This window comes from Pristiophorus japonicus, chromosome 18 (assembly GCF_044704955.1).
Source record: "Pristiophorus japonicus isolate sPriJap1 chromosome 18, sPriJap1.hap1, whole genome shotgun sequence".
Lineage (NCBI taxonomy): Eukaryota > Metazoa > Chordata > Chondrichthyes > Pristiophoridae > Pristiophorus > Pristiophorus japonicus.
The window spans coordinates 63,355,569-63,427,657 of record NC_091994.1 but is presented as its reverse complement, the minus strand read 5'-3'; the positions used below and the strand labels follow the sequence as shown (position 1 = coordinate 63,427,657).

At 51.1% G+C, this 72,089-nt stretch overlaps 1 protein-coding gene across 1 annotated transcript; it reads left to right on the top strand.

Annotated features, from left to right (window-relative positions):
- Positions 1-20,390: 20,390 nt before the first annotated feature.
- Positions 20,391-46,578, top strand: ldlrad2 (low density lipoprotein receptor class A domain containing 2). Its single transcript, XM_070860711.1, has 5 exons — positions 20,391-20,469; positions 25,966-26,155; positions 26,240-26,484; positions 30,792-30,803; positions 46,454-46,578. The coding sequence occupies exons 1-5, from the start codon at positions 20,391-20,393 to the stop codon at positions 46,576-46,578; spliced, it is 651 nt and encodes a 216-aa protein (XP_070716812.1).
- Positions 46,579-72,089: the final 25,511 nt, after the last annotated feature.

The following is a 72,089-nucleotide window of genomic DNA, read 5'->3' as shown; positions in this document are numbered from 1 at the left end:
CACCCACATAGTGTACCCGATCCCACCCACATAGTGCCCCCGATCTCACCCACATAGTGCCCCCGAGCCCGCCCACATAGTGCCCCCGAACCCGCCCACATAGTGTCCCCGATCTCACCAACATAGTGCACCCGATCTCACCCACATAGTGCCCCCGATCTCACCCACATAGTGCCCCCGAACCCGCCCACATAGTCCATCCGATTGCACCCACATAGTGCCCCCGAACCCGCCCACATAGTCCATCCGATTGCACCCACATAGTGCCCCCGAACCCGCCCACATAGTGCACCCGATTGCACCCACATAGTGCCCCCGATCTCATCCACATAGTGCCCCCGATCTCATCCACATAGTGCCCCCGATCTCACCCACATAGTGCCTCCGAACCCGCCCACATAGTGCCTCCGAACCCGCCCACATAGTGCCCCCGATCTCACCCACATAGTGCCCCCGAACCCGCCCACATAGTGCCCCCGATCTCACCCACATAGTGTACCCGATCCCACCCACATAGTGCCCCCGATCTCACCCACATAGTGCTCCCGATCTCACCCAAATAGTGCCGCCGATCCCACCCACATAGTACCCCCAAACCGCCCAAATAGTGCCCCCAAACCCGCCCACATAGTGCCCCCAAAATCCCGGTAGTGCCCCCAAACCGCCCACATAGGGCCCCCGAACCCGCCCACATAGTGCCCCTGAACCCTCCCGCATAGTGCCCCCGAACCCACCCACGTAGTGCCCCGGAACCCACCCACATAGTGCCCCCGAACCCGCCCACATAGTGCCCCTGAACCCTCCCGCGTAGTGCCCCCGAACCCACCCACATAGTGCCCCCGAACCCACCCACATAGTGCCACCGAACCCACCCACATAGTGCCCCCGAACCCGCTCACATAGTGCCCCCGAACCCACCCACATAGTGCCCCCGAACCCACCCACATAGTGCCCCCGAACCCGCTCACATAGTGCCCACGAACCCACCCACATAGTGCCCCCGAACCCACCCACATAGTGCCCCCGAACCCACCCACATAGTGCCCCCGATCTCATCCACATAGTGCCCCCGAACCCACCCACATAGTGCCCCCGATCTCACCCACATAGTGCCCCCGATCTCATCCACATAGTGCCCCCGAACCCACCCACATAGTGCCCCCGAACCCACCCACATAGTGCCCCCGAATCCACCGACATAGTGCCCCTGAACCCACACACATAGTGCCCTCGAACCCACCCACATAGTGCCCCCGAACCCACCCACATAGTGCCCCCGAACCACTCACATAGTGCCCCCGAACCGCCCACATAGTGCCCCCGAACCCACCCACATAGTGCCCCCGAACCCAACCACATAGTGCTCCCGAACCACCCACATAGTGCCCTCGAACCCACCCACATAGTGCCCCCGAACCCACCCACATAGTGCCCCCGAACCGCCCACATAGTGCCCCCGAACCACCCACATAGTGCCCTCGAACCCACCCACATAGTGCCCCCGAACCCACCCACATAGTGCCCCCGAACCCACCCACATAGTGCCACCGAACCACTCACATAGTGCCCCCGAACCGCCCACATAGTGCCCCCGAACCCAACCACATAGTGCTCCCGAACCCACCCACATAGTGCCCCCGAACCCACCCACATAGTGCCCCCGAACCACCCACATAGTGCCACCGAACCACTCACATAGTGCCCCCGAACTGCCCACATAGTGCCCCCGAACCCAACCACATAGTGCCCCCGAACCCAACCACATAGTGCTCCCGAACCACCCACATAGTGCCCTCGAACCCACCCACATAGTGCCCCCGAACCCACCCACATAGTGCCCCCGAACCGCCCACATAGTGCCCCCGAACCACCCACATAGTGCCCTCGAACCCACCCACATAGTGCCCCCGAACCCACCCACATAGTGCCCCCGAACCACCCAGATAGTGCCACCGAACCACTCACATAGTGCCCCCGAACCCACCCACATAGTGCCCCCGAACCACCCACATAGTGCCCTCGAACCGCCCACATAGTGCCCTCGAAACGCCCACATAGTGCCCTCGAACCCACCCACATAGTGCCCCCGAACCCGCCCACATAGTGCCCTCGAACCGCCCACATAGTGCCCCCGAGCCCGCCCACATAGTGCCCCCGAACCCACCCACATAGTGCCCCCGAACCCACCCACATAGTGCCCTCGAACCCACCCACATAGTGCCCCCGAACTGCCCACATAGTGCCCCCGAACCCACCCACATAATGCCCCCGAACCCACCCACATAGTGCCCTCGAACCACCCACATAGTGCCCCCGAACTGCCCACATAGTGCCCCCGAACCGCCCACATAGTGCCCCCGAACCGCCCACATAGTGCCCCCGAACCCACCCACATAGTGCCCCCGAACCCACCCACATAGTGCCCCCGAACTGCCCACATAGTGCCCCCGAACCCACCCACATAGTGCCCCCGAACCCACCCACATAGTGCCCCCAAACCGCCCACATAGTGCCCCCGAACCCACCCACATAGTGCCCCCGAACCACCCACATAGTGCACCCAACTGCCCACATAGTGCCCCCGAACTGCCCACATAGTGCCCCCGAACCCACCCACATAGTGCCCCCAAACCCACCCACATAGTGCCCTCGAACCCACCCACATAGTGCACCCCAACCGCCCACATAGTGCCCCCGAACTCTCCCGCGTAGTACCCCCGAACCACCCACATAGTGCCACCGAACCGCCCACATAGTGCCACCGAACCCACCCACATAGTGCCCTCGAACCGCCCACGTAGTGCCCCCGAACCGCCCACATAGTGCCACCGAACCCACCCACATAGTGCCCTCGAACCACCCGCGTAGTGCCCCCGAACCCACCCACATAGTGCCCTCGAACCACCCACATAGTGCCCCCGAACCCACCCACATAGTGCCCCCGAACCCACCGACATAGTGCCCCTGAACCGCCCACATAGTGCCCCCGAACCACCCACATAGTGCCCCCGAACCACCCACATAGTGCCCCCGAACCGCCCACATAGTGCCCCCGAACCCACCCACATAGTGCCCCCGAACCACCCACATAGTGCACAACTGCCCACATAGTGCCCCCGAACTGCCCACATAGTGCCCCCGAACCCACCCACATAGTGCCCCCGAACCACCCACATAGTGCACCCCAACCGCCCACATAGTGCCCCCGAACCCGCCCACATAGTGCCCCCGAACCACCCACATAGTGCACCCCAACCGCCCACATAGTGCCCCCAACCGCCCAGATAGTGCCCCCGTACCCGCCCACATAGTGCCCCCAAACCCGCCCACATAGTGCCCCCGAACCGCCCACATAGTGCACCCCAACCGCCCACATAGTGCCCCCGAACTGCCCACATAGTGCCCCCGAACCCACCCACATAGTGCCCCCGAACCACCCACATAGTGCACCCCAACCGCCCACATAGTGCCCCCAAACCCGCCCGCGTAGTACCCCCGAACCCACCCACATAGTGCCCTCGAACCGCCCGCGTAGTGCCCCCGAACCGCCCACATAGTGCCCCCGAACCGCCCACATAGTGCCCCCGAACCCACCCACATAGTGCCCTCGAACCGCCCGCGTAGTGCCCCCGAACCGCCCACATAGTGCCCCCGAACCCAACCACATAGTGTACTCGAACCACCCACATAGTGCCCCCGAACCCACCCACATAGTGCCCCCGAACCACCCACATAGTGCCCCTGAACCGCCCACATAGTGCCCCCGAACCCACCCACATAGTGCCCCCGAACCACCCACATAGTGCACCCAACTGCCCACATAGTGCCCCCGAACTGCCCATATAGTGCACCCGAACCCACCCACAGAGTGCCCCCGAACCACCCACATAGTGCACCCCAACCGCCCACATAGTGCCCCCAAACCCGCCCACATAGTGCCCCCGAACCCACCCACGTAGTGCCCCCGAACCCACCCACATAGTGCCCCCGAACCCGCCCACATAGTGCCCCTGAACCCTCCCGCGTAGTGCCCCCGAACCCACCCACATAGTGCCCCCGAACCCACCCACATAGTGCCCCCGAACCCACCCACATAGTGCCCCCGAACCCGCTCACATAGTGCCCCCGAACCCACCCACATAGTGCCCCCGAACCCATCCACATAGTGCCCCCGAACCCGCTCACATAGTGCCCACGAACCCAACCACATAGTGCCCCCGAACCGCCCACATAGTGCCCCCGAACCCACCCACATAGTGCCCTCGAACCACCCACATAGTGCCCCCGAACCCACCCACATAGTGCGCCCGAACCACCCACATAGTGCCCCCGAACCCACCCACATAGTGCCCCCGAACCCACCCACATAGTGCCCCCGAACCCACCGACATAGTGCCCCTGAACCCACACACATAGTGCCCTCGAACCCACCCACATAGTGCCCCCGAACCCACCCACAGTGCCCCCGAACCACTCACATAGTGCCCCCGAACCGCCCACATAGTGCCCCCGAACCCACCCACATAGTGCCCCCGAACCCAACCACATAGTGCTCCCGAACCACCCACATAGTGCCCTCGAACCCACCCACATAGTGCCCCCGAACCCACCCACATAGTGCCCCCGAACCGCCCACATAGTGCCCCCGAACCACCCACATAGTGCCCTCGAACCCACCCACATAGTGCCCCCGAACCCACCCACATAGTGCCCCCGAACCCACCCACATAGTGCCACCGAACCACTCACATAGTGCCCCCGAACCGCCCACATAGTGCCCCCGAACCCAACCACATAGTGCTCCCGAACCCACCCACATAGTGCCCCCGAACCCACCCACATAGTGCCCCCGAACCACCCACATAGTGCCACCGAACCACTCACATAGTGCCCCCGAACCGCCCACATAGTGCCCCCGAACCCAACCACATAGTGCCCCCGAACCCAACCACATAGTGCCCCCGAACCGCCCACATAGTGCCCCCGAACCCACCCACATAGTGCCCCCGAACCCAACCACATAGTGCTCCCGAACCACCCACATAGTGCCCTCGAACCCACCCACATAGTGCCCCCGAACCCACCCACATAGTGCCCCCGAACCGCCCACATAGTGCCCCCGAACCACCCACATAGTGCCCTCGAACCCACCCACATAGTGCCCCCGAACCCACCCACATAGTGCCCCCGAACCACCCACATAGTGCCACCGAACCACTCACATAGTGCCCCCGAACCCACCCACATAGTGCCCCCGAACCACCCACATAGTGCCCTCGAACCCACCCACATAGTGCCCCCGAACCCGCTCACATAGTGCCCCCGAACCCACCCACATAGTGCCCCCGAACCCATCAACATAGTGCCCCCGAACCCGCTCACATAGTGCCCACGAACCCAACCACATAGTGCCCCCGAACCGCCCACATAGTGCCCCCGAACCCACCCACATATTGCCCTCGAACCACCCACATAGTGCCCCCGAACCCACCCACATAGTGCGCCCGAACCACCCACATAGTGCCCCCGAACCCACCCACATAGTGCCCCCGAACCCACCCACATAGTGCCCCCGAACCCACCGACATAGTGCCCCTGAACCCACACACATAGTGCCCTCGAACCCACCCACATAGTGCCCCCGAACCCACCCACATAGTGCCCCCGAACCACTCACATAGTGCCCCCGAACCCATCCACATAGTGCCCCCGAACCCGCTCACATAGTGCCCACGAACCCAACCACATAGTGCCCCCGAACCGCCCACATAGTGCCCCCCGAACCCACCCACATAGTGCCCTCGAACCACCCACATAGTGCCCCCGAACCCACCCACATAGTGCGCCCGAACCACCCACATAGTGCCCCCGAACCCACCCACATAGTGCCCCCGAACCCACCCACATAGTGCCCCCGAACCCACCCACATAGTGCCACCGAACCACTCACATAGTGCCCCCGAACCGCCCACATAGTGCCCCAGAACCCAACCACATAGTGCTCCCGAACCCACCCACATAGTGCCCCCGAACCCACCCACATAGTGCCCCCGAACCACCCACATAGTGCCACCGAACCACTCACATAGTGCCCCCGAACCGCCCACATAGTGCCCCCGAACCCAACCACATAGTGCCCCCGAACCCAACCACATAGTGCCCCCGAACCCAACCACATAGTGCTCCCGAACCACCCACATAGTGCCCTCGAACCCACCCACATAGTGCCCCCGAACCCACCCACATAGTGCCCCCGAACCGCCCACATAGTGCCCCCGAACCACCCACATAGTGCCCTCGAACCCACCCACATAGTGCCCCCGAACCCACCCACATAGTGCCCCCGAACCACCCACATAGTGCCACCGAACCACTCACATAGTGCCCCCGAACCCACCCACATAGTGCCCCCGAACCACCCACATAGTGCCCTCGAACCGCCCACATAGTGCCCTCGAAACGCCCACATAGTGCCCTCGAACCCACCCACATAGTGCCCCCGAACCCGCCCACATAGTGCCCTCGAACCGCCCACATAGTGCCCCCGAGCCCGCCCACATAGTGCCCCCGAACCCACCCACATAGTGCCCCCGAACCCACCCACATAGTGCCCCCGAACTGCCCACATAGTGCCCCCGAACCCACCCACATAATGCCCCCGAACCCACCCACATAGTGCCCTCGAACCACCCACATAGTGCCCCCGAACTGCCCACATAGTGCCCCCGAACCGCCCACATAGTGCCCCCGAACCACCCACATAGTGCCCCCGAACCCACCCACATAGTGCCCCCGAACCCACCCACATAGTGCCCCCGAACTGCCCACATAGTGCCCCCGAACCCACCCACATAGTGCCCCCGAACCCACCCACATAGTGCCCCCGAACCGCCCACATAGTGCCCCCGAACCCACCCACATAGTGCCCCCGAACCGCCCACATAGTGCCCCCGAACCCACCCACATAGTGCCCCCGAACTGCCCACATAGTGCCCCCGAACTACCCACATAGTGCCCCCGAACCCACCCACATAGTGCCCCCGAACCCACCCACATAGTGCCCCCGAACCGCCCACATAGTGCCCCCGAACCACCCACATAGTGCACCCCAACCGCCCACATAGTGCCCCCGAACTCTCCCGCGTAGTACCCCCGAACCACCCACATAGTGCCACCGAACCGCCCACATAGTGCCACCGAACCCACCCACATAGTGCCCTCGAACCGCCCACATAGTGCCACCGAACCCACCCACATAGTGCCCTCGAACCACCCGCGTAGTGCCCCCGAACCCACCCACATAGTGCCCTCGAACCACCCACATAGTGCCCCCGAACCCACCCACATAGTGCCCCCGAACCCACCGACATAGTGCCCCTGAACCGCCCACATAGTGCCCCCGAACCACCCACATAGTGCCCCCGAACCACCCACATAGTGCCCCCGAACCGCCCACATAGTGCCCCCGAACCCACCCACATAGTGCCCCCGAACCACCCACATAGTGCACCCAACTGCCCACATAGTGCCCCCGAACTGCCCACATAGTGCCCCCGAACCCACCCACATAGTGCCCCCGAACCACCCACATAGTGCACCCCAACCGCCCACATAGTGCCCCCGAACCCGCCCACATAGTGCCCCCGAACCACCCACATAGTGCACCCCAACCGCCCACATAGTGCCCCCAACCGCCCAGATAGTGCCCCCGTACCCGCCCACATAGTGCCCCCAAACCCGCCCACATAGTGCCCCCGAACCGCCCACATAGTGCACCCCAACCGCCCACATAGTGCCCCCGAACTGCCCACATAGTGCCCCCGAACCCACCCACATAGTGCCCCCGAACCACCCACATAGTGCACCCCAACCGCCCACATAGTGCCCCCAAACCCGCCCGCGTAGTACCCCCGAACCCACCCACATAGTGCTTTCGAACCGCCCGCGTAGTGCCCCCGAACCGCCCACATACTGCCCCCGAACCGCCCACATAGTGCCCTCGAACCGCCCGCGTAGTGCCCCCGAACCGCCCACATAGTGCCCCCGAACCCACCCACATAGTGTACTCGAACCACCCACATAGTGCCCCCGAACCCACCCACATAGTGCCCCCGAACCACCCACATAGTGCCCCTGAACCGCCCACATAGTGCCCCCGAACCCACCCACATAGTGCCCCCGAACCACCCACATAGTGCACCCAACTGCCCACATAGTGCCCCCGAACTGCCCATATAGTGCCCCCGAACCCACCCACATAGTGCCCCCGAACCCACCCACATAGTGCCCCCGAACCCGCTCACATAGTGCCCCCGAACCCACCCACATAGTGCCCCCGAACCCATCCACATAGTGCCCCCGAACCCGCTCACATAGTGCCCACGAACCCAACCACATAGTGCCCCCGAACCGCCCACATAGTGCCCCCGAACCCACCCACATAGTGCCCTCGAACCACCCACATAGTGCCCCCGAACCCACCCACATAGTGCGCCCGAACCACCCACATAGTGCCCCCGAACCCACCCACATAGTGCCCCCGAACCCACCCACATAGTGCCCCCGAACCCACCGACATAGTGCCCCTGAACCCACACACATAGTGCCCTCGAACCCACCCACATAGTGCCCCCGAACCCACCCACAGTGCCCCCGAACCACTCACATAGTGCCCCCGAACCGCCCACATAGTGCCCCCGAACCCACCCACATAGTGCCCCCGAACCCAACCACATAGTGCTCCCGAACCACCCACATAGTGCCCTCGAACCCACCCACATAGTGCCCCCGAACCCACCCACATAGTGCCCCCGAACCCACCCACATAGTGCCACCGAACCACTCACATAGTGCCCCCGAACCGCCCACATAGTGCCCCCGAACCCAACCACATAGTGCTCCCGAACCCACCCACATAGTGCCCCCGAACCCACCCACATAGTGCCCCCGAACCACCCACATAGTGCCACCGAACCACTCACATAGTGCCCCCGAACCGCCCACATAGTGCCCCCGAACCCAACCACATAGTGCCCCCGAACCCAACCACATAGTGCCCCCGAACCCAACCACATAGTGCTCCCGAACCACCCACATAGTGCCCTCGAACCCACCCACATAGTGCCCCCGAACCCACCCACATAGTGCCCCCGAACCGCCCACATAGTGCCCCCGAACCACCCACATAGTGCCCTCGAACCCACCCACATAGTGCCCCCGAACCCACCCACATAGTGCCCCCGAACCACCCACATAGTGCCACCGAACCACTCACATAGTGCCCCCGAACCCACCCACATAGTGCCCCCGAACCACCCACATAGTGCCCTCGAACCGCCCACATAGTGCCCTCGAAACGCCCACATAGTGCCCTCGAACCCACCCACATAGTGCCCCCGAACCCGCCCACATAGTGCCCTCGAACCGCCCACATAGTGCCCCTGAGCCCGCCCACATAGTGCCCCCGAACCCACCCACATAGTGCCCCCGAACCCACCCACATAGTGCCCTCGAACCCACCCACATAGTGCCCCCGAACTGCCCACATAGTGCCCCCGAACCCACCCACATAATGCCCCCGAACCCACCCACATAGTGTCCCCGATCTCACCAACATAGTGCCCCCGAACCCAACCACATAGTGCCCCCGAACCCAACCACATAGTGCCCCCGAACCCAACCACATAGTGCTCCCGAACCACCCACATAGTGCCCTCGAACTACCCACATAGTGCCCCCGAACCCACCCACATAGTGCCCCCGAACCCACCCACATAGTGCCCCCGAACCGCCCACATAGTGCCCCCGAACCACCCACATAGTGCACCCCAACCGCCCACATAGTGCCCCCGAACTCTCCCGCGTAGTACCCCCGAACCACCCACATAGTGCCACCGAACCGCCCACATAGTGCCACCGAACCCACCCACATAGTGCCCTCGAACCGCCCACATAGTGCCACCGAACCCACCCACATAGTGCCCTCGAACCACCCGCGTAGTGCCCCCGAACCCACCCACATAGTGCCCTCGAACCACCCACATAGTGCCCCCGAACCCACCCACATAGTGCCCCCGAACCCACCGACATAGTGCCCCTGAACCGCCCACATAGTGCCCCCGAACCACCCACATAGTGCCCCCGAACCACCCACATAGTGCCCCCGAACCGCCCACATAGTGCCCCCGAACCCACCCACATAGTGCCCCCGAACCACCCACATAGTGCACCCAACTGCCCACATAGTGCCCCCGAACTGCCCACATAGTGCCCCCGAACCCACCCACATAGTGCCCCCGAACCACCCACATAGTGCACCCCAACCGCCCACATAGTGCCCCCGAACCCGCCCACATAGTGCCCCCGAACCACCCACATAGTGCACCCCAACCGCCCACATAGTGCCCCCAACCGCCCAGATAGTGCCCCCGTACCCGCCCACATAGTGCCCCCAAACCCGCCCACATAGTGCCCCCGAACCGCCCACATAGTGCACCCCAACCGCCCACATAGTGCCCCCGAACTGCCCACATAGTGCCCCCGAACCCACCCACATAGTGCCCCCGAACCACCCACATAGTGCACCCCAACCGCCCACATAGTGCCCCCAAACCCGCCCGCGTAGTACCCCCGAACCCACCCACATAGTGCCCTCGAACCGCCCGCGTAGTGCCCCCGAACCGCCCACATAGTGCCCCCGAACCGCCCACATAGTGCCCTCGAACCGCCCGCGTAGTGCCCCCGAACCGCCCACATAGTGCCCCCGAACCCACCCACATAGTGTACTCGAACCACCCACATAGTGCCCCCGAACCCACCCACATAGTGCCCCCGAACCACCCACATAGTGCCCCTGAACCGCCCACATAGTGCCCCCGAACCCACCCACATAGTGCCCCCGAACCACCCACATAGTGCACCCAACTGCCCACATAGTGCCCCCGAACTGCCCATATAGTGCCCCCGAACCCACCCACATAGTGCCCCCGAACCACCCACATAGTGCACCCCAACCGCCCACATAGTGCCCCCAAACCCGCCCACATAGTGCCCCCGAACCCACCCACGTAGTGCCCCCGAACCCACCCACATAGTGCCCCCGAACCCGCCCACATAGTGCCCCTGAACCCTCCCGCGTAGTGCCCCCGAACCCACCCACATAGTGCCCCCGAACCCACCCACATAGTGCCCCCGAACCCACCCACATAGTGCCCCCGAACCCGCTCACATAGTGCCCCCGAACCCACCCACATAGTGCCCCCGAACCCATCCACATAGTGCCCCCGAACCCGCTCACATAGTGCCCACGAACCCAACCACATAGTGCCCCCGAACCGCCCACATAGTGCCCCCGAACCCACCCACATAGTGCCCTCGAACCACCCACATAGTGCCCCCGAACCCACCCACATAGTGCGCCCGAACCACCCACATAGTGCCCCCGAACCCACCCACATAGTGCCCCCGAACCCACCCACATAGTGCCCCCGAACCCACCGACATAGTGCCCCTGAACCCACACACATAGTGCCCTCGAACCCACCCACATAGTGCCCCCGAACCCACCCACAGTGCCCCCGAACCACTCACATAGTGCCCCCGAACCGCCCACATAGTGCCCCCGAACCCACCCACATAGTGCCCCCGAACCCAACCACATAGTGCTCCCGAACCACCCACATAGTGCCCTCGAACCCACCCACATAGTGCCCCCGAACCCACCCACATAGTGCCCCCGAACCCACCCACATAGTGCCACCGAACCACTCACATAGTGCCCCCGAACCGCCCACATAGTGCCCCCGAACCCAACCACATAGTGCTCCCGAACCCACCCACATAGTGCCCCCGAACCCACCCACATAGTGCCCCCGAACCACCCACATAGTGCCACCGAACCACTCACATAGTGCCCCCGAACCGCCCACATAGTGCCCCCGAACCCAACCACATAGTGCCCCCGAACCCAACCACATAGTGCCCCCGAACCCAACCACATAGTGCTCCCGAACCACCCACATAGTGCCCTCGAACCCACCCACATAGTGCCCCCGAACCCACCCACATAGTGCCCCCGAACCGCCCACATAGTGCCCCCGAACCACCCACATAGTGCCCTCGAACCCACCCACATAGTGCCCCCGAACCCACCCACATAGTGCCCCCGAACCACCCACATAGTGCCACCGAACCACTCACATAGTGCCCCCGAACCCACCCACATAGTGCCCCCGAACCACCCACATAGTGCCCTCGAACCGCCCACATAGTGCCCTCGAAACGCCCACATAGTGCCCTCGAACCCACCCACATAGTGCCCCCGAACCCGCCCACATAGTGCCCTCGAACCGCCCACATAGTGCCCCTGAGCCCGCCCACATAGTGCCCCCGAACCCACCCACATAGTGCCCCCGAACCCACCCACATAGTGCCCTCGAACCCACCCACATAGTGCCCCCGAACTGCCCACATAGTGCCCCCGAACCCACCCACATAATGCCCCCGAACCCACCCACATAGTGCCCTCGAACCACCCACATAGTGCCCCCGAACTGCCCACATAGTGCCCCCGAACCGCCCACATAGTGCCCCCGAACCGCCCACATAGTGCCCCCGAACCCACCCACATAGTGCCCCCGAACCCACCCACATAGTGCCCCCGAACTGCCCACATAGTGCCCCCGAACCCACCCACATAGTGCCCCCGAACCCACCCACATAGTGCCCCCGAACCGCCCACATAGTGCCCCCGAACCCACCCACATAGTGCCCCCGAACCACCCACATAGTGCACCCAACTGCCCACATAGTGCCCCCGAACTGCCCACATAGTGCCCCCGAACCCACCCACATAGTGCCCCCGAACCACCCACATAGTGCACCCCAACCGCCCACATAGTGCCCCCGAACTCTCCCGCGTAGTACCCCCGAACCACCCACATAGTGCCACCGAACCGCCCACATAGTGCCACCGAACCCACCCACATAGTGCCCTCGAACCGCCCACGTAGTGCCCCCGAACCGCCCACATTGTGCCACCGAACCCACCCACATAGTGCCCTCGAACCACCCGCGTAGTGCCCCCGAACCCACCCACATAGTGCCCTCGAACCACCCACATAGTGCCCCCGAACCCACCCACATAGTGCCCCCGAACCCACCGACATAGTGCCCCTGAACCGCCCACATAGTGCCCCCGAACCACCCACATAGTGCCCCCGAACCACCCACATAGTGCCCCCGAACCGCCCACATAGTGCCCCCGAACCCACCCACATAGTGCCCCCGAACCACCCACATAGTGCACCCAACTGCCCACATAGTGCCCCCGAACTGCCCACATAGTGCCCCCGAACCCACCCACATAGTGCCCCCGAACCACCCACATAGTGCACCCCAACCGCCCACATAGTGCCCCCGAACCCGCCCACATAGTGCCCCCGAACCACCCACATAGTGCACCCCAACCGCCCACATAGTGCCCCCAACCACCCAGATAGTGCCCCCGTACCCGCCCACATAGTGCCCCCAAACCCGCCCACATAGTGCCCCCGAACCACCCACATAGTGCACCCCAACCGCCCACATAGTGCCCCCGAACTGCCCACATAGTGCCCCCGAACCCACCCACATAGTGCCCCCGAACCACCCACATAGTGCACCCCAACCGCCCACATAGTGCCCCCAAACCCGCCCGCGTAGTACCCCCGAACCCACCCACATAGTGCCCTCGAACCGCCCGCGTAGTGCCCCCGAACCGCCCACATAGTGCCCCCGAACCGCCCACATAGTGCCCCCGAACCCACCCACATAGTGCCCTCGAACCGCCCGCGTAGTGCCCCCGAACCGCCCACATAGTGCCCCCGAACCCACCCACATAGTGTACTCGAACCACCCACATAGTGCCCCCGAACCCACCCACATAGTGCCCCCGAACCACCCACATAGTGCCCCTGAACCTCCCACATAGTGCCCCCGAACCCACCCACATAGTGCCCCCGAACCACCCACATAGTGCACCCAACTGCCCACATAGTGCCCCCGAACTGCCCATATAGTGCCCCCGAACCCACCCACATAGTGCCCCCGAACCACCCACATAGTGCACCCCAACCGCCCACATAGTGCCCCCAATCCCGCCCACATAGTGCCCCCGAACCCGCCCACATAGTGCCCCCGAACCACCCACATAGTGCACCCCAACCGCCCACATAGTGCCCCCAAACCCGCCCACATAGTGCCCCCGAACCACCCACATAGTGCCCCCGAACCCGCCCACATAGTGCCCCCAAACCCGCCCACATAGTGCCCCCGAACCGCCCACATAGTGCACCCCAACCGCCCACATAGTGCCCCCAAACCCGCCCACATAGTGCCCCCAAACCCGCCCACATAGTGCCCCCGAACCGCCCACATAGTGCACCCCAACCGCCCACATAGTGCCCCCGAACCCACCCACATAGTGCCCCCAAACCCGCCCACATAGTGCACCCCAACCGCCCACATAGTGCCCCCGAACTGCCCACATAGTGCCCCCGAACCCACCCACATAGTGCACCCCAACCGCCCACATAGTGCCCCCAAACCCGCCCACATAGTGGCCCCTGAACCCACCCACATAGTGCCCCCGAACCCGCCCACATAGTGCCCCCAAACCCGCCCACATAGTGCCCCCGAACCGCCCACATAGTGCACCCCAACCGCCCACATAGTGCCCCTGAACCCACCCACATAGTGCCCCCGAACCGCCCACATAGTGCACCCCAACCGCCCACATAGTGCCCCCGAACTCTCCCGCATAGTGCCCCCGAACCTGTTCGAAAAGGAAGTGGAGTGCGTGACATTGCGCTCCACTTCCTGTGATGGGGGTAACCGGCATTTCATGGGACGGGGCGGGACTTCTGCCCCAGGCGCAGGACGTTCTGCCTCCCCTCGGTTACCCCCCCCCCCCCAAATGGGGTGTAACCGAATTTTGCCTCCATTATCTGGTCATTATCACATTGCTGTTTGTGGGATCTTGCTGTTTGAAAATTGGCTGCCGCGTTTCCTACAATAGAAACAGGGACTGCACTTCAAAAAATACTTCATAAAGTACTTTGGAACGTTCTAAGGTCATGAAAGGCGTTATTTTAATGCAAATCTTTTTTCCATTCCTGGGGCCGCATACTCACTATTATCTTGCAGGGAGGGAACATGCATCCGATAGCGATGTAACCTGCAGCTACATTGCCCATCAACTGTCCTTGTGGCAGGCAGTGTGAGTGAACTGAGTTAACATGGGACGTCACTGTCTCCAGAGGATTCCTCCTGCAAAATAAGAAGTGAAGCCTCTATCATTGGTACACGATGTTCCTGACTTACCTTAGCCAGCCTTGTGATGTTAATACATTTCTTCCTGCACAGTGCGCCACTTCTTGGTGTACTGGTGGTCGCATACACCTACTTCAGTAACCTCCTGCCTTACACCTGAACTACTCCTCTTATGAGGCGTCAGAAAGAAAGACTTGCATTAATATAGTGCCACTCACGACCTCAAGACTTCCCAAAGAGCTTTAAAGCCAATGAAGTCGTTTTTTGAAGTTGTTGTAATTATAGGCCACTTGCTCACAGCAATGTGATAATGATCAGATAAATATTGGCCAGGACACCGGGGAGAACTCCCCTGCTTTCGTTCGAAAAAGTGTCATGGGATCTTTTACGCCCACCTGAGAGAACAGATGGGGCATCGGTTTAACGCCTCATCAGAAAGCTGGTACCTCTCAGAAGAAAATTAGAAAGATTTTTGTGCTCAAATCTTTGGAGTGTGACTTGAACCCACAACCTTCTGACTCAGAGGCAAGAGAGCTGCCCACTGAGCCATGGCTGACACAGGAGCTGGAATCTTTGCCCTGCCCTCTGACAGTAAAACATCTGCAGATGTATCAGAGAATGTGGAAGCTCTTATTACTGCTGACCTATGCTGCTTCAGACACTCTGCCATCTGTGGCTCCTGCTCTTAAACAAAGATATGTTCCCTTTAAATAGCTGCAGTGTTTTAAAGGCTGCAGCAGTCTTCCAGTGGCATTAAACCAATAGGACTGAGATGAGAAGAAATGTCTTCATTCAAAGAGTGGTGAATCTTTGGGATTCTCTACCCCAGAGGGCTGTGGATGCTGAGTTGTTGAGTATATTCAAGATAGAGATGTTTGAATATTAAGGGAATCAAGGAATATGGGGATAGTGCAGGAAAATAGAGTTGAGGTAGAAGATCAGCCATGATCTTAGTGAATGGCGGAGCAGGCTTGAGGGGCCGAATGGCCTATTCCTGCTCCTAATTCTTATGCTGTTGTGTTCTCAGGTGGACGTTGTAATGTATGCACCTATGACTATGCTCACAGGTTTGTAGAGCTATTGAGTTGGGAGTGGCTTAGCCAGTCATGTGATGTTCACAAGACTCAATAAAACCCCAGCCAGTTGGGTTCGGGAGATCCATGATGAGGCAGGTGGTTCTGAGCCTGGTGGATGAAGCAAATACATTACAGACATAAAAGATCCCATGGCACTACTTTGAAGATGAGCAGGGGAGTCAACATCACTAAAAACAGATTATCTGGTTTTTATCATATTGCTGTTTGTGGGAGCTTGCTGTGTGCATATTGGCTGCTACATTTTCTACATTCCTACAATGACTACATTTCAAAAGTACTTCATTGGCTGTAAAGCGCTTTGGGACGTCCCGAGGTCGTGAAAGGTGCTATGTAAATGCAAGTCTTTTTGTCTTGAAAACATAACGGCCTGGAATTTGCAGTCAGCGGTGAAGCAAAGGCGCTCACTGCTGGCCCAGAAGAAAGCTGCCCACAGAGATCTTGCTATGGCGAGAAGTTTGCCTTTTTCAACTCATAATTGATTTCAGCACAGCGTAGTTAGGAATCCTGAGTGTATCATAGAAATTTACAGCATGGAAGGAGGCCATTTCGGTCCATCATGTCCGCGCCGGCCGATCAAGAGCTATCCAGCCTAATCCCACTTTCCAGCTCTTGGTCCGTAGCCCTGTACGTTACGTCAAGTGCACATCCAAGTACTTTTTAAATGTGAGGGTTTCTGGCAGTGAGTTCCAGACCCCCACCACCATCTGGGTGAAAACATTTCACCTCAAATCCCCTCTAAACCTTCCCCCAATACTTGAAATCTGTGCTCCCTGGTTATTGACCCCTCTGCTAAAGGAAATGGGTCCTTCCTATCTACCCTATCGAGGTCCCTCATAATTTTATACACCTCAATCAAGTATCCCATCATTCGCCTCTGTTCCAAAGAAAACAACCCCAGCCTTTCCAATCTTTTCTCATGGCTAAAATTCTCAATGCAGCTGTGCCGTCAACAAGGTATCTAACTATAGCAGAATTCTCACAGACAGCAAAGCAGGAAATGAGAAGCTGCTTTTATCCAAACTTTTAAAAAATGTTACTGAGAGAGAAACAAAGATTGGGACTATCACATGGGGATCAGGTTGAACTTGAAATATCAGGAACAAACTTTTTTTTTAAATAATTGTTTTAGATGTTTTTTTAAAATTTTAATTTTTATCATAATGGATAAATTTGAAACTCCACAAATATAAAAATTCATTTTTAAAGACAGAACATTTGTTTAGCAGTCAATACACAGTTAAAATGGCAGTTATACCTATTCCATTGAGGCTTAATATTTAATGGAGTATTTAACTGCGATATTAACGCAAAAAAGTTTTTATCAGTTCCACTGATTGCACTGATTGCCAGCTATGGGGGTGGTGGGCATGTGTTCCACAGCACAGCCGGACCGCAACTTCAGGATTTCCTTGTTAGGATGCGCTTATGCTACATCCTGAAGTTGCGGTCAGTTTCAGAGGGGTAATAATGCCAATCGCTGATAGTTTACCGTTATTACCCATCACACATTCCGGCCCTTCGAAAATAGATACATTGACAGGGAATTATTTTAAAGTTGGAAGCTCTGCTCACAGCCCATCCACAGAGAAGCAATTATTATCACACAGATCTTAATGATCTAACTGATAGTGATTTAGACATTGTGAGACCTCGTTTACCAGGTCACTTTTAGTCAGGCTCCCCGTAGCTCGGTTGGTAATTGGAAGCTGGCTTGCTGCCTCTCAGCCAGAACAGGAGGAGGGGTTTAAGCCTTGGCCTTCAGCATTCCCTGAGCTAGGGAGGAAAAATCAGGCAGGGTTTTGCGCCCATTCATTTCCTAGTAATTCTCCAACTAGTCAGGATAGGATTAGGCTGAATTGTGATGATCCCCATGATAAAATAGTCTACTAACAAATGCAAATAAGGCACCTGTCACTCCTTCAAATGAGGAGGGAAATTTGGAGTGGGGCAATTACTTGTATCCCATTGACATTGTTATGTATGCACCTGTGAGTATGCTCACAGGTTTGTAGAGCTGTTGCCGCTCGTGGCCTGCCACGAGAGGTGGGCGCTGGAGGGACTGGAGTGCATCATCACCCCTGGCAACTAAATTTTAATTTGACCATTTAAAGTTTAAAGTTTAATTTGCTTAAATTGTTGGTTTTAGTGCCCCTTTAATAAGGGGCTTTTGATTTACATTTGTTTTACAGATACAACAAAATAGTTGTAGAGCTGTTGCCTGCTCCTGGGCGTGGCCTTGGTGGCCATTAACTGGTCCAGGCAATGGGCGGTTGAGAGGGTCGTTCAGCCTGACTGCCTGCCTCTCTTCTGCGGTTACGTTTGAGCCAGGGTGTCCCTGGAGGTGAGCACCGGTACACTCGCGATGTCCACCGGTACACTCGCGGCCTTCCGCAAGAGGTGGGCGCCGGAGGGACTGGAATGCATCATCACCCCCGGCAACCAAATTTTAATTTGATTTAAGGTTTCGTTAAAGTTTAAATTGTTAATTTGTGGGTTCTAGTGCCCTTGCCAAAAGAGGGCATTTGATTTACTTTTCTACTAAAATAGTTGTAGAGCTGTTGCATTGTGAGTGGCTTAGCCAATCATGTGATGTTCACAAGACTCAATAAAACCCCAGCCAGTTGGGTCTAGGTCATCCACGATGAGGTATGCAGTTGTGAGCCTAGTGGATGAACTGGTAATGTGTAGTCTGATTGTTAAACCTTTGTTAATAAACCAACTAGTTCTTAATAGCAATGTGTTGCTATGAATTCTTAAGTAAAGAACCCATGAAGCAAATACATTACATACATAAACTAGTGTCATGTGCATAGCAGTTACTCTGTGTAAAGCCATATATTAACTATTGATCAGTTTAATTTCCCAAGAATATCAAACGTTGGATCATAAGTCCTTTTATCATCAATTCACAAATCGGAAAATATAACCGGAGGTTAATTGTCGATGAGAACATTACGTATCCATCTCATTAAGTAGAAAATATTAAATAGTGATGCTTTTATATTTCAGGATTTGACCCCTTTAAAACAATATAGCAGCCCCCAGAAAGTGTCAACATTTAGTCATCACAAGTCACAGCCTGCAACAATTGAGAAAGTTTAAGCTCACTTCAGCACTTGTTGCAAAAGATGATGTGCTACAAATGACAAAAGGTCTGGTGTAGGCAGTTTGATTCCCTCCATCTGCAGAAGGATCACCTCCTAACTTTAGTTTAAAGTAGTATAGAATAGTAATATTCATCATAAACCCCTGACATGAGTTCTTGGTATCACATTTCTGATGCTCGATGCCAGTATAGTTTGTACAATCAGTGAAGCTGAATGTCGTCAGTGCGTGTATCTGGTATTTCAGTCACCAGGTTTTATGATGAGAGGACAAATAGTTTGGAATGTGCGGGTTAATAATCTCGAGCTTCTCTCTGGGCGAAGCCGCCAGATTTAGCTTTAATAAGCTGGACCTTAAATCATATTAATATTTATGCCAGCCCAGCAAAGCATAAAGAGGTGCAGACACCCTTACACCCAGCCTGTAAACTGCCCAATGCAGTGAACACTGAAGGGTGGAACTGTTAGTTCTGCAATTTCTAAAACACTGCATTGTCAAGCTGCTGACCTTGGGAGAAAGATGTGGCATTGTCTCGGCTGCACTGTGGTGTCTCCTTGCTCAATTAAACTCGCACTGTTTCCATGGTTTCCCCCAAAACACACATTGGGGAATCAAATGGACAAAGAGAGACTGTCGACTCCCTGTGCATCAAACGTTTGGGATCTCCCATCCAGCACTTCCCTCCAAAAACAGCCCAGACCTGCCTGGACACATCGCAGCAAATGCTCTCTCTCAATGTTTGTCCAAGAAATGGTGAGTTTGTTGGTTGAACGGGCCGGTTGTGTCATCGCAGAGAGAGAGAGGCGCCAGAAACCCCAGTAACACTCCCCCTGTCACCATCCGCACTTCGGGGACATTGAGAATCGGTAAAGGAGCGAGATGGAGCCAGACCTGAGATGTGTGCAGCCCCTTCTGTTCCTTGTGCTCAACATGTTGCGTGTGGATTCCATGCAAACAGGTAGGTCCCTCCTGTCCCCAACTCGCCTGCCTTTTGTATCCAGACCTCACTCTTAAACCAATCCCCCTTCCTGCATTTCTTCCCCGTTGTCTTCACTTTCACCGTTTCCTTTGTCTTCATCTTGTTGCAATATCCCTTAATACCGTATTCCAGTCTCGTTCCATCATTTTAACGTCCAGCTTTGTCCCACTTTGTTTCTGGATTTGCATCTTAGCGCCTTGTCCCTGATCCGAAACACATCACTCCCATTCCTGCGCGAAAAACAATTGTCTTTATAAAGATCTGTTCAGTTTTTTAAAAAGTATTTTCTCTTCCTCGTCCGATTGAGGGGTATTTTGCTCAATATACTTTTGGTGTATAATAAAATGCGATAGATTACTGAGCTGGAAAATATATAAACTTCTGCCCGGGATGTGCACACCAGAATGGAAACTCCCCAATATTTCTGTCGTTCCCCTCTCTGAACTTATGCAGTTATACTATCACTTTCTATTCACTTTCCATGTTTGTGGAATATAAATTGAGTCAGGTCCTTATCTGGAGATAGGGACCATGTTCATGACACCCACCCCTTGCTCGCCCCTCATCCCTATTCCCACTAAACTGATGACCACCCAACTTCCTTTCCTGGCTCCCATGTTAGCCGACATTGTTAACAGTTCTCTCTCCTCAGGTACTGTCCCCCTCTCCCTCAAACCTGCCGTCATCACCCCTCTCTTCAAATAAAATCACCCTTGATCGCTCTGTCCTTGCAAACTATCACCCCATCTCCAACCTCCCTTTCCTCTCCACGGTCCTTAAATGTGCTGTCTCCCAAATCCATGCCCATCTTTTCGGGAATTCCATGTTTGAAGTTATTAATCAAGTTTCCGCCCCTGTCACTGTACTGAAGCAGATTACATCCTATGTGACTGTGACCATGGATAAACTATCCCTCCTCGTCCATCACGATCTGTCTGCAGCCTTTGACATGGTTGAAAACAAGGATGAGAATATTAAAATCGAGGCGTTGCTTAACCGGGAGTCAATGTAGGTCAGCGAGCACAGGGGTGATGGGTGAACGGGACTTGGTGCGAGTTAGGACACGAGATGAAATGCCAGCCACGAGTGCATTGGAATAGTTAAGTCGAGAGGTAACAAAGGCAGGGATAAGGGTTTCAGCAGCAGATGAGCTGGGGCAGAACATAAGAACAGAAGAAATAAGAGCAGGGGTGGGCTATTTAGCCCCTCGAGCCTGCTCTGCCTTTTAATAAGATCATGGCTGATCTAACCATGGATTCAGCTCCACTTCCCTGCCAGCTCCCCATAACCCTTGACTCCCATATCGCTTAAAAATCTATCTCCGCCTTAAATATATTCAATGACCCAGCCTCCACAACTCTCTGGGGCAGAGAATTCCACAGATTTACAACCCTCTGAGAGAAGAAATTCCTCCTCAACTCAGTTTTAAATGGGTGGCCCCTTATTCTGAGACTATGCCCCCTCATTCTAATTTCCCCTATGAATGGAAATATCCTTACTGCATTCACCTTGTCCTCTTATTCACCTCTTATGTTACGATAAGATCACCTCTCATTCTTCTGAACTCCAATGAGTATAGGCCCAACCTACTCAACCTATCTTCATAAGTCAACCCCCTCATCTCCGGAATCAACCTAGTGAACCTTCTCTGAACTGCCTCGAATGTAACTATATCCTTCCTTAAATACAGAGACCAAAACTGTACGCAGTACTCCAGATGTGGCCTCACCAATACCCTGTTCAGTTGTAGCAGGACTTCTCTGCTTTTATACTCTATCCCCCTTGCAATAAAGGCCAACATTCCATTTGCCTTCCTGATCACTTGCTGCACCTGCATACTCACTTTTTGTCTTTAATGCACAAGGACCCCCAGGTCCCTCTGTATTGTAACACTTTGCAATTTTTCTCCATTTAAAAAATAATTTTCTTTTCTATTCTTTCTGCCAAAATGGATAACCTCACATTTTTCCCCCATTTTACTCCAACTGCCAACTTTTTCTCCACTCACTTATCCTGTCTATATCCCTTTGCAGATTTTTTGTGTTCTCCTCACAATTTGCTTTCCCACCCAATTTTATATCATCAGCAAACTTGGCTACATTACACTCAGTCCCTTCATCCAAGTCATTAATGTAGATTGTAAATAGTTGAGGCCCCAGCACCGATCCCTGCAGCACCCCACTAGTTACTGTTTGCCAACCGAAAAATGACCCATTTATCCCAACTCTCTGTTTTCTGTTAGTTAGCCAATCCTCTATCCATGCTAATATATTACCCCCAACCCCATGAGCTTTTATCTTGTGCAGTAACCTTTTATATGGCACCTTATTGAATACCTTCTGGAAATCCAAATACACCACATCCACTGGTTCCCCCTTATCCACCCTGCTCGTTGCATGCTCAAAGAGGCAGGGGCAGAGTCGGGTCATATTCTGCAGGTGGAAATAGGTGGTCTTAGTGATGGCATGGCTATGTGGTCGGAAGCTCACCTCAGGGACGAATACGACACCAAGGTTGCAAACAGTCTGGTTGAACCTCAGAGAGTTGCGAGGAAGAGGGATGGAGTCGCTGGCTAGGGAATGGTGGATCAAACAACCCTAGCTTCGCCAGTCTTTCTGCATAACACCAGTCCCTCAACCCTGGTAGCATTCTAGGAAATCTCTTCTGTGCACCCTCTCCAAGGCCTTAACATCCTTCCTGGTGTGGAGCCCAGAATTGAACGGCATACTATAGCAGAGACCTAATCATTGCTTTGTGAAGGTTTAGCATAATTTTTGTACTCGATGTCTCTATTAATAAAACAAAGGATCCCATATGATTTTAAAAGTTTTTTAACTTGTCCTGCCTCCTTCAAAGATTTGTGTACGTACACCCCCAGGTCCTTCTGCTCCTGCATCCCCTTTAAAATCGTACCCTTTAGTTTATACTGCCTCACCTCATTCTTCATAGCAAAATGTATCACTTCACACTGCTCTGCATTAAGTTCCATCTGCCACATGTCTACCCATTCCACCAGCCTGTCTATGTCCCCCTGAAATCTGTTATTATTCTCCTCTCTGTTTACGACATTTCTGAGTTTTGTGTCATCTGTAACCTTTGAACTTATATCCTGTATACCCAAGTCCAGGTCACGAATAATCAAAAAGAGCAGTGATCCTAATACCAGCCCCTGGGGGGCACCACTTTATACCTCCCTCCTGACTGAAAAACTATTGGTCACCACAACTCTGCTTTCTGTTCCTTAGCTAATTTTATATCCACAGTGCCACATGTTCTTTTAATGCCATGGGCTTTAATTTTGCCAACAAGTCTATTATGTGGCACTTTATCAAATGCATCTTGAAAGTCCATATGCACAGCATCAACTGCACTAACTTCATCAACTCCCTCCATTACTTCATCAAAGAACTCGATCAAGTTAGTCAAACATGATTTTCCTGTAAGAAATCCAGACTGAGTTTTCATTTATTAGCCTACACTTTTCCAAGTGCCAATTAATTTAGTCCTGGACAATTGTCTCTAAAATTTGCCCACCACTGACATCAGGCTGTCTGGCCTGCAGTTGCCGGGTTTATTACTCTCCCCTTTTTTAACAGGGAAGGATCATTTACAATCCTCTAGTCCTCTGCATCACCCCCATATCTAAGGAGGATTGGAAGATTGTGGCCAAAGCCTCGGCAATTTCCACCCTTACTTCCCTCAACAACCTAGAATGCATCCCATCCGGACCAGGTGACTTTTCTACTTTGAGTACTGCCAACCTTTTCTTGTACCTCTTCCTTATCTATTTTTATCCTATCCAATATCGCTACCACCTCCTTCTTTACTGCTACATTGGCAGAATCCTCTTCTCTAGTGAAGACCAATGCAAAGTACTCATTTAGTACCTCACCCATACCCTCTGTCTCCACAAGAAGATCTCAGTTTGTGTCCCTAATTGGCCCCACCCTTCCTTTGACTACCTTTTTAGTGCAGTATCAAACAGAGTTCCAGGAATGGTCTGGCTACTTTATAAACTGAAATCAAGTTAGTTCCAGTGTTGTGAGAGTGTGAGGGCTCAATGCCCCACTCTCAAACTATTTAAACATTTCCCAGTGGTGAGTGAGACTCTCTCAATACATGCATAAAGCTCTCTCAAGGCACTGCAAATACAGATGTGTAGCCATGTCTACAGTATAACTCCCGTGCTGCCATGTAGCAAACACTGGCTGCAGCCTCCGGCTTCAGACTGGTAGTGCAGTATAACTACCGCCTTAGTCTATCTCATATCTGTAGGACAGGTATTGGAGCTGAGTTCTTGGAGCAAACCTTTTCACATTATCGTTTGCTACTTTATGGAATTTTTACTGTGGTACACTCGCTATAATTCATGTGTACTTATCTCCCAAGTACCACGTTGTATGGAGGATGTGGCAAAATTAGTGTGGCAAACAAAGGCTTCCAGTATCAATAACTATTTCAAGATAATGTTTTCAAATGCAATTATCAAAGCTGAATGCAAACAGGCTCAGAGAAACCTCCAACAATGGACTTGGGGGATGAACAAATCAAATCAGTTTTAAACATTCTTCTGACTGTCCTAACCAGACTTCCCTGGAAACCTCACTAATAAATGCTGAGACGCACAATCAATCTGTGTGTTCTCCATGTCACCCTCGGGCTGTGTGATGTGAGGGAGAGGACAATGATAGATCTGAGCCCTGGCAGCTCTTTCATTCGGATCGCTGTAGAACCCTAATAAAGATCCCACTTTATGACTTTACTGCTTTATGCCCCATAGAATACAAGTTACAGCAGATTGCTCTCATTGTTAAAGAAAATAACTTCAATTTACAGCAATTCCAATAAAAGTTATTCCTATAAATTGAGGTAATTTATGAGAATTCCAAGGAGTGTTTTCAGACATCCATTTCCTTACAATCAGGACACTCTTTATTTCCATTTTTCATCTCTTTATTCTTATGCTTTTGCACTTTGTTAATGTTGAACAATTATATCTAAAGGCAGACTACATAATGGTCAATAATTTAAAATATTCACAAGGGCCAAATATCATGCTTCAGGGACCACAGTGCTGGGATATAAAATATTTTCCCAGTTTTGTGCTTCACGAAGGACTGTATTCCAGTTCCATGACAACTATTACACGGGTCAGATCAGCGCAGAGTAACTTCTGTACCAAAACTCTTAACGTCATACAGTACAAGCATTCTTTTTACATTCAGGAAGAAAAAACACCCTCTCTGAAATACCATAAACTCTTACATCAGCTACATTGCTCAATAAAAGACAAACCATATAAAATATCATGATCTCACATTACATTCGCTTTATTTTGCTAATCGTAGATGGATGGAGTCAACTGTACCTGGATAAAATGTTTTCAAAAAGTGTTTTGTTTGATTAGATTTGCTCAAATGTTGAGTGGCCAGTACATACAATCAGTAATACAACTGTGTTTTCTATTGCTCCAAGTCAGTCTGGTGGATTTCTGTGAACAGACCATCAGGGCTGATGGAATCATTATCAACTCCCACCAAGAATCTCAGAAGTACTATTTTGTCACAGTCGGGACTGACTGTGGGTTTACAATGCAGGCGGCTTCCCCCAAGGACAAAGTTCAGTTCAAGTTTAGATTCTTCTTGGTGTACAGCCTGCTGAGAGAGTCTTCTATCCTTCAGCCCACCACTGCGTCTCATCTCCCGCAGCGCAATGCGACAGGACCTCTGTCCCTACTGAACACCACGAGACCTGGGCAAAGAGCAGGTGTGTCACCACTAGGGGAGGAGACTATTGACACATGCAATGCTGGATCGTACGTACAGTTTTATGACGGGAAGGATAGAAATTCACCACCTATTGGCTCCCTGTTATGTGGCAAGGCTATCCCCAGGCCAGTCTTATCAACGGGGAACTATCTTTCTCTGCGACTGGTCACCAGAGGTCAACAACCCAGGGTGGACTTTGTTGGAGATTTCACATCCTTTAGACCAGGTAGGAGATACATTTTGTTAATTAGGTAAAGAAAATACGGTCATACTTCAAATTATGATTGGGTTGAGGGAATACTATTATCATCATCATCATCATAGGCAGTCCCTCGGAATCGAGGAAGGCTTGCTTCCACTCTAAAAATGAGTCCTTAGGTACCACCATTAAAAATCAGAGTTAGTATTGGCATCGTTCTGTTCATTTCTATTAATTTCAAATAAGTGCGGATTTCATCAATATTGTTTTGAAGGAATTCCGGAGCCCAACAATGATTGGCCTGATTGAACATTATTAGAGATACAGTCTAAGGCCAGGAGGGATCACCTGTGCTTGTTAATTCAGGTGCCTTACACTGTTAGTCAGACTCGATGGGGTTCATTTTGACTTTGTGCGATATTGTAAAATGGATGATACTGTATTTGCCGCCCGTTATACATCTCTCCCGAGCTTGGTTTCCATTGAAGTCGATGGAAAAGTGTGACAATTACTCTTAACAATATCAGCTGATGAACTCTTAACACAATCTTATGACGTTTCTCTCTGCTATTCTAATGGCGCATTAACTCATTTAAAATAAATCTCTGCTAAAAATAGCAGATGAAGAGAGGTCACAAGTGTGCTAAGCATTTGTCTATTAGGAGGTTTCAGAGGGTTGTGCCCTGAAAGACATCAGTGAACCAGTTGGGTTTTTACAACAACCTGGCAACTTCGTTGGGCATTTCTTTCGTCAAATCACAGAAATGACCAGAATTCGATTCCACAATTTACCACGGTGGGATCTGAACTCTCAGTCACTTGATTTCTAATCCAATACCATAGCCACTACACCCAACTGGGCCAACTGACTGTTGGCAAGCTTAAATATTATGTTTCATTTTATAAATGCTGGATGGTATTGATGGCTGTGATGGTTCTTATTTACAAATAAATACAAACATAAAGTACAAGATTTAAAGAATCAGAAGGTAGGGCATTCATTAAATAAATACAAATACATAAATCATAATTAAGTAAATAAATAAATAGACAAGATTAAATATATAATTAATAATTAAATATTAACAATTTGAACAAATAATGAATTAATTAAATACAAAAATACTTAAAGAGTGAGAAATGTGTAGCATTCATTCCCCAGAATGTTATTGGCCCGGATGTTGCTGGAGTGGGGCATCTCATGGCGTGCCCTGTTAGATAGACATGTTCGTGCATGTTTAAGTTTAAAAATGTTGCCCAAAATGTTGCTGGAAGTGCGAGCTGAACAGGACACTGGGGTCCTTGGTCAACAATTGGAGCAACAGTCTATCTCCTTAACCAATGAGACTGAAGGACTGAGACACAAACAGCGGAAGGACTGAGAAGGAGTGTGAATTAGAGTTTGTGAATTCAATGTCAAATCAGGTTCAGAAAGGGAAATAAAGAAAGGGGAAGATAGATTGGCTTGAGAGAAAAATGAGACAGAGAAGAAAAGTAAGGAAAAAAATGTAAAATTTGCCATTTAAAAAATCTCCTAAAACAATTCATAACCTGAAGGAATGAGATTCCATATTTTTAATTGTTCACTTTCTAGGCAAGAGAGATTGATTGGCAGTCATTAACAATGATCACGTCATTTAAAGGGTACTTTTGCTATTAATTACTAGAGTTAACTTTATGTTGTGAGTTTAACGGGCAATTAATGTTCACATGTAGCAACTTCATGAAAATAATGGGGTGGTTGAGGGCGAGATGCTGTTTTCATGAAGAATTCGCAATTCACGGGGTATCTCTTCCTCGCTACATGTTATTGGACGATTCAGACAGCGTTATTTTTTCAGCAAGTCTGGCCCATAATATTTAAACATATTCCTAATGTTTTGACACTTTCCGTGAAGCTTGTATATCACCCTGGATTTTAGAAATTCTGTGATTTTAAGTACAATGATATAAACCAGGCCTTTCAATAACTTATTGCAGGCACTTTTGTAATTGTGACTTCAAGCCCCTGAATTCGCACCCCTATGGGCACATACAAGGTGCGCACGCGCCTGTAGGGGCCCCACAAGGTTTAGGCACGCACTGCGCATGTGCCTAAACCCGGAACTTGCGATCTGTCACGAATCTGCTTGACAAATGGCGCATATCTGGAAGTTAAAGGTCTCCGCGGGCGGAGAGTTGGGCTATTTGCCAAACTTCTGTCCAGTGAATGCCCGTGAAATTCTTACGACTGATAAAAGCAGGAATAAGGTTTGCTTTTATCAGCATAAAACTTTTAAAGGACAGAAAAATATTTTTTTTCAATAATTTAAACATTTAAAATCATGTTCAATAAGGCAAGTTTAGTTTTAGACTTATTAAAATGTGTACATTTGTCCCAAAAAATATATTTTTAAATAATTAAATAATTTTCCATTTTGATTAATTTTAAATATGTGATGTTTTTAAAAATTTATTTTAAGTGTTTGTGTGTTTTGGGGTATTCCCATTCATACTTATGGCGATTCTGTACATACGGAACCCAACATTAGTGTGAATGGGAATACCCCTACTTTGATTGGCTGGGCCGGCCCACATGGTCCCAGGGACGTGTACAAAATGGCTACATCCCTAAGATACATCCCTTAGCGTAGGGGCCCAGGGCCGTAAGTCTCCGATCCTCCCGGACCACCATGTAGATTTGTAGAACTTTTTCAGGTCGGAGGCATTCGCCTCCATTTCAGAACGGAGGCATCCGGAAGCCTCCGATGGCAATTTCTGGGCCAAAGTATCACTTTACCGATCTGTACAACTGATAGTCACTGAAGCATTCAGCTCCTCTTCAAACCTAGAATGGTATCGGCTATGTTCAATTGTGTAGAGGAAATGGTTATTTTCCACGAGTTGGATGAATATATATTAATTATTTTTACAAATGGGTACAGGCTGGATGTGGCTGGGATGGGCTGGATGAGGATGGGAATGGGATTGGGATGGGGATGGGGATGGGGTTGGGATGGGGTTGGGATGGGAATGGGATAAGGATGGGATTGGGATGGGGATGGGAAGGGATGGGATGGGAATGGGATAAGGATGTGGCTGGGATGAGGATGGGGATGGGGATGGGATGGGATTGGGATGGGGTTGGGATGGGAATGGGATAAGGATGGGGATGGGATGAGGATGGGGTTGGGATGAGGATGGGAATGGGATTGGGATGGGATGGGGTTGGGATGAGGATGGGATTGGGATGGGATTGGGATGGGGATGGGGATGGGGTTGGGATGGGAATGGGATAAGGATGGGGTTGGGATGAGAATGGGAATGGGATGGGGATGGGAAGGGATGGGGTTGGGATGGGAATGGGATAAGGATGGGATTGGGATGGGGATGGGGTTGGGATGGGAATGGGATAAGGATGGGGTTGGGATGAGGATGGGAATGGGATTGGGATGGGGATGGGAAGGGATGGGATGGGACGGGTATGTATTGGATAATTCAGGCAGACAGTTGCAGGCACTGATCCAGCATTAACAGAGTACAGGTGATGTGGAGTTACTGCCCAAAATCTCCACGCCTATGTCCAAATACTAACATGTTTAGCCTTCTATTCAGTTCTCCAAGATCAGTTTTATTCTATTGTGCAATGCAGCCCGTGTAAAGTTTTTTCTGCATTGCTAGACTATCTGCATGTAAAATCACACGCTAATTTGCACCCCGTTCCGCGCCTTGGCAGGACGGTAAATGGTGTTTCTGGGCGTCCAGGATTTAGCGCCCGGCCGGAAGTTTCGGCAATGGTTTTGCGGCGGCGCAATCGCCGTGCAAGGCTCGCTAGCGCCCAGGGTGGAACTTTCGGGCATTACGCCTGATTTAGCGTTCCCAGGGTGCAGCAGGCGCTATTGGCGCCATGTTCAAAGGGAGACTGGAGGATCTTATATCGCACTTGTCAGTGACCACCACGGTTGCGCGCGGAATGCTGCGTGAGTATACAGTTTAAAGCGACACTTTTCTATGAATTAACCCTTTGTTTTCATGGTCAGTAAGAGAGCTCAATGGGGGTAATGCTAGTTCGGTAGCCAATCGTGCTGGTTGCTATTGGCAGGTGGCTTCAAGCTGGAAGAAGGCTTATTGTCCATGGTGGGCAACGGGATCGAAGAGGTCACAGACGTTTGGGGAGGAGGCCTTACTCCCCACGGGTTTACAGGGAACATCGCTCATACCTCCACATCTCTGATGCGCAGTGTGTTCAAAGGCTGCGCTTCAGAAAAGAAGTGCTGACAGAGATTTGCCAGCTCCTACAGGCAGACATACAGCCTACCAGCACCAACAGGACTGCGCTGCCCGTCGAGGTGAAGGTCACTGTGGCGATGGCCTTCTATGCCTCCGGCTCCTTCCAGGCAGCAGCAGGAGACACATGCAGCATCTTGCAGCACACTGCACATTGCTGCATTCGCCAGGTGACAAGGGCTCGGTACGCCACAGAATGGACTTCAGATAGTTCTCAATGAGCAGGGACAGCCAGAATGAGAGGACTCTAGGGTTTAGACAATTTGCAGGCTTCCCCAAGGTTCAGGGTGCCATTGACTGCACACATTTTGCTGAACGAGCACCATCACACAACGCAGAGGTCTTCCAAAACAGAAAGGGTACCACTTCCTAAACGTTCATCTGGTCTGCAACCACACACAGCACATCCTCACAGTCAATGCCCGCTATCCAGGGAGCACACATGATGCTTTCATCTTATAGAAACATAGAAACATAGAAAATAGGTGCAGGAGTAGGCCATTCGGCCCTTCTAGCCTGCACCGCCATTCAATGAGTTCATGGCTGAACATTCAACTTCAGTACCCCATTCCTGCTTTCTTGCCATACCCCTTGATCCCCCTAGTAGTAAGGACCTCATCTAACTCCTTTTTGAATATATTTAGTGAATTGGCCTCAACAACTTTCTGTGGTAGAGAATTCCACAGGTTCACCACTCTCTGGGTGAAGAAGTTCCTCCGCATCTCGGTCCTAAATGGCTTACCCCTTATCCTTAGACTGTGACCTCTGGTTCTGGACTTCCCCAACATTGGGAACATTCTTCCTGCATCTAACCTGTCTAACCCCGTCAGAATTTTAAATGTTTCTATGAGGTCCCCTCTCATTCTTCTGAACTCCAGTGAATACAAGCCCAGTTGATCCAGTCTTTCTTGATAGGTCAGTCCCGCCATCCCGGGAATCAGTCTGGTGAACCTTCGCTGCACTCCCTCAATAGCAAGAATGTCCTTCCTCAGGTTAGGAGACCAAAACTGTACACAATACTCCAGGTGTGGCCTCACCAATGCCCTGTACAACTGTAGCAACACCTCCCTGCCCCTGTACTCAAATCCCCTTGCTATGAAGGCCAACATGCCATTTGCTTTCTTAACCGCCTGCTGCACCTGCATGCCAACCTTCAATGACTGATGTACCATGACACCCAGGTCTCTTTGCACCTCCCCTTTTCCTAATCTGTCACCATTCAGATAATAGTCTGTCTCTCTGTTTTTACCACCAAAGTGGATAACCTCACATTTATCCACATTATACTTCATCTGCCATGCATTTGCCCACTCACCTAACCTATCCAAGTCGCTCTGCAGCCTCACAGCATCCTCCTCGCAGCTCACACTGCCACCCAACTTAGTGTCATCCGCAAATTTGGAGATACTACATTTAATCCCCTCATCTAAATCATTAATGTACAGTGTAAACAGCTGGGGCCCCAGCACAGAACCTTGCGGTACCCCACTAGTCACTGCCTGCCATTCTGAAAAGTACCCATTTTTACTGCTACTCTTTGCTTCCTGTCTGACAACCAGTTCTCAATCCATGTCAGTACACTACCCCCAATCCCATGTGCTCTAACTTTGCACATCAATCTCTTGTGTGAGAGCAGTGTCTCACGTATGTTTCAGCAACAAAGACAAGGTCAGAGCTGGCTGATCGGAGACAAAGGATACGGCCTGGCTACATGGCTCATGATGCCCCTCCGGAACCCTGCCATAGAAGCCAAGCAGCGCTATAATGACAGCCATGCATCCACCCGCAACATCATTGAACAGGCAATGGGTGTGCTGAAGCAGTGCTCCCGATGCCTGCTCCGCTCTGGAGGCAGCCTCCAATACTCCCCACAACAGGTCTCCGAGCTCATTGTCGTGTGCTGCAGGCTACACAACTTGGCCATTATGAGGGGCCAGGCATTGACAATGGGGATTGCAGGACCACCTCAGGAGGAGGAGGAGGAGGAGGAGCCTGGCGATGAACCCATAGCGCAACCACCACGACCACAGGGGAGGCAGCGTGGAAATGTGGCTGCTGCAAGAGCCTTACATCATCAGCTCATCATTGAGCGGTTTGCTTGACCGGGGAATGGGAGGTTTGAACATTGCTCGCCAATCTATGCCACCATGCTGGCTATTCTACAACTGATTGTGCAAATGAGACACAAGTCAGCAATGTCAAAGATCAAACAACAATTTTTACCGACATTGAACAGTCTCACCATCCCGCGCCCCCCCACAAAACTCGCAATCATATAATGATTAAACACTTATGGACACATAACTGATCATTGCAATCAACAACATCTAGTAACAAAAAACTGCATCCTGCAGTGCACAACATGTAAGGGAAAAAAGACTGCTTCTTGCAGTGCACAACATTTAAAAGCTCTATGATCTGTTGCTAGCACTTAGTGGGTGTTGGACACACTCTCCCCCACCCCGTCTTCCCTTCAACCCCCTCCAATGCCCGCTGCTCCTCCTCAATGAGGCCTCAGGGCATACAGCAAGGCTGCTAGAGGGCTGCTGTTGGTGAGGCCAGTGGAGACCACGCCTGAGGATGCACTGGATCAGCTGCTAGCCTGGAAGGCCCAGCTTTCGACTGGAGCACCACTTCCTCAGCGCTAGCAGTCACAGGTGGATGGGGTGTCAACCGTCTATGGTGTATGGTTAGCGAGTGAGTGGTGGGATCCGGAATGGTGTCATCCTGAGGAATTACACCACCTCCCATTTCCCTGGAGCCACTCACTCTCCGACGGGGCTGGGCCTTAGCAACCGGAGCGCGGTATCTCCCCACACCGTGCTGGCCTGCTTTGGCACCGTCACTTCCCTGTGGGGACTGTGGGGAATGCAGAGAGTATGGGCAGACATGGACTGCATCACTTGCACAATTCAGGCAAGGTTTGTGCCTGTGATGCGCCCGAGTCTGCAGTATGATCAATGGCAGTGCCACACTCTCAGAACGCCACTGTCGCTGCTCGAGGCCACCAGCCTCTGTGTGTGGGTGATGGTGGCATCGCTGCACTCCCGACTCGCAGTGACACTCTGCGACCCTACCTCCACAACAGTCGCAGTGAGCGTGTCGACGCTCGCGGGGATCCGTCCCAATGCATCAATGATCTCACGGTGCATCGCTGTGGTTTCCCTGGACATTTCACAACCAGGTCCAGTTCCACATCTGCCTGTCTGAGCAGAGTGACTTTGCCGACTCACCCTATGGAGAGCTGGCCTGTGAGATTCCACCCCGGCCCTGTGTCGCTGTACACCACTGGGGCCAGGAGCCCCCGATTCCTCAAAGCCCGGGAAATCCGCCTCATCGCCAGAAGTACTTAATCCCGAGGGGCAGCTGCTGGTCTCGGATGGTCCACCGGATCAGTGCCCTCCTTTGTATCATCGTTGGACACACGGCCTGAAGTGAAGGCCTCCCTCGAGAGAAGCTGCGCCTCTGGTTGGTCATCTGAAAGTCGAAAAAATCAGACAAGTGGTTAGCGGCAGAGGAGGGGCAGGGTGGTATGAAGAAGGTGGCCACCGTTACTCCATTATATCTCGCCGTGCAGTGGGTTCAGCCGCGCGATCCATTTACATACCCTCACTACCCGAAGGGGGCTCAGCATCGCCCCCGGCAACCGTCCGACCTGGGACTCCGATGAGGGCAGAGACCCCCTCCTCTACGCCGGTCGGAGGTAATGTTTAAGGTGGACCCCCGCCTGTCCGCTCCCTCCGGTTGTGGGGGTGCTCTGACTGCAAAGAGAAAAATAGGATGGGTTCACAAAGGGTCCCCCTGTTGCTGTGCCACATTTGCCTACCACAGTGGAATAGGTGATACTGTGTGAATGTTCTAGGTCCTCCATTCAATCTGTTTCGTTCTTGCATCTGCTTCGTCAGTAGGTATTGGTTAGAGGCTTCTAACATGGGGGATGTAAGTGATCTTTGAGAAAGTGATAGGAGCAGTTGGAGTGTCTTCCGAGGGACGATCTTAATGATACAAATTATGTGCATAGACCATTAAAAGCCATTGCTTGCTGATGTAGCCTTCATATTTGTTATGCATTGTGAAGTGTTGAGATGGACCAGATAAATGAAAGACTTCACATAGTGTGTGGGATTAATGTTACAAGTCAGGGAGGCGTGCATGGATGCACACACAGCAGGGAGTCTGGCTCCCCCTATAAGATGAGGCCCAACTGTCCACCGTGCTCAGTAATACCTCACTAGCCCCCAGCTGAAGCGACTGGCACACTGCCTTCCTTCCTGCTCCTCCATCTCAGCAGAAGTGGCACACCCTGCATTTGTGTTTGCGTCTGGAAAAGAAACCAAGAGGGAAAAATAAAATACAATGCGCAAGTGCAAAATGGCCACATCCTTCACCGCTAAAAGTTTTGGCTCTGGCGCATATAGTCTGCCGTGCAACGCCGGACCTAATGCCAACGCTCCTTCACATCACGTTTTACCCGAAAATTAATGACAAGGGTGCAAACTATTGCGCACCGCCACGATTTGTGCCCCGAAATGCTAAAAGCCAAATATTCAGCCCCACTTCTCCATTTAATGTCCTCAAAGACTCCCCTTATCATGTATTTTCCAAGCAACGATGCTCCAACAAATAGTATGCGAGCATGATGCTAATGTCTGAATAAATAGCTGATTAAACGCAACAGATGAGGCCAAAGAGAAATTCTACTCCAGCCTCGAACAATCTCTGTCCCGCATACCCTATGGACGACAAACTGATCCTCCTCAGCGACTTCAGACCTCTGGGGATGCGAGATCGGCAGAAAACCAACTCCAGCGGTACCCTGCTCCTGAAAAATGCCTAGAACACGACCTTTTCATCACCAACACTTTGTTCCGCCAGAGGAACAAGTACAAGGCATCGTGGCAACACCCTCGCTCCAAGCACTGGCACCAGCTCGACTATGTCATCGTCCATGTGTGGGACTGCAAGGACATGAGCATTACCCACGCCATGACAGGAGCTGATGATTGCTGGATGGACCACTGCCTAATCCGATCCATCATTAATATCAATTTAGCCCCAAGCAGCGACGGCAACAGAAACAATGCCACAGAAAAATCAATGCCGGGTCACTCAAAAACCCAGCTAAGAGAGCCCTATACAGCCAGCGCCTCACTGCTCAGTGCCAACCTGGCGACCCTCGATGACCCCGAGACGCAGACTGCCCACAGTGCCTGGTCTACCCTCCAGGCCACCATAACCAGCACCTGCGAAAAGATGCTCGGTCACTCAACCAGGAAACACCAGGACTGGTTTGACGAGAACGACCAGGAGATCCAGGAGCTAAAAAGCTGCAAGGCATTTCTGAACTTAAAGCAGCAACCTAATTCTGGAGCAGCAAAGCAGCTCTACAGGCGACTGAAAGGCGAGGACCAACAAAAAACCCGCAACCTAAAGAATAGATGGTGGGTGGAGAAAGCACAGGAAATGACGTACGAGGATTCTTCCTCGCAGTAAGTCCTCCTACGGCCCAGGCACCCAAGGCCCCACCCCACTGCTGGGGAGACACTCATTAACACCGAGGCAGTCAGTGCTCGCTGGAAGGAGCACTTCGAAGATCTCCTTAACCGAGACTCTGACCTCGATGTGAGTGTCCTCGACTCCATCCCACAGCATGCTACCCACCACCATCTCAGCAAAGCCTCAGCCCTGCACAAGGTAGAAAAGGCCATCCGTCAGCTCAAGAATAACAAGGCATCAGGAGCAGATGGAATCCCCACTGAGGCACTAAAGTATGGCGGAGAGGCATAATTGGCACGAATGCATGACCTCATCTTTCTTATTTGGAAGGAGGAGAGCATGCCGGGAGATCTCAGAGATGCCGTAATCGTGACCATCTTCAAAAAAGGGGACAAGTCTGACTGCGGCAACTACAGGGGAATCTCCCTGTTATCAGCCACTGGGAAAGTCATCGCAAAAATCTTCCTCAATTGTTGATTTCTGGATTCTTTTACCTCAATCTGGTTCAGCAAAATTACTGAAACGAATACCGTTTGTGCTTTAAACAAAGCAAGCTTTTATTTAAAAAGCAAATCCCGATCGGGGACCTTGTCAGACAGAAGGAATGCAACTCTGATAGAACGCACCCACTTCCTACGGACAAAGTGACGTTACATTGTAAAGGGACGACGGTTATACATTTTCGGCAAAAGATAACAAGATAGGGCTAGAGTGACATCCTAGTTCAGCCTATCTCTTTTGATCCCTCTTTCCCTTTGTCCACTCATAAGCCGACCTAAGTATGGTCTGATTTTAAACAAAGACCTTCTGTTAATGTTTCAGGTTAATAACATGATTTAATAAGACCTTGAGGTTTTTCTGCAAGCTGTGGGTTTTGTTTCAATATGTGTTAGTGTTGTAACATTTCGCAGTCTCTGAGATGTCATGGCTATTCCTCCATGAATTCTTTGTTAGCTTATACTGTCCCTATATAATTCCCACGTTCTCAACTTCTCGACTTTATACATTTTTAAACATTCACATTCCCCCCTTTTATCATTCCATGATAACACTTAGGATCATTCTAGGAATATCGCATTCATCCGTTCACACTCTATTTCCTGAATCATATTGTTGTTAGTGTCGAGTAGTTCCTTAGTTCGTTGGATCATAACTCGGGAGCCCTTGACCACAAGAGGGTTTGCTAACCTTGCCATCATTACTTTACAACAAAGGTTAAGGCAACCAACAATCAAACAACAGGTAATTATTACTACGATGAGAATAATTGCCCCATGCATTAGATAGGATCTCCCAAGATCCATCTGATAGCCAATCAAACCAGCTAGATCCTTCTGCTGGTGTGGATAACTTCTTCACCTCCCTTCTTGTGATCAGCGAGATTGGTTATGTTTTCTGAACTATCAGGAATGTAAGGATCTGAATGTTACACTATCAGGGCACACGTTCCCCCTTTCTCAGCTAACAGGTAATCGAGGGCCATTCGGTTTTGTAATGCTACGGTCCTTATTGCTACCATTTCAGCTGTGATGCCCTCCAGAGCTTCAGCAGTATTGTTAGCTATCTGTTCCAATTGGTCAGGGCTATGAATGGGGGTTCCTTTTCATGGTTGTAGGTTGGTTGGTACCATCCCTGGAATGTCTGACTAATGGGATCTCCAGCACTCTCGCACTTGGTGACCTCCCCGTGGTCGTTCATGTGGTAACGGTATGATACTCCTCCTGATCTCCGTGATCCCTCTTTTGACCCGCCTTTCCTCTCTCGTATTTGTATTGGCCCCCCCTCCTTTCGTGATAGTTTGGCTCTGAATCCATCTGACAGTCTCAGTTAGGGTTAGTGGAACGGGGCGCAAAGGAATTCCCCCTTTGGAATGTATAGGGTTATGTGAACACACCCAACATCTAGAAACGTTCCCATTTTGCGCATAAACATAAGACATGTACAAAAAGGTGTTTACATGGAGCTCTCGTCTCTGATTCCCCTCCCATGCGCCGAAACTGTCATATATCAACACTATTATACAGACTGTGACATACAGACACAGTTTCATCTTATGGCTCAGGATTCAGATAAATAGTCCAATTATTTTGCTGATTAAAAGAGTTCAGTTTTCCCGTCTCTCTTCTCAGGTCACCGTCGGTGTAGCTGGCTGTCTATCACTACGGGTAAAAGTTCAAACTGGTCCACATTCCAATTAGGATGCCAACGGCCTTGTTCAGCTACGGAGAAGAGGAAGTCTGGAACAGAAACAGGAGTTAGAATAACCAGTAAAATAGGTTCGTTAGAGGGTGGTGAGCTTGCAGTGGTGCAGGTGAACCCAGGCACTTTTCCCCTCAACCTTGGCTGCAGTGGGGGTAGTGAGTAACACCTGAAAAGGCCCCTCCCATTGTGGCTCTAATCCCTTCCGAATCCATACTTCCCTGGTGCCACGAGGGACAATTCGGGTAAAACTGGGAAGTCGAGGTGAGCATCTTGAACCTGGTTGTGAGCTAGTCGCAGAGCCTGAGTCAGAGAAAGAACATAGGTGGTCATCAGTCGAGCTGAGATCTCATATCTAGGAACAATTTCCCTCATTAACACCTTAACAACAGTTTGAGCCTTATTGTCCAGGGTAGGGTAGGCTTCAATCCATCTGCTAAACACATCTATTGTTACTAACACATATTTGTAACACTGAACTTTTTGCAACTCAATGTAGTCCAACTGAAATGTCTCAAAGGGACCTTCGATTAGGGGCGTTTTACCCCAATCACAGGGGACTCCCTTCCCTGGATTATGTTGCTGGCAAACCAGGCAACGACTACTGATGTTCTGGGCGAGCGCCTGGAGTCTAGGGTGCCACCAAGTAGCCAAAGTGTATCACTCGTGGTTCTTGCTCCACAATGAGTAGCAAAATGCATACAGTCAATAACCCATAGAGCCAACTCGTCAGACATGCAAGTCTGTTCCGCGGGAGTGGTCCAGAGTTTAGAAACATTGTCATAAGTACATCCATAATATTTCTACAACAGTTTATCTTTTTCAGGAGCGTCCTCCTGTGCTTTTATAACATCTTGGATGGTTGGCATTGGTTTTTCCGAGGCTAACTTATCCTTCGCAGGATTTTTTAGTCTGACTCATCATTTTGGGCACTACCATCTGTTGGTCACGAGAGGCCTGTTTAGCCTCTTTGTCAGCACAGTGGTTCCCTATATCAACCGGGGATTTTCCGGTGGTGTGGGCGGTACATTTAACAACGGCAATGTGCTTGGGGAGCATGAGGGCTTGCAACAAATCAGATACTAGTTGCTTATGGGATATCTCATTCCCCTGTGAGGTTAGGAATCCCCTATTTTTCCATAATTGTCCGAAATCATGGGCCACCCCAAAGGCATACCTAGAGTCGGTATAGATATTGACTTTGAGATCTTTGGCCAAGATACAGGCTCGGGTGAGGGCGAATAGTTCAGCTTGTTGGGCAGAATAGGCGGTTTCAAAAGCGGCAGATTCCAAGACCTGATTCTCCTGGTTTACTATGGCGTATCCTGAGATTCGTGTACCTTCTGGATTAATAGAAGTACTTCCGTCAACATACATAATACAGTCTGGATCTTCCATTGATACATCAACTAAATCTTCCCTGACTGATGTGGCCTCTTGAATTAAAGATAAACAATCATGACTGAGTTCTTCCTCATCTTGGGACGGCTCAGTAAGAAAACAGGCCGGATTAATTGCAGTACAGTGCCGAAAGGTCAGCTTAGGATTGTTTAGTAAGTAGATCTCATATCTGCTTTGCCTGGCCATGGTAAGGTGTTGAGTCTGCAGTTGGCCCAGGAGGGCAGCTACAGAGTGAGAGGTGTTAAGACAACGGTAGCACAGTCTTTCAGAATTGTACAATACAGTTGAAAGGGCCGGTCATAGAGGGGCCGGCCCAAAGCCGGAGCTTGCAGCAGGGCTGTCTTTAGTTCCTTAAAGGCTTGGACGTCTGCGGTTTCTATTTCAAAGCTGCCTTACTTATTTGTATACGGGGTGAGGTGCTTAGTCATCAGGGCAACATTAGGGATCCAGGATCTGCAGTAATTGATCATCCCCAACCACTGTTGCATTTGTTTAGCCGTGCTAGGGACTGGAAACTGGCAAATTGGTTCGACTCGGCTAGCCTCCAAAGCTCGGTGGATACTCGGTATTGCCTGTGATTTCAGTGGGTACTGTCGGATAGAGGGCCAGTCCACATTACCCTGCACTGGGATCTCAATCGGATCAATGGGAGTATAACCTACTTGGGAGGGGTCCTCTGCCCACACATGAGGATCCACATAGTCAGGTATGCCAGAGCCAGTATGATGCTGCAGAGTTGTTAAGACCTTCTCGGGGTCCCCGTGGAATTGGACTGTTCGGCCATGTTTTACAATTTGCACATCCCGGCTGGTAGGGTCAGCCTCATCTATAGCCTGGTGCACCATAACTCCCAAATCTTTAGCGTGGTGGGGAGGTAATACTTCCCGAGTAATATGTGGTGCCACCGTTGGGGGCTGTCCATTTCCACAAAATCTGCCTTCCCTTCCGGTCCAGTCACTCTAGCCCTTAATAGAATTTCCTTCACTTCCCCTTCGTGATCCTGATAAAAGTTCTGCAGGTTCTGATTCTTTCCGCTGGGATCGTATGCTAGGGTCACGTGATAGGGTGCCTGCGGCAGGTCCAGAGACCACCACTGAGGGGTTCGAGTGGTATAATACTGCCGCTTAAGGGTTCCTTGTTTTACAATAATCCCATCATCTCCACACTCCAAATGCAACTGGAATTTGCAGAGGAGGTCTCTAGCCATCAAGTTACAGTCCAGATTGGTTGTGATAACAAATCGATGTTCCACCGATTCTTCCTGGTAACCTATTTTAACCGGTTCTGACACCGGGAATGTAGAGACTTGTCCCAGGAATCCTGACAGTCTCTGTGTTTCAGTGAAGGCGGGGAGTTTAAGCTTTGATTGTACAGAAGACATGAAGGCTCCCGTATCTATCAAGAAGGGTTGCCACTCATTCCGAATTTTTAACAATATCATCGGTTCGTCGTCCGGGGAGGGTCCCTGCACAATCAAGCTGCGTAGTCAATACGAATAATCGGGGGACGATTGGCCAAAGGGGTTGTTCTGGGAGAAGTTAGTGTAAGATCCCCGTCCTCTCCCCCCTTGCCCCCCTCCTCTTCCTTTTTCGTGCTGACGGGAGGGACAACCACCATCCATCTCGTCTTTCCCAGCCCCGACCTCTTCCCATACCAGGCCGGGGACAGTAGGGCGGTCCGTAATTAGCAGGGCCCGGGGCCATTTGGGTGTTTGATATAACCATATCCCTGTTTATCCACCAACCCTGCACGCAATACTGCGGTTCCATCTGGTATCCCCTTGGGTCGGGTTTTGGTCCTTCCACCCGAGGCGGCTCTTCCTTTCTTAGTCACGTATTCAGTCTTGACCCGGGTTGGGGGCGCACCTCCCCCCTCTCTTTTCTTTTCCTGCCAATAATATTTAACCGTCCTTTCCATCTGGGCTTTACTATTATCTGCCCAATTATTTGTCCGGATAGCGTGAGCAACCGAATAGGGCAGGCACTGAAGTAGGATAGCGCAGAATTGAGGAGAATCCTCTCCTGCCCTGAAGGCATTATCTCCTGATTGACTTCCGTATATTTCAATAAATCTTTCCATGAATTCATCGGCAGTTTCTTCTCGTTTGGGTTTAGTTTCTAATACTGCGGCCATACTGATGGGCTTCTGAAGGGTCATGGTGAGAGCATTACAGATAGTGTTTAGGTGATCCTGGACATCGTTAGGGTGAGCAACCACCAATGCATCATGAGTAGCACGTCCTAAGTGAGTTAGAAATCGGGCATGCTCAGTTGGGCTCAGGGTTTGCTTTACCAGGGCCCACAGGTCCCTTGATTCTGCATTATATCCATGCATGTCGAGGTCACTGCGTGAAATCAGAGGCCAGGGTTAAGTTGGGTTTGTAGATCCCTTTCAGCTTATTTATCTTAGCCTTTTAACTCTTCAATTTGTTTTGTTTGAGTATCTATTTCTTTATTGTATCAGGCAAGTATTATTACATAAGCTAGTTCTGTTTTTATTTTTATTCTGACTATCGCACCATTCCTCTGTTAGGTGAGTCTTTTTTCTATTAAGAAATCCAAATTGATAATGTTCAGTATGAAACGGCTGTCAATGGAAAGGGTTAACTCCTTTACAGGTTTGTAAGAAGACCTGATGTCATTACGTGACTTCACGTAACCAGCTGAAAAAAAAATCTTTTCATCAGGAAAGGCAGCATTTGATTAAACTCCAATATTTTTTTAACTTCTTATCCAAGTACTTGCCAAAGATATTTTTTTAATTGATTTAAAACGAGACCACAAATTTTTAATAGCTATTTGTTTACTGAAATTCAATTTCGTCATCAGCCTCGGTCAATGCAAAGCCAACCATTTGACTACGTAGTCTATCGATACCTTTCTCAGAGGTCCCAGTGGAACTCTGAGTACGTTTCTCGTGCGTGCACTCTTTCTTTAAGATGTCTACGGTTTTTAATATGTCCTCCTTCTGTCAATGAAAGCCCTAATTTAATGGAGTTTTTCTGCCAACTCGACAGGAGTGATTTTTTTTTTTAGACTGCAGTGGAATTTTTCTCATAATTTAAAATCTCAGAACATTTTTTTTTCTTTCAGCACCTATTTAGTATGTTACTTCTTTTTTTTGTCTTTTCCATAACTAGAGGAAAGTCTGGCACGTAGGCTGTGGACTGCTTTTCGTTATCTCAATTGTTCCAGCCTCAAGGTCTTGTTATTTAATATAATATATTTTTTTAATCCTTTTGAATCCATCTCAGTTGTTTTGCTGTGCCTTCTCTGAAAGTTTTCTTTCGACAAGTAAGTGAGCATGTCAAATCCTTTTTTAACCACCAGGACCATGTATTTTTTTCTTTTTTTTTACTCAACATACCTATCCTTTGTGAATTTCCTGGCTCCGTAACTTATCATCCGAATATACGTAATTCAATAAGGTTCACACTCTTAAACTTCCCACATACAGGACAACACTACGAAGGGTTAAAAAAACTTTCATTCTGTTTGAAAAAGTGGGTGGAGCTAAAACAAACCACAACTCCCCGGCTTTTTTTTTACACAATCACACAAGCATTTCTCATTTAAAACAGACGTTCCCAAGAGTCTCTTTTCTTTCCTATTAATTTTTGGATCCATGATTGATCATCTATCCCTATCTAGCTCTAACTATCCCTACTTTCCGTGTCGCCGCACGGATCTACTTGGGCCTCGAACCCACACAGACACTGGGCCTTGAACCCAGGCAGGCTCTGGGCCTCGAACCCAGGCAGACTTACCTATTCTAACCTATCTTTCCAAGTCGCCGCTTGGTTTGCGTCACCGCGCAATTCTAACCTATCTTTCCAAGTCGCCGCTTGGTTTGCGTCACCGCGCAATTTCCCTATCTCTATCCCTATTCTAAGTTTGAAAGGTATTCACCAGATTGTCCTGGATCTCGTTCAGACACTACCTGAGAACCAGCGAGTGGCTAAACTTTCCTCAGACTTTTGAAACCGGGGGAAACTGGAGCAGTATTGAAATCATACTCACTCCAGTGGCCACTTTCCCCTCGTCTCGTCTCGTCCAAGGCTAGTCTGGCTCTTAATTCGCAAGTTTTCGGCAGTCGTCCGTTGAGATCCCACTTCTGACACCAAATGTTGATTTGTGGATTCTTTTACCTCAATCTGGTTCAGCAAAATTGCTGAAACGAATACCGTTTGTGCTTTAAACAAAGCAAGCTTTTATTTAAAAAGCAAATCCCGATCGGGGACCTTGTCAGACAGAAGGAATGCAACTCTGATAGAACGCACCCACTTCCTACGGACAAAGTGACGTTACATTGTAAAGGGACGACGGTTATACATTTTCGGCAAAAGATAACAAGATAGGGCTAGAGTGACATTCTAGTCCAGCCTATCTCTTTTGATCCCTCTTTCCCTTTGTCCACTCATAAGCCGACCTAAGTATGGTCTGATTTTAAACAAAGACCTTCTGTTAATGTTTCAGGTTAATAACATGATTTAATAAGACCTTGAGGTTTTTCTGCAAGCTGTGGGTTTTGTTTCAATATGTGTTAGTGTTGTAACATTTCGCAGTCTCGAGTCTGAGATGTCATGGCTATTCCTCCATGAATTCTTTGTTAGCTTATACTGTCCCTATACAATTCCCACGTTCTCAACTTCTCGACTTTATACATTTTTAAACATTCACACAACTGTCTTCTCCCAGTGGCTGAAGAGCTCCTGCTGGAGTCACAATGCCGATTCCGTCCACTAAGGGGTACAACAGTCATGATCTTCACACGCGACAACTACAAGAGAAATGCAGGGAACAGTACCAATCCTTGTACATGGCCTTCTTTGACCTCACAAAGGCCTTTGACACTGTCAACCGTGAGGGACTATGGAGCATCCTCCTCCATTTCGGCTGCCCCAAAAAGTTCCACGACGACATGCAAGCCATGATCCTGACCAATCCATGTCCGGACCGGGGGCAAGCAAGGCTGCGCCATCGCACCAACGCTCTTCTCGATCTTCCTTGCTGCAATGCTCCATCTCACTCTCAACAAGCTCCCTGCTGGAGTGGAACTAAACTATAGAACCAATGGGAACCTGTTCAACCTTTGTCGCCTCCAGGCTAGGTCCAAGGTCGTCCCATCCTCTGTCATCAAACTAGAGTACGCAGACGATGCTTGCGTCTGCGCACATTCAGAGGCTGAACTTCAAACCATCGTCAGCATCTTCACCGAGGCATATGAAAGCATGGGCCTTACACTAAACATCCGTAAGACAAAGGTCCTCCAGCAACCTGACCCCGCCTCACAGCACTGCCCCCCCTGTCATCAAAATCCACGATGTGGCCTTGGACAATGTGGACCACTTTCCATATCTCGGGAGCCTACTATTAGCAAGGGCAGATATCGACGATGAGGTTCAACACTGCCTCCAGTGTGCCAGTGCAGCCTTCGGTCACCTGAGGAAGAGAATGTTTGCAGACCAGGACCTCAAATCTGGCATTATCATCATCATAGCCCTCCTATATGGCTCAGAGAAGTACCACCAGCGCTGCCTCCGCAATATCCTGCAAATCCACTGGGAGGATAGATGCACCAATGTTAGCATCCTCGATCAGGCCAACATCCCCAGCATCGAAGTACTGACCACACTCGACCAGCTCCGTTGGGCAGGCCACATCATCTGCATGCCGGATACGAGACTCCCAAAGCAAGCGTTCAACTTAAAACTCCTACACGGCAAGCGAGCCCAGGTGGGCAGAGGGAACATTTCAAGGACACCCTCTAAACCTCCTTGATAAAGTGCAACATCCCCACCCGAACCTTGGAATCCCTGGCCCAAGGCCGCCCAAAGTGGAGTAAGAGCATCCGGGAGGATGCTGAGCACCTCAAGTCTCGTCGCCAAGAGCATGCAGAAAACAAGCGCAGGCAGCGGAAGGAGCATGTGGCTTCCAGTCCTACCCACCCTTTCCTTCAACCACTGTCTGCCCCACCTGTGACAGAGACTGTAATTCCCGTATTGGACTGTTCAGTCACCTGAGAACTCACTTTTGGAGTGGCAGCAAGTTTTCCTCGATTTTGAGGGACTGCCTATGATGATGATGATGCTAATGTCTGATTGAATCGCTCCCTGATTATGAAGAGTCACTATGTGCAGTAGAAACCACATTCACTGAACAATTAAAGAAAAAATCATTTCTGTTACTATACCGAAATTTTACCTCAATCGCAGCACTAAATTATCAATGACTGAATTCATTTTGACTTTGCTAAACTAGATTTGTAAGATATCGGTACATTAGTTAATGTTATCATGTTGTCATGAATTTTATGTAAACACTTAATATTGAACCTGTCAATGTAAACATTAGAATACAAACCCTGTATGTAAACACTTGCCTGTAATAATGTGGTTGTAGGCCTGGGCCAGTAGATTCTGTTGTGGAACAAATTTCTAAAGTCTCCCAACCACAGTCACCATCTTGTTTGTAAATGAAATATATTCATCAACTGATCTTGAGCAATATGACAGGCAATTGACTGGACAGTAAAGACGATATGCTCACTCCAGTACCTTTGCATTGGAAGTAGAGTATCTGAAGCTATCAAATACTTAACATGGGTTTCAAATCTTCAGAATGCAGTGAGGAACCATACTTTCAGTGTCAAAATGGAAAATGCATTCCCATGAGTCTGGTCTGTGGTTCAGAAATTATTGATAACTGTGGGGATGGCTGTGACGTGTCTGGACTCCTTCCAGCAAAATGCAACGGTTAGATCTTGAACAGAGCGCACACAGTGGCATAACTTAGAACTAGAATCATAGAATCACATCGTACGGAAGGACCATTAAATATGGCCCATTTTGCCTGTGCCATATTAAATCTATTGCATTTCAACAATCAGAAACAATTCCAATATAACTCCATACAATCTACCCTTGCTACTTTTTTGGAAATAAGTGTGAGACCAAATGATGCATGGTTTAGCACCAACCTGGATTGACGGGATAACTGTCTGTTGGCTGTATGAGTCAAGTATTAAATTAGTTTGTGGCATATCAACCTGGTTCCTAGTTAGATTGGGCCCACAGCACTAAGCTGCTTGTCTGACACTATTCTCACAGTCCCACTCACAGAGGCTCAGGGTGACTGACTGGTGTGAGTAATAGAACTGTTCATACGTGTGCACTTTGTGAGCTTGGGCCCAAGGCACATTGTTGGGGTTCAAATCTCTTCATTTAACTGTACAATATCTGAGCTGGGAGTGGTTAATGTTGACTCTGGAGATAGGAATTTCTTAAGTTTGCACTCCAGCCTGAGAGCCTTGCCGACTGACAGTTTATATCACAAATGCCCTTAAATACCCTTTAATAGATGGAAATGGCCCGAATTGTCAATATGTACTTCCAGCGAGCAAGGCGAAGACAAACTTAAAAAATTACCTGAGTGCCTGAAATGGGAAAGAAAGCAAAAAAGAAGAAAAAGTATTAATGTTCAGTCTTGAGCAATGAAAGACCCGTGGAGTTTGAAGGCCCAGTTAAATGTCGAGATCGGCCTCAATAGGAGTGATTGGAGCAAGTACTGAAATGTTAATTTTTTAATTGTATTGTATTTTGACTTTAACTTGCTTCATATTAGCTGTTTAGTATTACCCTCTGAGAACAATATGTTCCTCCAACTCAGGCCCCTAATGCATCCCCCCTTCTTTCTCCCCACCATCAGCCATCTAGGCCCGAGGCTCTGGAATGTCCTTTCCACCTCTCCACCTCCTCCTTTAAAATCCTCCTTAAAACCTACCTCTTTTTACCACCTACCTACAAGAAGACATTAATAAACTTGCACAATGGGCATATAATTGGCAAATGAATTTCAACACAGATAAATGTGAGGTATTACAATTTGGTAAGAAAAATAAGGAGGTCACAAATTACTTGGAAAATAAGAATCTAAATGAGGTAGAAGAGCAAAGGAATCTGGGAGTACAAATACACAAATCACTAAAAGTAGCGACGCAGGTCAATAGGCCAGAAAAAAGCAAACCATGCACTAGGGTTTATTTCGAGAGAGATTGAATTGAAAAGTAGTGAACTTGTATCGAACCTTGGTTAGACCACACTTAGAATACTGTGTACAATTCTGGTCACCATATTATAGAAAGGATATAGAGGCATTGGAGAGGGTGCAGAGAAGATTTATAAGGATGATACCAGAAATGCGAGGGTATACATATCAGGAAAGGGTGAACAGGCTGGGTCTCTTTTCTCTTGAAAAATGGCTGAGGGGTGACCTAATAGAGGTCTTTAAAATTAGGAAAGGTTTTGATTGAGTGGATACAGAGAGAATGTTTCCGCTTGTGGGGAAGAGCATAACTAGAGGCCATCAATATAAGATAGCCACCAAGAAATCAATAGAAAATTCAGAAGAAACTCTTTACCCAGAGAGTGGTGAGAATGTGGAACTCACTGCCACAGGGAGTGGTTGAAGTGAATAGTATCGATGCATTTAAGGGGAGGCTGGACAAGCATATGGGGGAGAAGGGAATAGAGGGTTATGCTGATAGATTTAGATGAGGAAAGACAGGAAGAGGCTCGAGTGGAGCATAAACGCCGGCATGGACTGGTTGGGTCGAATGGCCTGTTGCTGTGCCATATATCCCGTGTATGTAATCCTATGACCAAGCATTTTGTCACATGTCCCAATATCTCCTTTGCCTTGGTGCCAATTTTTTCTAATTACATTCCTGCGGAGCGCCTTGGGACGTTTTACTACATTAAAGGTGCTATTTAAATGCAAGTTGTTATTGTAATAAGTGTTTAAACTTGTTAAAATTTGTTGCCTTACCTCTGTGGCTGCATATTAAGTAGGGGTGTGGTTAGTTGACAGTTTTCCATGCAGTAAGTTGGACTATTGTGTGATTAAGAAGGGTTAAATTTGGGTTTACTAATCTAATGCTGTGGATGGGTGAATTAAGATAGGCTGAATGGCCTTCCTCATCTGTTATTAGCTTGTGAAATATGTTGCATTCTGCCACAGAACTTTTTTTTTACACAAAACTGTATGTGTTGCTGCAGTAGAAATGGTTGCTGTGTGGGTCATATTTTAAGGTGGATTTTTGGTACTTGCAGTTTTATACAAATTTCTCCCAAATTCCAAGTAACGCAATCCACTGTAACAACAACAACAAGTTGTATTTATATAGCGCCTTTAACATAGGGAAACGTCCAAAGGCGCTTCACAGGAGGTGATAAAACAATTTAAAACCGAGCCGCATAAGTAGAAAATTACGCAGGTATGCAAAAGCTTGGTCAAATAGGTATGTTTTAAGGAGTGTCTTGAAAGAGGAAAGAGAGGTAGAGAGGTGGACATGTTTAGGCAGGGAATTCCAGAGCTTAGGGCCCAGGCAACAGACAGCGCGGCCACCAATGGTTGAGTGATTATAATCAGGGGTGCTCAAGAGGGCAGAATTAGAAGATCGCAGACATCTCGGGGTGGGGGCGGGGGGCGAGGGGCGGGGGTGCTGTGGGAGATTACAGAGATATGGAGGGGCTGGAGGAGATTATAGAGTTAGGGAGGGACTGGAGGAGATTATACAGTTAGGGAGGGACTGGAGGAGATTACAGAGATAGGGAGGGGCTGGAGGAGATTATAGAGTTAGGGAGGGACTGGAGGAGATTATACAGTTAGGGAGGGACTGGAGGAGATTACAGAGATAGGGAGGGGCTGGAGGAGATTATAGAGTTAGGGAGGGACTGGAGGAGATTATAGAGTTAGGGAGGGACTGGAGGAGATTACAGAGATAGGGAGGGGCTGGAGGAGATTACAGAGATAGGGAGGGGCTGGAGGAGATTATAGAGTTAAGGAGGGACTGGAGGAGATTACAGAGATAGGGAGGGACTGGAGGAGATTATAGAGTTAGGGAGGGACTGGAGGAGATTATAGAGTTAGGGAGGGACTGGAGGAGATTACAGAGATAGGGAGGGGCTGGAGGAGATTACAGAGAAAGGGAGGGACTGGAGGAGATTACAGAGATAGGGAGGGACTGGAGGAGATTACAGAGATAGGGAGGGGCTGGAGGAGATTACAGAGATAGGGAGGGGCTGGAGGAGATTATAGAGTTAGGGAGGGACTGGAGGAGATTACAGAGATAGGGAGGGGCTGGAGGAGATTACAGAGATAGGGAGGGGCTGGAGGAGATTATAGAGTTAGGGAGGGACTGGAGGAGATTACAGAGATAGGGAGGGACTGGAGGAGATTACAGAGATAGGGAGGGGCTGGAGGAGATTACAGAGATAGGGAGGGGCTTGAGGAGATTACAGAGATAGGGAGGGACTGGAGGAGATTACAGAGATAGGGAGGGGCTGGAAGAGATTACAGAGATAGGGAGGGGCTGGAGGAGATTATAGAGTTAGGGAGGAACTGGAGGAGATTATAGAGTTAGGGAGGGACTGGAGGAGATTATAGAGTTAGGGAGGGACTGGAGGAGATTATAGAGTTAGGGAGGGACTGGAGGAGATTACAGAGATAGGGAGGGGCTGGAGGAGATTACAGAGATAGGGAGGGGCTGGAGGAGATTATAGAGTTAGGGAGGGACTGGAGGAGATTACAGAGATAGGGAGGGACTGGAGGAGATTACAGAGATAGGGAGGGGCTGGAGGAGATTACAGAGATAGGGAGGGGCTTGAGGAGATTACAGAGATAGGGAGGGACTGGAGGAGATTACAGACATAGGGAGGGGCTGGAAGAGATTACAGAGATAGGGAGGGGCTGGAGGAGATTATAGAGTTAGGGAGGGACTGGAGGAGATTATAGAGTTAGGGAGGGACTGGAGGAGATTACAGAGATAGGGAGGGACTGGAGGAGATTACAGAGATAGGGAGGGGCTGGAGGAGATTACAGAGATAGGGAGGGACTGGAGGAGATTACAGAGATAGGGAGGGGCTGGAGGAGATTACAGAGATAGGGAGGGACTGGAGGAGATTACAAAAATAGGGAGGGACTGGAGGAGATTACAGAGATAGGGAGGGACTGGAGGAGATTACAGAGATAGGGAGAGACTGGAGGAGATTACAGAGATAGGGAGGGGCTGGAGGAGATTATAGAGATAGGGAGGGGCTGGAGGAGATTACAGAGATCGGGAGGGACTGGAGGAGATTACAGAGGTAGGGAGGGGCTGGAAGAGATTACAGAGATAGGGAGGGGCTGGAGGCGATTATAGAGTTATGGAGGAACTGGAGGAGATTATAGAGTTAGGGAGGGACTGGAGGAGATTACAGAGATAGGGAGGGACTGGAGGAGATTACAGAGATAGGGAGGGGCTGGAGGAGATTACAGAGATAGGGAGGGACTGGAGGAGATTACAGAGATAGGGAGGGGCTGGAGGAGATTACAGAGATAGGGAGGGACTGGAGGAGATTACAGAGATACGGAGGGACTGGAGGAGATTACAGAGATAGGGAGGGATTGGAGGAGATTACAGAGATAGGGAGGGACTGGAGGGGATTACAGAGATAGGGAGGGACTGGAGGAGATTACAGAGATAGGGAGGGACTGGAGGAGATTACAGAGATAGGGAGGGACTGGAGGAGATTACAGAGATAGGGAGGGACTGGAGGAGATTACAAAAATAGGGAGGGACTGGAGGAGATTACAGAGATAGGGAGGGACTGGAGGAGATTACAAAAATAGGGAGGGACTGGAGGAGATTACAGAGATAGGGAGGGACTGGAGGAGATTACAGATATAGGGAGGGGCTGAACGAGATTATAGAGATAGGGAGGGGCTGGAGGAGATTATAGAGATAAGGAGGGGCTAGAGGAGATTGTAGAGCTAGGGAGGGGCTGGAGGAGATTACAGAGATAGGGAGGGACTGGAGGAGATTACAGAGATAGGGAGGGACAGGAGGAGATTACAGAGATAGGGAGGGACTGGAGGAGATTACAGAAATAGGGAGGGGCTGGAAAAGATTATAGAGATAGGGAGGGGCTGGAGGAGATTATAGAGATAGGGAGGGGCTAGAGGAGATTATAGAGCTAGGGAGGGGCTGGAGGAGATTACAGAGATAGGGAGGGGCTAGAGGAGATTACAAAGATAGGGAGGGACGAGAGGAGATTACAGAGATAGGGAGGGACTGGAGGAGATTAAAGAGATAGGGAGGGACTGGAGGAGATTACAGAGATACGGAGGGACTGGAGGAGATTACAGAGATAGGGAGGGGCTGGAAGAGATTATAGAGATAGGGAGGGGCTGGAGGAGATTATAGAGATAGGGAGGGGCCAGAGGAGATTATAGAGATAGGGAGGGGCTGGAAGAGATTATAGGGATAGGGAGGGGCTGGAGGAGATTATAGAGATAGGGAGGGGCTGGAAGAGATTATAGAGATAGGGAGGGGCTGGAGGAGATTATAGAGATAGGGAGGGGCTAGAGGAGATTATAGAGCTAGGGAGGGGCTGGAGGAGATTACAGAAATAGGGAGGGGCTAGAGGAGATTATAGAGATAGGGAGGGGCTGGAGGAGATTACAGCGATAGGGAGGGGCTGGAGGAGATTCCAGCGATAGGGAGGGACAAGAGGAGATTACAGAGATAGAGAAGGGCTGGAGGAGATTATAGAGATAGGGAGGGGCTGGAGGAGATTACAGAGCTAGGGAGGGGCTGGAGGAGATTACAGAGATAGGGAGGGGCTGGAGGAGATTACAGAGATAGGGAGGGGCTGGAGGAGATTACAGAGATAGGGAGGGGCTGGAGGAGATTACAGAGATAGGGAGGGGCTGGAGGAGATTACAGAGATAGGGAAGGACAGGAGGAGATTACAGAGATAGGGAGGGACTGGAGGAGATTACAGAGATAGGGAGGGACTGGAGGAGATTACAGAGATAGGGAGGGCTGGAGGAGATTACAGAAATAGGGAGGGGCGAGGTAAGTGGCATAAACTCGGAGTATCCTTTCTAAGTTTGAAATTCTGACCTGACTTCCCCCTATTAGGTTCACAGGATTTATGCTCTACAAAACCATCATGGTTTCTGGCCAATACAAAAGCAAATTACTGCGAATGCTATAAACTGAAATAAAAACAGAAAATGCTGGTAACACTCAGCAGATCAGGCAGCAGAGAAACAGAGAAACAGAATTAACGTTTCAGGTCAATGACCTTTCATCAGAACTGGAAAAAGTTAGCGATGTAACAGGTTTAAAGCAGTGTAGGGGCGGGGAAGAGGGGGAGGGGAGGAACTAACAAAAGGGAAGGTCTGTGATGGGGTGGAATGTAGGAGAGATTAAATGACAAAAGGGATGATGGTGCAAGGCAAAAGGAGATGGTAATGGGACAAGTGAAGAAACAAAAGATGGGTGTAGAGGAGGTGTAACTGGGGATAGCAGAATCATCATCAGCTGCTGTCTGAAACAATGGGGGCAGAGGTTATGGTCTGAAATTGTTGAACTCGAGGTTGAATCCAGAAGGCTGTAAAGTGCCTGATCGAAAGATGAGGTGCTGCTCCTCGAGCTTACGTTGAGCTTCGTTGGAACAGTGCAAGAGGCTGAGGACAGAGAGGTCAGAGTGAGAGTGGAGCGGATATTTAAAGTGACAGGCGGCCGGAAGCTCGGGGTCAGGTTTGCAGACTGAACGGAGGTGCTCCGCAAAGCGGTCATCCGATCTGAGTTTGGTCTCCCCAGTGTAGAGGAGACCACATTGTGAGCAGGAATACAGTATACTAAATTGCAAGAAATACAAGTAAGTTGCTGTTTCACCTGGAAGGAGTGTTTGGGGCCCTGGACAGTGGGAAGGGAGGAGATAAAAGGGCAGGTGTTGTATCTCCTGCGCTTGCACGGGAAGGTGCTGTGGGAAGGGGAGGAGCTGTTGGGGATGCTTGAGGAGTGAATCAGGACGTTGCAGAGTGAGCGGTCCCTTCGGAATGCTGAGTGGGGAGGGGAGGGGAAGCTGTGATTGGTGCTGGGATCACGCTGGAGGTGGCAGAAATGGCGGAGGATGATCCATTGAATGTGGAGGTTGGTGAGCTGGAAGGTGAGGACAAGGGGAACACTGTCGTGGTTCTGGGACTGGGAGGGATGGGAAGGGGTGAGAGCAGAAGCGCGGGAAATAGAACGGACATGGCTGAGGGCCCTGTCAACCACGGTAGAGGGCAATTCTCGGTTGAGGAAAAAGGAAGACTTATCGGAAGCTCTAGTGTGGAAGGTGGCATCGTCAGAACAGATGTGATGGAGATGGAGAAACTGGGAGAATGAAATGGAGTCCTTATAGGATGCGGCTAGGCGGAAGTGTAGTCCAGGTAGCTGTGGGAGTCAGTGGGCTTATAGTGGATACGAATCAATAGTCTATCCCCAGAAATGGAGACGGAGATGTTGAGGAAGGGAAGGGAAGAGCTGGAGATGGACCATGTGAAGGCTAGGGAAAGGTGGAAATTAGAAGCAAAGTTGATGAAATTCTCCAGTTCAGGGCGAGAGCAGGAAACGGCACGGATACAGTCATCAATGTACGGAAACAATGGGCCATTGGTAAAGGTAAAGAAATGATTGCTTATTAAGTACATAAAGATGTTTTGGAGTGTAGTTACTTGATAATATGGCCAGTAACTCTTTTCTGGGGAGGTCATTAGTTTGTTTTTCAGAGAGAAGATTTCTGCTTTTCATTTGACAAATTCATCCATTTGTCTGAAAGAGCATTTTTATTTTTTTAATCTTGTCTGTTTTAATTTGAAACGTATTTTAATTTCAAACTCGTTCCCCAGGTTTTCCATCTCTGCCATTTGCCTTGGTCACCACTGCCTTAACTACACACCTACCCTTTGTTTCTTTAATATATTTATTACAAAGTTAGAATCTGCCATAAATACTATCGGGTACAGCAAGTGTGTGGTGTGAGGAGCGAGGGATGGGCAGGTGAAAGATTTATCTGTCTATATATAAAGTCTTGCGAGTGGGCAATGTATGTGCATTATAGCGTATTATATTTAGAGTGAAATTGTATATGATTATTCTGTCAACCCATGATGTAATGATGCTGCTTTATAAGTAGAGTATGGAGCCGTTTTAAACCAGGAGCCAGTGGGGGCTCAATGCTACCTCTCGCCTCGGAGTTAGAAGGTCATGGGTTCAAGTCCCACTCCAAAGACTTGAGCACATTATCCAGGCTGGCACTCCAGTGCAGTGCTGAGGGAATGCTGCACTGCACTATCGAAGGTGCCGTCTTTCGGATGAGATGTTAAACCGAGGCCCCGTCTGCCCTCTCAAGTGATACTATTTTGAAGAAGAGCAGGGGAGTTCTACAGGACATTTTGAAGGGGAAGGGTAAACAGCCAGTTGTCGTGGTGCATATAGGTACCAATGATATAGGTAAAACACGGGATGAGGTCCTACAAGACGAATTTAGGGAGCTAGGAGCTAAATTAAAAAGTAGGACCTCAAAAGTAGTAATCTCAGGATTTCTACCAGTGCCACTTGCTAGTCAGAGTAGGAATTTCAGGATAGCTCAGATGAATACGTGGCTTGAAGAGTGGTGCAGAAGGGAGGGATTCAAATTCCTGGGACATTGGAACCGGTTCTGGGGGAGGTGGGACCAGTACAAACCGGACGGTCTGCACCTGGGCAGGATCGGAACCAATGTCCTCGGGGGAGTGTTTGCTAGTGCTGTTGGGGAGGAGTTAAACTAATATGGCAGGGGGATGGGAACCTATGCAGGGAGACAGAGGGAAGTAGAATGGGGCAGAAGCAAAAGATAGAAAGAAGAAAAGTAAAAGTGGAGGGCAGAGAAACCCAAGACAAAAAGCAAAAAGGGCCACATTACAGCAAAATCCTGAAGGGGCAAAAGGTGTTAAAAAGACAAGCCTGCAAGCTCCGTGCCTCAATGCAAGGAGTATTCGGAATAAGGTGGAAGAATTAACTGCGCAGATAGCAGTTAACAGATATGATGTAATTGGCATCACGGAGACATGGCTCCAGGGTGACCAAGGCTGGGAACACAACATCCAGGGGTATTCAACATTTAGGAAGGATAGACAGAAAGGAAAAGGAGGTGGGGTGGCATTGCTGGTTAACAAGGAAATTAATGCAATAGTAAGGAAGGACATTAGTTTGGATGATGTGGAATCTGTATGGGTGGAGCTACGGAATACCAAAAGGCAGAAAACGCTAGTGGGAGTTGTGTACAGACCACCAAACAGTAGTAATGAGGATGGGGACAGCATCAAACAAGAAATTAGGGATGCGTGCAATAAAGGTACAGCAGTTATCATGGGCGACTTTAATCTACATATTGATTGGGCTAACCAAACTGATAGCAATGCAGTGGAGAAGGATTTCCTGGAGTGTATTAGGGATGGTTTTCTAGACCAATATGTCGAGGAACCAACTAGAGGGCTAGCCATCCTAGACAGAGTGATGTGTAATGAGAAAGGACTAATTAACAATCTTGTTGTGCGAGGCCCCTTGGGGAAGAGTGACCATAATATGGTAGAATTCTTTATTACGATGGAGAGTGACACAGTTAATTCAGAGACTAGGGTCCTGAACTTGGGGAAAGGTAACTTCGATGGTATGAGACGTGAATTGGCTAGAATAGACTTAAAGGGTTGACAGTAAATAGGCAATGGCAAACATTTAACGATCACATGGATGAACTTCAACAATTGTACATTCCTGTCTGGATAAAATGGGGAAGGTGGTTCAACCGTGGCTAACAAGGGAAATTAAAGATCGTGTTAAATCCAAGGAAGAGGCATATAAATTGGCCAGAAAAAGCAGCACACCTGAGGACTGGGAGCATTTTGTAATACAGCAGAGGAGGACAAAGGGTGTAATTAGGAGGGTTAAAATAGAGTATAAGAGGATGCTTGCAGGGAACATAAAAACTGACTGCAAAAGCTTCTATAGATATATGAAGAGAAAAAGATTAGTGAAAACAAACGTAGGTCCCTTGCAGTCAGATTCAGGTGAATTTATAATGGGGAACAAAGAAATGGCGGACCAGTTAAACAAATACTTTGGTTCTGTTTTCACGAAGGAAGACACAAATAACCTTCCCGAAATACTAGGGGACCGAGGGTCGAGTGAGAAGGAGGAACTGAAAGATATCCTTATAAAGCTGGAAATTGTGTTAGGGAAATTGATGGGATTGAAGGCCGATAAATCACCGGGCCCTGGTAGTCTGCATCCCAGAGTACTTAAAGAAGTGGGCATAGAAATAGTGGATGCATTGGTGATCATTTTCCAACAGTCTATCGACTCTGGATCAGTTCCTATGGATTGGAGGGTAGCTAATGTAACACCACTGTTTCAAAAAGGAGAGAGAGAGAAAACGGGTAATTATAGACCGGTTAGCCTGACATCAGTAGTGGGGAAAATGTTGGAATCAATTATTAAAGATGAAATAGCAGCGCATTTGGAAAGCAGTGACAGGATCGGTCCAAGTCAGCATGGATTTATGAAAGGAAAATCATGCTTGACAAATCTTCTAGAATTTTTTGAGGATGTAACTCGTAGAGTGGACGAGGGAGAACCAGTGGATGTGGTGTATTTGGACTTTCAAAAGGCTTTTGACAAGGTCCCACACAAGAGATTGGTGTGCATAATCAAAGCACATGGTATTGGAGGTAATGTACTGACGTGGATAGAGAACTGGTTGGCAGACAGGAAGCAGAGAGTCGGAATAAACGGGTCCTTTTCAGAATGGCAGGCAGTGACTAGTGCAGTGCCGCAGGGCTCAGTGCTGGGACCCCAGCTCTTTACAATATACATTAATGATTTAGATGAAGGAATTGAATGTAGTATCTCCAAGTTTGCAGATGACACTAAACTGGGTGGCGGTGTGAGCTGTGAGGAGGACGCTAAAAGGCTACAGGGTGACTTGGACAGGTTAGGTGAGTGGGCAAATGCATGGCAGATGCAGTATAATGTGGATAAATGCGAGGTTATCCATTTTGGGGGCAAAAACACGAAGGCAGAATATTATCTGAATGGCGGCAGATTAGGAAAGGAGGAGGAGGAACGAGAACTGGGTGTCATGGTTCATCAGTCATTGAAAGTTGGCATGCAGGTACAGCAGGCGATGATGAAGGCAAATGGTATGTTGGCCTTCATAGCTAGGGGATTTGAGTATAGGAGCAGGGAGGTCTTACTACAATTGTACAGGGCCTTAGTGAGGCCTCACCTGGAATATTGTGTTCAGTTTTGGTCTCCTAATCTGAGGAAGGACGTTCTTGCTATTGAGGGAGTGCAGCGAAGGTTCACCAGACTGATACCTGGGATGGTGGGACTGTCATATGAGGAGAGACTGGATCAACTGGGCCTTTATACACTGGAGTTTAGAAGGACGAGAGGGGATCTCATAGAAACTTACAAGATTCTAACGGGACTGGACAGGTTAGATGCAGGAAGAATGTTCCCGATGACGGGGAAGTCCAGAACCATGGGACACAGTCTTAGGATAAGGGATAGGCCATTTAGGACCGAGATGAGGAGAAACTTCTTCACTCATAGAGTTGTTAACCTGTGGAATTCCCTGCCGCAGAGAGTTGTTGATGCCAGTTCATTGGATATATTCAAGAGGGAGTTAGATATGGCCCTTTACGGCGAAAGGGATCAAGGGGTATGGAGAGAAAGCAGGAAAGGGGTACTGAGGGAATGATCAGCCATGATCTTATTGAATGGTGGTGCAAGGTCGAAGGGCTGAATGGCCTACTCCTGCACCTATTTTTTATGTTTCTATGTGAACTGGGTCCTGGACAATATTTATCCTTCAACTTCTGCCCCTCCCACAGCACCAAACAAAGTCGTGAATGATAACTGTGTCCATGATGCATTATCCCTCCTTGTCCCCTTTGACCTCTCTGCAGCCTTTGACATGTTTGACCATGCCATCCTTCTCCAGTACCTCTCCCTGACTGTCCAGCTCAGTAGGCCAGCTCTCACTTGCTTCCACTGTTGTCTCTCCAATCGTAGCCAGAGCATCTCCTGCAATGGTTTCTCTTTCCATCCCCGCACCGTTACATCTGTCCTTGGTTCCTTCCTCTTCCTCATCTATATGCTTCTCATTGGCGACATTATCCGCAGACCTGAGATCAGCTTTAACATGTACAGTGACAACATCCAGCTCTACCTCTCTACCACCTCCCTCAGTCCCTCCACTGCCTCTGTGTTGGCAGACTAGTTAAACATCAGGGATACTGAAATTATCATCTTTGTCCCCCACCACAAACTCCATTCCCTCACCATTGACTCAGTTCTCCTTTCTGGCCAGATTGCTCACAACTTCGATGTCCTATTCAAGGCTGAGCTGATATTTTTCACCCTCTATATATACTCTATTACAAATTGTTTGTGCAGTGTCAGCCGTGGCTCAGTAGGTAGCACACTCGCCTCTCAGTCAGAGGGTTGTGGATTCCAGTCACACTCCAGGGACTTGAGTACAAAAATCTAGGCTGATACTCTAGTGCAGTGCTGAAGCAAGAGTTTGTAGGGGGAAGTAACCGGGGCCCAGGAGAGGCGTGAGTTCGGGGCTCAGAAGAGGTGAAGGCCCAGGGGCAGCACGGGCCAGCCCACACTGCGATATGTGTGCGCACTAGGTCTGTGCAGAAGAGCTGGTCTCCAGTCATCTTGGTTAACCCTTGCCACTGGACCAAGCCCTAGCTCTGTAAAGCCCGTGTGGTGGCTGGTGTGCAACGGCCACCATACGTTAAAAAATCCATGCACAGGCATCTTCCACCCTTCAACATGTAGTTCGGGACCTGGAATATTAGGTCCTTCATTGAAACACCTGTCAACTCATCCCTTTTTTGGCGTGGAAGCAAGTCATCCTCGACACAAGGGATTGCCTATGATGATGATGATTACAATTGCCTATATCCACCTCTGTGTTTTCTTTGACATGTTTTTAAATGTGTTTATTATGTATTAAATGTAATTATTCAAATCTAATTCAGGCATTTTAGCAACACTGCAAGGAAGTCAAAGCAACAATTCCTTGAGCGATTTAACGAGTCAATGTTGTGCTACTTACTGGTTCATGAATGGTAGCTTTGGAAATCATTGGGAGATTAGATTGCACGATTATCTGCTGGTTACTTATTCCACATTGCTACATTTGAATTAATTTACAATAAGTCAATTATTCAAATCTAATTCAGGCATTTTAGCAACACTGCAAGGAAGTCAAAGCAACAATATTTGACTGGTTCAATAAAGCACTTATCGAAGTTACCAATCAGGATATTTTGCATAGGGAATATGTGATGCGGTGGAGGTGTGACACATCTGTGACTGTAATTCTAGGTGTTATATCTTTGAAAGACATTTCATTACATAAATGCTTATTTTAGCTTGTCATTATCACCCATTATAATCTTCTTCTTTTGTAGATAATTCCTCCAACTCAGCATCTCTGGATGAAGCCAGTGCAAGTACCATAGAGCCGAACAATTCACTGTCGCCATCTGCCAACCTCACTGCTCCTTGCCAAACACCAAATAAGCATCATCACCTTCTACCAAACAGTGTTCCTTATCCAGACTCCGTCGCAGGTGCTTTGCTTAAATTATAATCTCATCATTTTCCCCTTTTAGTTGGAAGACCTCATTAAAGTTTGTTGCCTCAGAATGGGAGCACTTTGCCCCTAAGTTCTATGGGCTCCAACCGTCAGTTACCCTGGCATCATGCCCGATGGTGTCCTCTGGTACTGACCCCTGCCCGGAGTTTGCGGGGCCAGTGGGATGGCACCTTATTTGTAGCCACTTACCACATGTACCTAGAAATGCGCATGGAAGGGTTGCCCAGGCCCCACACCCAATCTCAACCTCAGCAGCAGGGCCCATCCATTCAACTGTAAATAACAAATTGTTTCCTTTTTGGGGGTCGTGGCTGATTGCCAGGCCGGGGCGCCACTGGTGGGGCCCACATGGACTCTTGTGGAAACTAGTACACCTCCTGATACTGGAGGCACCAACTGCCACGACTACACTCCTGGCTTAGGAAGTCCCAATCCCTGGCCCGTCGTGGCCTTGAAAGCAATGGATTGAAGTTCTACCCTTCACAAGGCAGCTTGGAAACTCACAGAAATCTTGTAGATCTGATGTAATCAGGTCTCTGCCATTTCTAGGAGGGTTTGGTTGATCTGCCATTGCCGTTGAGACCAGCAGAGCACCAGGGGATTTCAGGGCCTTTATTGATATAAAGTTAAAAATTATTTGCAAAGAGGGTGGTGTGGTAGTTCAGAGAATGATACAGCACAGAACGAGGCCATTCTTTGAAAGAGCTATCCAATGAATCCCACACCCCTGCTCTTCCCCTGTAGCTCTGTCAATTTGCCCCCTTTCAGACTTTCCTTCATTTGTAAGCCTAGATAGTGCACTACTGAGGGTATGCTGCACTGTCGGAGTGCCGACTTTAGGATGAGACATTAAACTGAGGCCCCGTCAGCCTACCCACTCAGGTGGACGTAAAGGATCCCACAGCCACTATTTTGAAGAAGAGCAATGGAGTTCTTCCCGGTGACCAGGCCAATATTTATCCTTGAACCAATATCACCAAAAACAGATGATCTGGTCATGGCTGTGTGTGGGGCATCTCATTAGATTCTAAAACACTACAGTCAGCTTATGCCCTTTTCCTTGCACGGTGAGTTCATGATTTCAGCCAGTCTGTCAGAGATTTGGTGAGTGGAGATTGGCCATTCCCAACAAGGAGTGTAGGTGTCCCAATCCAGCTTGCCAACGCTGGCATGTGGTATAAATTATGCAGCATAACTTGCTGAATTTTGCAGAAGTCTGGTGCAGTCTAAGCATGTAAGTGAGATGTTTGTATTTGTAGTAACAAAGATAGTGGCACTTAAGTTGGGTGTCTGATGGTCTCCTACCATAGTTCTGTAGTACAGGTGACCTGGCTACCTTGCCTGGACCTTGGATATCTTGGACTGTGCTTAGTGTAGTCATTCTGAAGACGGGTGTTGAGGAAGGATCTTCACTTAAACTGGAGGTCTAATAACGGTGCCCCCCACACATAGAATCATAGAATGGTTACAGCCACAGAAGGAGGCCATTCGGCCTGTCGAGCCCGTGCCGGCTCTCTGCAAGAGCACCTCAGCCAGTCCCCCTCCCCCGCCCTTTCCCAGGAGCCCTGCAAATTCTCTCTCTTCAAGTACTTATCCAACTCCCTTTTGAAAGCCATGATTCAATCTGCCTCCACCACCCTCTCAGGCAGCGCATTCCAGATCCTAACCACTCGCTGTGTAAAAAGGTTTTCCCTCATGTCCCCTTTGGTTCTTCTGCCAATCGCCTTCAATCTGTGTCCTCTGGTTCTCGACCCTTCTGCCAATGGGAACAGTTTCTCTCTATCTACTCTGTCCAGACCCCTCATGATTTTGAACACCACGATCAAATCTCATCTCAATCTTCTCTGCTCTAAGGAGAACAACCCCAGCTTCTCCAGTCTATCCACGTAACTGAAGTCCCTCATCTCGCGAATCATTCTTGTAAATCTTTTCTGTACCCTCTCCAAGGCCTTCACATCCTTCCCAAAGTGCGGTGCCCAGAATTGGACACAATCCTCCAGTTGGGGCTGAACCAGTGCTTCTGTACTCTACGCCTCTATTTATGAAGCCCAGGATCCCGTAAGCTTTTGTAACCGCTTTCCCAACCTGCCCTCCCCCCTTCAATGATTTGTGCACATATACCCCCAGGTCTCTCTGCTCCTGCACCCCCTTTAGGATTTTACCCTTTAGTTTATATTGCCTCTCCTTGTTCTTTCTACCAAAATGTATCACTGCACACTTTTCTGTGTTAAATTTCATCTGTCATATGTCTGCCCATTCCACCAGCCTGTCTATATCTTCCTGAAGTCTATCATTATCCCCCTCACTGTTCACTATATTTCTAAGTTTTGTGTCATCTGCAAATTTTGAAATTGTGTTCTGTACACCCAAGTCTAAGTCATTGATATATATCAAGAAAAGCAATGGCCCCAGTACTGACCCCTGGGGAACACCACTTCCTCCAGTCTAAAAAACAACCGTTTCCTGTCTCTGAGCCAATTCCGTATCCATGCTGCCACTGTCCCTTTAATTCCATGGGCTTCAACTTTGCTGGCAAGCCTTTTATGTGGCATTTTATTAAACACCTTTTGGAAGTCCATGTACACCACACCAACCGCATTGCCCTCATCAACCCTCTGTGTTACCTCATCAAAAAACTCAATCAATTTAGTTAAAGACAATGTGCCATTAACAAATCTGTGCTAACTTTCTTCAATTAATCCACATTTGTCCAAATGACTGTTAATTTTATCCAGGATTATTGTTTCTAAAAGCTTCCCCACTACTGAGGTACTGATAATTTTTGAGTTGCAGAACCAAAGTCCATATCACTTTGTGGGCATATACCTGGAGAACTACCATGGATCAAGCCATAAGGGTTCCACCCGTTGTCTTGTATGATATTGGGTGGCTCTGCAATTGGTGATGCCATCCTTACTCTCCCTGACTCTGAGGAAAATGCTGCGTGACCAAACTGCATCGGCAGGTAGGACCTGAGAGGTCCCAATCCAAGAGCTCAGTCGCCGCTGGTTCCCTCGAGCTGGCCTTTGGCCAGCAAAGTGAGGGTCGTCAAATTCTGCCTGCATGTGACCCTCCTCCTTAATTCTCTGTGCTTCACCATGTGCACCCCCTACAGCTCACTGACTGAGTCTCCACTCCCCACCACACCCTATAGCCTCACCATGCATCTATATCATTTAACATAACTTCTTGGCTTTTAACTTCTATTCTTCTAAAAATGAAGCCAATAGCTCTGTTTGTATTGTGATGGCCTTGTTAACCTGCTAGTTTTTCAGGAGTGCTTTTAGCCCGGTGTCTTTTAGTTGCTTCATTTCAAAATTTCATAATTTTATTGCTCTTACTGTTACTGGTTATTTGTTCATACTGTTATTTGTCAATCTTTTCAGGATACGTTATAAACTTTTTATACCTTACAACTGATGTGCTACCTCACAACTCCCTCTCCCCTCCGTCTGCCCCCACTCCCCTCCGTCTCCTCCCTCTCCCCTCCGTCTCCTCCCTCTCCCCTCCGTCTCCTCCCTCTCCCCTCCGTCTTCCCTCCGTCTGCCCCCTCTCCCCTCCATCTGCCCACTCTCCCCTCCGTCTGCCCCCTCTCCCCTCCACCTGCCCTCTTTCCCCTCCGCCTGCCCCCTCTCCCCTCCGTCTGCTCCCTCTCCCCTCCGCCTGCCCTCTTTCCCCTCCGTCTGCTCCCTCTCCCCTCCATCTGCCCCCTCTCCCCTCCATCTCCTCCCTCTCCCCTCCGTCTGCCCTCTTTCCCCTCCATCTCCTCCCTCTCCCCTCCGTCTGCCCTCTTTCCCCACCATCTTCTAGGTCTCCCCTCCGTCTCCTCCCTCTCCCCTCCGTCTCCTCCCTCTCCCCTTTGTCTCCTCCCTCTCCCCACCGTCTGCCCCCTATCCCCTCCGTTTCCTCCCTCTCTCCTCCGTCTCCTCCCTCTCCTCCCTCTCCCTTCCGTCTGCTCCCTCTCCCCTCTGTCTCCTCCCTCTCCCCTCCATCTCCTCCGTCTCCCCTCCGTCTGCCCCCACTCCCCTCCGTCTCCTCCCTCTCCCCTCCGTCTCCTCCCTCTCCCCTCCGTCTGCCCACTCGCCCCTCCGTCTGCCCCCTCTCCCCTCCGTCTCCTCCCTCTCCCCTCCATCTCCTCCATCTCCCCTCCATCTGCCCCCTCTCCCCTCCGTCTGCCCACTCTCCCCTCCGCCTGCCCCCTCTCCCCTCCGTCTGCTCCCTCTCCCCTCCGTCTGCCCCCTCTCCCCTCCATCTGCTCCCTCTCCCCGTCTGCTCTCTCTCCCCTCCATCTGCTCCCTCTCCCCTCCGTCTGCCCCCTCTCCCCTCCGTCTTCTCCCTCTCCCCTCCGTCTGCCCCCTCTCCCATCCATCTCCTCCCTCTCCCCTCCGTCTGCTCCCTATCCCCTCCATCTGCCCCCTATCCCCTCCGTTTCCTCCCTCTCTCCTCCGTCTCCTCCCTCTCCCTTCCGTCTGCTCCCTCTCCCCTCTGTCTCCTCCCTCTCCCCTCCATCTCCTCCGTCTCCCCTCCGTCTCCTCCCTCTCCCCTCCGTCTCCTCCCTCTCCCCTCCGTCTGCCCCCTCTCCCCTCCGTCTGCCCCCTCTCCCCTCCGTCTGCCCCCTCTCCCCTCCGTCTCCTCCCTCTCCCCTCCACCTGCCCCCTCTCCCATCCGTGTCCTCCCTCTCCCCTCCGTCTGCTCCCTCTCCCCTCCATCTGCCCCCCATCCCCTCCGTTTCCTCCCTCTCTCCTCCGTCTCCTCCCTCTCCCTTCCGTCTGCTCCCTCTCCCCTCCGTCTCCTCCATCTCCGCTCCATCTCCTCCCTCTCCCCTCCGTCTGCCCACTCTCCCCTCCATCTGCCCCCTCTCCCCTCCGTCTCCTCCCTCTCCCCTCCATCTCCTCCGTCTCCCCTCCGTCTGCCCCCTCTCCCCTCCGTCTGCCCACTCTCCCTTCCGTCTGCCCCCTCTCCCCTCCACCTGCCCTCTTTCCCCTCCGCCTGCCCCCTCTCCCCTCCGTCTCCTCCCTCTCCCCTCCATCTCCTCCGTCTCCCCTCCGTCTGCCCCCTCTCCCCTCCGTCTGCCCACTCTCCCTTCCGTCTGCCCCCTCTCCCCTCCACCTGCCCTCTTTCCCCTCCACCTGCCCTCTTTCCCCTCCGCCTGCCCCCTCTCCCCTCCGTCTGCTCCCTCTCCCCTCCGTCTGCCCCCTCTCCCCTCCATCTGCTCCCTCTCCCCGTCTGCTCCCTCTCCCCTCCGTCTGCCCCCTCTCCCCTCCGTCTGCCCCCTCTCCCCTCCGTCTGCTCCCTCTCCCCTCCGTCTGCCCCCTCTCCCCTCCGTCTCCTCCCTCTCCCCTCCATCTGCCCCCTCTCCCATCCATCTCCTCCCTCTCCCCTCCATCTGCTCCCTATCCCCTCCATCTGCCCCCTATCCCCTCCGTTTCCTCCCTCTCTCCTCCGTCTCCTCCCTCTCCCTTCCGTCTGCTCCCTCTCCCCTCTGTCTCCTCCCTCTCCCCTCCATCTCCTCCATCTCCCCTCCGTCTCCTCCCTCTCCCCTCCGTCTCCTCCCTCTCCCCTCCGTCTGCCCACTCTCCCCTCCGTCTGCCCCCTCTCCCCTCCGTCTCCTCCCTCTCCCCTCCACCTGCCCCCTCTCCCATCCGTCTCCTCCCTCTCCCCTCCGTCTGCTCCCTCTCCCCTCCGTCTGCTCCCTCTCCCTTCTGTCTGCTCCCTCTCCCCTCCGTCTGGTGGAATGGGGGGAAACATGGCAGATGAAATTCAACTCAGAAAAGTGTGAATTGAAACATTTTGGGGAAGAATGAGGAGAGACAATGCAAGCCAAATGGTGCAGTTTTAAAGGGGGTGCAAGAATAGAGGGACCGGGGGTTTTTGTGCACAAATCTTTGAAGGTGGCAGGACCGGTTAATAAAGCACATGAGATCCTGGGCTTGGAGTAAAAAAGCCAGGACGTTATGCTAAGCCTGGATAACACATTGGTTCGGCCCCAGCTGGAATATTGTGTCCAATCCTGGGCATAACACTTTAGGAAGGACTTGACGACTTTGGAGAGAGTACAGAGGAGATGGGGTACCAGGCTCAAATCCCCCTTGTCTGGAATGCTTCCAGATTGCCCCCCCCCCACAACATGCTCAGTGGGCTGTTGGGTCCAGTGCCGGGGGTTGGAAATCCGGGGAGAGGGGACTGGGCTGCACATCCCAAGAGTGGAACAAGGCCAGAACGTGCAGGCACTTAACATGCTTGTGCCCCGACCCCTCCACACCTATGTTCATGGGCCCTCCCATTGATCCCACAAACTCATTGCTGGAGACTAGCCTCAGGCACATGTTATTGGGGCCTCTGAGTCAATAGAATGGAAGGCATGTTTGTTTCTTAGTTGATTTAAAAAGTAAATTGCTCCTAAATCTGCTGGATCCTTGTCACGACTTGTGCTTTTCGCTCTTCCTCGCAGATAAGTCGTACGTGTCGCTGCTCGCTCTCTACATCGTCCTGGGAGTCATCGCTGGGGTGGTCCTGCTGTTGTGGTGTTGTTGGTCGCCGGGCTGGCTGGTTTGGAGGCTCAGTGTATGCAGGTTCCTCCCGTGCTGTAACTCCTGCTGTGCAGCCTGCCAGCTCTGCACCCACAGCTGTTGCCGAACGGACAAGGTTCGACTGGCCAAGGTCACTCCGCAAAGCGCAATCCCTGTATCTGTGTAATAGCCATTGTCTACGTTCCCTCTAAGAGTATATTAATAATAGCTTGACCAGAGTTGTGTAATAATCCAGCCTGACATTGCTCCATTCCAACAGGGCCGGATTGGGTTGGAACTGCCTTGGACTAATGTAACACTTACAATAGGACCCACTATATTAGTTTGACTAATTCCATGGATTCCCTGTTCTTCAGGGAAGAAAGCATGTCGACATTCTGACTACTTTCATGTGGCCTAAGCTGTATGAGATTGTATTAATGTGCCCTAGTCTTTCCACATTTGGAAATGTGCAGAAACAGCTTTCCTTTGTCGCTGTTGGCCATTTGTAAGGGAATTTATTTCTGAACCGTAGCCTGGACCTTCAAGGCAGTGGGATCTCAGCACCTGCAGCACTGTAATAACAAGTTCATGGCCTTAGTTTGCCTGAGAAGGAGATTTCTTTCAGAGTTAGACCTCCCCTGTTCCTCAGCTTTTGCTGGCTGGTCCACGCAGCTCTCTGGAAGGCCGAGCAGGTGGTACACTCGGGGGTTGAGCAGCCTGAGATCAATGCATCCAGTGGAGCTGCTCCAGGAAGCTCCCGTTTATTGGTGTCAACAGGCGTCAACACCTCCTGCCTCTGGCTCACAAACCCGCCTCGATTTCTGTGACAACACATGTTTTTACTACAAGATTGGGAAGTACATTAAAGAAAAGGAACTGCCTCTGGGCTTTCCCTTTAACCTGGAGTTAACTTGCTCAGGGCCCAGTGTGAGAGGTAGCCCACCCTGGAGGCTCAGTGTAGGAGGGGGCTCACCCTCAGGGACTCAGTGTGGGAGGGGGCTCACCCTCAGGGGCTCAGTGTGGGAGGGAGCTCACCCTGGGGACTCAGTGTGGGAGGGAGCCCACCCTGGGGACTCAGTGTGGGAGGGAGCCCACCCTGGAGGCTCAGTGTAGGAGGGGGCTCACCCTGGGGACTCAGTGTGGGAGGGAGCTCACCCTGGGGGCTCAGTGTAGGAGGGGGCTCACCCTGGGGGCTCAGTGTGGGAGGGGGCTCACCCTGGGGGCTCAGTGTGGGAGGGGGCTCACCCTGGGGGCTCAGTGTGGGAGGGGGCTCACCCTGGGGACTCAGTGTGGGAGAGAGCCCACCCTCGGGGACTCAGTGTGGGAGGGGGCTCACCCTGGGGGCTCAGTGTAGGAGGGGGCTCACCCTGGGGAATCAGTGTGGGAGGGAGCCCACCCTGGGGGCTCTGTGTGGGATGGGGCTCACCCTGGGGGCTCAGTGTAGGAGGGGGCTCACCCTGGGGACTCAGTGTGGGAGGGAGCCCACCCTGGGGGCTCAGTGTGGGAGGGGGCTCACCCTGGGGGCTCAGTGTGGGAGGGGGCTCACCCTGGGGGCTCAGTGTGGGAGGGGGCTCACACTGGGGGCTCAGTGTAGGAGAGGGCTCACCCTGGGGACTCAGTGTGGGAGGGAGCCCACCCTGGGTGCTCAGTGTGGGAGGGGGCTCACCCTGGGGGCTCAGTGTAGGAGGGGGCTCACCCTGGGGGCTCAGTGTGGGAGGGGGCTCACCCTGGGGGCTCAGTGTAGGAGGGGGCTCACCCTGGGGGGCTCAGTGTGGGAGGGAGCCCACCCTGGGGGCTCAGTGTGGGAGGGGGCTCACCCTGGGGGATCAGTGTGGGAGGGGGCTCATCCTGGGGGCTCAGTGTGGGAGGGAGCCCACCCTGGGGGCACAGTGTGGGAGGGGGCCCACCCTCGGGGATCAGTGTGGGAGGGAGCTCACCCTCGGGGATCAGTGTGGGAGGGGGACCACCCTCGGGGATCAGTGTGGGAGGGGGCCCACCCTGGGGATCAGTGTGGGAGGGGGCTCACCCTCGGGACTCAGTGTGGGAGGGGGCTCACCCGCGGGGGCTCAGTGTGGGAGGGAGCCCACCCTCGGGGGATCAGTGTGGGAGGGGGCCCACCCTGGGGATCAGTGTGGGAGGGAGCCCACCCTCGGGACTCAGTGTGGGAGGGGGCTCACCCTCGGGACTCAGTGTGGGAGGGGGCTCACCCTCGGGGATCAGTGTGGGAGGGAGCCCACCCTCGGGGCTCAGTGTGGGAGGGAGCCCACCCCCGGGGCTCAGTGTGGGAGTGGGGACCACCCTCGGGGCTCAGTGTGGGAGGGGGCTCACCCTCGGGGCACAGTGCAGGAGGGTGCCCACCCTCGGTCAGCTGCAAGTGAATGAGGCAACCCTGACGCCTTATTTTCCCTCACTGTTGCTGACTCATGGTCCGGGGTTGCTAGGTGCCATGGGGAGGGCGGCAGAGATGTTAGGCAGCAATGTAAAAGCTTATTTTACAGACAATTTCCTAATTGTTGTTGTTTTGACCTTTTGGTCTCCCTGAGGAACTGCCATTCCCCTCCACCACACCTCAGGCGGGGCACACTGCGTTCCCATTGGGATTTCTTTTCGCTCTTTGTTTCCCGAAAGAAGGCGAGGAAGAGCAACCAAGGGAGAGCAGGCTGCACATGACACCCATCCACAGACACCCACCCACAGACACTCATCCACTCACGGACACCCACCCACAGACACCCACCCACCCACGGGCACCCACCCATCCACGGACACCCACCCACCCAAGGGCACCCACCCACCCATGGACACCCAGCCATGGGCACCCACCCACAGACACCCACCCACGGGCACCCACCCACCCATGGGCACCCACCCACGGGCACCCTCCCACGGGCACCCACCCACAGACACCCACCCATGGACATCGTGTAACGTTTCCTCTGCCCACCTTTGGCTCATTTGCCATGAAGGAGCTCCGAGTAGAACGCTTGCTTTGGGAGTCTCGTGTCTGGTATACGAATAATGTGGCCTGCCCAGCGGCGCTGATCAACTGTGGTCAGTGCTTCAATGCTGGGGATTAGCTTGGTCAAGAGTATTAATGTTGATGCGTATGTCCTCCCAGGGGATTTGTAGGATCTTGGTGATATTTCTCCAGCGACTTGAGGTGTCTACTGATGATGATGTCAGCCAAAATGCTGTGGTGGCTGGCCCCACTCCTCTCCCTCCCATGCCCCCCCTCCGCGCCTCCGCTACCCGCCCCCCACATCCCCCATGCCCCCCCTCCATACCCCCTCCACCCCCGCTGATCCCCAGCTGACTGTCTGCTCCCTAATCCACAGCCGATCCCTCCACCCGCCCCCCCACTGCGATTGCTGGCTGATGCCCCTGATCCCTGCCGATCCTCCCCCCTCCTCTGCCAATCCCAGACCGATAGCCGACCCTGCTCCCACAATCCCTCCCCCCAAACCGGCCTTCCCACCCGCAGCTTCTCAATTGGGCTGACTGCGAGCAGGAATCCTCGGCCCTGTAAATCAGGCCCCACCGATGAAGTCAGCGGGGCCTGCGGGTATCCCGGCCTTCCAGGTCTCTGACCCGCCTTGGAGGCCCCCCGTCCCCAACCCGCCTCCCTTGAGAAAATCCCAGCCTAAATGTCTAGCTCATTTGTAATTGGCTGCACATCATATTGCAAATGAATGCTGACTTCCTGGGAGCTGCCTTTGTGTGAAAGCAGTCTGTCCTATCACCATCTTCTGACCCTGAAAGGAAGGTTCTGAGTAGCTCCTGGAAAATCAAAGCCATGCTTACTGATGATGTGAGTGCTTTCCTTGGGCACCAGTGCAGTGCTAACATGATCATCATTGAGCACATTGCAGGTGTACTTGAGGGACCGAGCCAATCCAGCAGCATGCAGCAATACAGCACGGCTCGCAACTCAATAATCATGGTCTTCTACAAGACGTCCCCTCAAGAAAACCCCCGAGTACTAAGACCCCCATGGACCACAAGGGGATGAGGAAGTGGAGCAGCTACCTGCAGAGAATATGTTGCTGGCTCCGAGACTCATTCCTACCACACTGACACTATATGAATGCAAATTATTGTTATAGTTGTTTCCGACAGAAGACCTTCTCTTGACCAACACAACATGTAACATAATATTCAGCCATCCCTACATCTTCCCCTTCCGACTGCTATATGCCAGCATTTACAGCCCCTTTAAAAAAATTAGTTTATGGGATGTGGGCATCGCTGGCAAGGCATTTATTGCCCATCCCTAATTGCCCCTTGAGAAGGTGGTGGTGAGCCGCCTTCTTGAACCGCTGCAGTCCGTGTGGTGAAGGTGCTCCCACAGTGCTGTTAGGGAGGGAGTTCCAGGATTGTGACCCAGCGACGATGAAGGAATGGCCGATATATTTCCAAGTCAGGATGGTGTGTGAATTCGGGGGGGGGCGGGGGGGGAACGTGGAGGTGGTGGTGTTCCCATGCGCCTGCTGCCCTTGTCCTTCTAGGCGGTAGAGGTCGCGGGTTTGGGAGATGCTGCCGAAGAAGCCTCGGTGAGTTGCTGCAGTGCATCTTGTAGATGGTACACACCGCAGCCACGGTGCGCTGGTGGTGGAGGGAGTGAATGTTGAAGGTGGTGGATGGGGTGCCAATCAAGTGGCGTTGAGCTTCTTAAGTGTTGTTGGAGCTGCACTCATCCAGGCAAGTGGAGAGTATTCCATCACACTCCTGACTTGTGCCTTGTAGATGGTGGAAAGGCTTTGGGGAGTCAGGAGGTGAGACACTCGCCGCAGAATACCCAGCCTCTGACCCGCTCTTGTTGCCACAGTATTTATGTGGCTGGTCCAGTTAAGTTTCTGGTCAATGGTGACCCTCAGGATGTTGATGGTGGGGGATTCGGCGATGGTAATGCCGTTGAATGTCATGGGGCGGTGGTTAGACTCTCGCTTGTTGGAGATAGTCATTGCCTGGCACTTGTGTGACGCGAATGTTACTTGCCACTTATCAGCCCAAGCCTGAATATCGTCCAGGTCTTGCTGCATGTGGGCATGGACTGCTTCATTATCTGAGGAGTTGTGAATGGAACTGAACACTGTGCAGTCATCAGCGAACATCCCACTTCTGACCTTATGATGGAGGGAAGGTCATTGATGAAGCAGCTGAAGATTGTTGGGCCTGGGACACTGCCCTGAGGAACTCCTGCAGCGATATAAGAACATAAGAACATA

Excerpts from the sequence above, each read along its gene's own strand:
- ldlrad2 (XM_070860711.1), top strand. The coding sequence starts at position 20,391 with ATGGAGCCAGACCTGAGATGTGTGCAGCCCCTTCTGTTCCTTGTGCTC. Across the intron at positions 20,470-25,965 it reads TGTGGATTCCATGCAAACAG|TCAGTCTGGTGGATTTCTGT; the intron begins GTAGGTCCCTCC and ends TATTGCTCCAAG. Across the intron at positions 26,156-26,239 it reads GTGTACAGCCTGCTGAGAGA|ACCTGGGCAAAGAGCAGGTG; the intron begins GTCTTCTATCCT and ends GAACACCACGAG.